Genomic DNA, 72,089 nt, shown 5'->3' on the forward strand with positions numbered 1-72,089 from the left:
ACAGACATATCGAAACAGTCAGATGATTTAATGCATCACATGAACATGTAGTTGTGACATTTCATCTCCATGGTAACTGTCAATAATAATAATAAATCACTGTTTGTCAAGGTAGTTCTAGACAGTACAACAATAATAATAATAATAATAAGTCACTGTTTGTTAAGGTAGTTCTAGACAGTACAGCAACACAAGGCCATGTCTCACCATTATTTGTATTCACTAACAGCAGGCTATTTATTGTTCATTGTCTTTCAATCTGTTCTTTTCTAAACGTATCTGAGAATATAGACAGAAGGGCTGAAATGGACATGATTGATCTGAGGGGGAAATCATTGATCCATTCAGAAAGGTTTTTTGCATCAAGTAAGAGATTTTATATTATGTAAAGTAGACTAGGTTATAATGTATAATAGCAGTTTGTTAGTGATATGCAGATCAAGGTCTATACCTCAGCTATAGCCTACATATCATAGATGACCAGCCTAAACCTGTTCAGATCAGTTCACATAATGTTATAGTGCTACCAGTAGCAGGACAGAGAATGTACTGTATATAACCTACATATCATAGATGACCAGTCTAAACCTGTTCAGATCAGTTCACATAATGTTATAGACCTACCAGTAGCAGGACAGAGAATGTACTGTATATAACCTACATATCATAGATGACCAGCCTAAACCTGTTCAGGTCAGTTCACATAATGTTATAGTCCTACCAGTAGCAGGACAGAGCATGTACACTATATATACAAAAGTATGTGGACACCCCTTCAAATGAGAGAATTCAGCTATTTCAGCCACACCCGCTGCTGACAGATGTATAGAATCGAGCAGACCGCCATGCAATCTCCATAGACAAATGTCATAGGATGCCACCTTACCAACAAGTCAGTTCGTCAAATTCCTGCCCTGCTAGAGCTGCCCCGGTCAACTGTAAGTGCTGTTATTGTGAAGTGGAAACGTCTAGGAGCAACAACGGCTCAACTGTGAAGTGGAAGGCCACACAAGCTCACAGAATGGGCCCGCCGAGTGCAGAAGAGCATAAAAATGGTCTGTCCTCGGTTGCAACACTCACTACCAAGTTCCAAACTGCAACGTCAACAAAATAACTGTTCGTCGGGAGCTTCATTAGTTAGAAATTAGTTATTAGTTTCCACGGTCGAGCAGCCGCACACAAGATCATCATGTGCAATGCCAAGCTTCGGCTTGAGTGGTGTAAAGCTCGCCACCATTGGACTCTGGAACAGTGGAAACGTGTTCGTTGGAGTTATGAATCACGCTTCACCATCTGGCAGTCCGACGGACAATTCTGGGTTGGGCGGATGCCAGGAAAACGCTACCTGCCCGAATGCATAGTGCCAACTGTAAAGTTTGGTGGAGGAGGATTAATGATCTGGGGCTGTTTTTCATGGTTCGGGCCCCTTAGTTCCAGTAAAGGAAATCTTAACGCTACAGAATACAATGACATTCTAGATGATTCTGTGCTTCCAACTTTGTGGCAACAGTTTGGGGAAGGCCATTTTCTGTTTCAGCATGACAATGTCCCCGTGCACAAAGCAAGGTCCATACAGAAATGGCTTGTCGAGATCGGTGTGGATGAACTTGACTGGCCTGCACAGAGCCCTGACCTCAACCAATCGAACACATTTGGGATGAATTGGAACGCCGACTGCGAGCCAGGCCTAATCACCCAACATCAGTGCCTGACCTCCCTAATGCTCTTGTGGCTGAATGGAAGCAAGTCCCCGCAGCAATGTTCCAACATCTAGTGGAAAGCCTTCCCAGAAGAGTGGAGGCTGTTATAGTAGCAAAGGGGGGACCAACTCCATATTAATGCCTATGATTTTGTAATGAGATGTTTGACTAGCAGGTGTCCACATACTTTTGGTAATGTAGTGTATATCGCCTAATCTAAATCAAATCAAATTGTATTGGTCACAATGTCTGAGCGGTATAGACTAAGATACAGTAGAATAGTATAGAATACAGTATATACATATGAGATGAGTAATACATAGACTAAGATACAGTAGAATAGGATAGAATACAGTATATACATATGAGATGAGTAATACATAGACTAAGATACAGTAGAATAGTATAGAATGCAGTATATACATATGAGATGAGTAATACATAGACTAAGATACAGTAGAATAGTATAGAATACAGTATATACATATGAGATGAGTAATGCCAGATATTTATAGCCGAGGCCAGATTCTTTTCACAACATTTCCAACAGAGACCATCAGGTTGGTCGGCATGATTAGTGATCATACTGTAGCTCAAACCTACTGTGAATGTTGAATGTCTGACGACGACCTAACTTTATAATAGTTTGTAGCCTACCTACCAGAATCTGCCCGTCTTTCCTTCAAATCAACACATTTATCTGTCTTCTAATGCAGTGGTGTAAAGTACTTCAGTAAAAATACTTTAAAGTACAACTTCAGTAGTTTTTTGGGGGAATCTGTCCTTTACTTTACTATTTATATTTTAACAACTTTTACTTTTACTTCACTACATTCATAAAGAAAATGATGTACTTTTTACTACATACATTTTCCCTGACAACCGAAAGTACTCGTCACATTTTGAATGCTTAGCAGGACAGGAAATGGTCTAATTCACACACTTATCAGTTGAACATCCCTGGTCATCCCTACTGCCTCTTATCTGGCAGACTCACTAAACAGAGAACGTCCCTGGTCATCCCTACTGCCTCTTAAAAAAATTGTGCCGTCTGTTTTGCTTAATATAAGGAATTTTTATTATTACTACTTTACATTTACTTTTGAAACTTAATTATATTTAACACCAAATACTTTAAGACTTTTACTTAAGTAGTATTTTACTGTGTGACTTTCACTTTTACTTGAGTCATGTTCTATGGAGGAATCTTTCCTTTTACTCCAGTTTGAGAACTGAGTTCTGTTTCCACCACTGTTCTAACGTTCCATATGAGACACAGTTTCAACAGACAATCTGGAACTGCGTCGGCTACAAAGTTACTTTACATTTCATATCAGGAAATAAAGTAACGGTCACTGGGTGGTTTCGTTGTGCATTGCCCGGCTCCCCGGGTGAGAAGATTTTGCGCATTTTAGACCATTCCATTGGTCCTTAAAATAAATGTCCACTCCCCTGTAGCACCGGGCCATGCAAAACGAACTTCCCACTGTCGCAGCGCACTGAGACACAGAGTTCTAAACCCAGACGCGTTTCTTCAAGACATCTCTCTTACATTGTTTTTGATAAACATATAATTTACTCGAAACCAAGTTTAGCTGTGTTTTTTTCCTCCAAAATGTGAGTTACTGTCGGACTTTAATAATTATAAACAGGCCTACAAACCCAAAAGGTTTTAATTTGAGAATGTTCATTTGTATGCCTCAAATATTAAACTGTCTTAAAATATTTGATGATTAGTTGAATCAGGTGTGTAAGTGCTGGTAAGAACAAAAGGATTGAGAAACCCTGAGATAAACATAAAACCATATAATTGAAAAGCTCCTCCACCATCTTTACCAGACGTTTTACTGATAACATGTCGGCCTACTGATTAGTTTACACTTTGAAAACTGCTGTCTGTCAGCAACTCAGCTCAAGTAGCAGTTCTACTAACTAGTAATATCTCATTACAGGTATTCATTCTCTTACTCTGTCCATTAGAATAGATTATTGTTCAGAAATACTTACTTTATTTTTTAGTTCTCTCCATTTCGCGTTTTTTTTAGCTCTGTCCTCAAAATGGATCCTTTCCAAAAGAACAACTTTACTTTCTGTTTCAGCTCAGCTGCCTCCCCATCCTGATAATAAAGTGTTTTATTGGTATCTTCCACTAGATGACAGTAAACACCTGCTGTAACTAGATTTTACAACTATGTGTTTGGTTTCATACAAGCAGTGTCCCAGAGGAGGAGTGCTGATCTAGGATCAGGTCCCCCTCTCCATGTAATCTGATTCATTATGATCTAGGATCAGGTCCCCCCTCTCCATGTAATCTGATTCATTATGATCTAGGATCAGGTCCCCCCTCTCCATGTAATCTGATTCATTATGATCTAGGATCAGGTCCCTCCTCTCCATGTAATCTGATTCATTATGATCTAGGATCAGGTCCCCCCCTCTCCATGTAATCTGATTCATTATGATTTAGGATCAGGTCCCCCCTCATGGTCATGGTCACCAGTTAGCATTCATGTTGTCATGGTCACCAGTTAGCATTCATGTTGTCATGGTCACCAGTTAGCATCCCTGTTTATGGATTATAAAAAAAATAAAAAATGTATTAAAATTTTTGTAAAATATTTTATTTATTTATTCATAATACAAAAATCTACTTACATTGCTGCATCAAACATGCCTAGCAAACCAAACACAGGTATTAACAATGCTCAAACATACAAAAATATCAATACAAATAAAATAATACAAAAAATAAACAAATTAAGTGCAATTATATTCACTCTGAAAATATCTTATTATAATGATTCATGAAGATGTTATTCTTGTTGTTGTTCACTAGGGTTAGTGTTTTAATAAGATAATTAAATTCAATCAGGAAAAATTTGTAATTTTGGTATAGAATTTTGGAATCTTTGTTTGTGTATAAAGTATTTGGCAACAAGAATAAAAAAATTAACAATCATTTCAGTGGTTTTGTTATCATTGCAATAGTAACATATTATATATTTTGTGTTAAAAATATAGGCAGTATTCATAATGGTAAATAAGTACTTTGCAAGGTTTTCCCAAAATTCTGACAAAAATTTACATTCAAAGAACAAGTGAGACAGATTCTCACCTTCTTTTTCACAGAAAACGCAGATATCATCAATAACCACACATTTGGAAATCATAGAATTACATGGATATATCTTATGTAAAATGTTGAAGTGCACTTCCTTAACTTTGTTTGGTATACAGTATTTGTAAGGCCTTAACCATGCATTTTTCCAGACAATGTCAGGAAATAAGCATGTTCCAGAAAAACTTTCCTCTCGGTGTAAGTTGGTTTTGTGAATGAAGAATTTGTGTTATATATTTATTACAACAAGATTTCTCAAGTAAGCCCACGCCTTCCAATCTGAGTTCTGGATAAACTTTGTGATCATTCCCAAAATTAAGATGACTTTTCATAAGTGTAGTTAGACCACTGGGAACGGCTTTGGTCACAGAAATAAACTCTCTGAAAGGTATTGGAAACTCTTTCAATGTTATAAATTGTTCATATGTTAGAATATTACCCTTGTTGTCGAAAATATCAAGAACAAAGTCAATATTCCTCTCATGCCAGCTGGGGTAGAACAATGACTTATTCCTTACAGTTATGTCTGAATTATTCCACAAAAGAGCAGAGGGGAAAATTGTGCAGGAAACATATTTTCCAGGCCATTAAGCTTGTTGGTGAAACCTAGCCAATTTAGCAGGTAATCTTTCAGGAATATAATTACATTTCAGTAAAAATTGAAGACCTCCCAATTTATTAAACACATTATTTGGAATGAAATACCATATTGAATCAGTATCGATCAAACATTTTTTCAACCAGTTTATCTTGAAAGTGTTATTTATGTCAACAAAATCCAACACTTCTAGACCGCCTTCAGCTCTTTTGTTAGAAAGGACAGATTTATTTTGTTTGTGAGACTTATTTTTCCAGATGAAGACAAGAAAGGTCTTATTGATCTCTTTACAAGTAGCCGGATTTACACATAACGATAATGAGGGGTACACAAAACGAGTCCCTCTGCCTGGACAGAAATACTCTCCCAAGTATAGAAAGATCTCTTTGTAGCCAATTATTAAATATATTTTTAGTTCTCTTAATTTTAGGAGAGAAATTCAAATGTTGTCTGACTAACTGTTTCCCCATTTTTTTATGCAATCTTGAAACATATTGAAAATCGGGTCTTCTAGCAACTCCCAAAACTGTCTATAGAATTCAACTGACAGGCCATCGGGGCCAGGTGATTTCCCTTTTTTCATTGAATTCAGAGCCTCTCTAATTTCACCAATTGACACAGGTGAATCGCAAACTGCGTGGAAATCATCCTCAATTACCGGGACACAATTCTGAATGTGGCAAATGTAACTTTCACAACCATCTTCCTGAAATTGAGAGCTGTAAAGGTTTTCATAAAAGGAATTGACAAATGATGATATTGTAATGGGATCTTTGCATAAAACATTGTTAATTCTTCAGATAGATTATCTTTCTTTAGAAAACTGTCAAGCTTGCTCATCATCTCCTTTTCTCTATGCTTCTTTAATTGCATCAGCTCTTTGGCGCGTTTAATGGCTACCACTCTGACTTTATATTTGAAAAATTCCCATCTACTTCTTCCATGACCCAAGTCCTTTCTTGCAAAAATATCTTTATCTAATGATTTGATGTTTTCAATGAGTATCTTTAAGAAGTTTATTGTTTAATTTCCAATATCCTCGAGTACCTTTTGATTTTTTAGTAGCTTGTAAATTCAGGGAAATCAAGTGATGATCAGAAAAGGGAGCCAACTGATGATCTACATCAGGGGTGTCAAACATACGGCCCGCGGGCCGGAACCGGCCCCCAAGGAGGTTCGATCAGGCCCGCAGGATAATTTGAAAGTGGAAAAAATGCATAAAAGACATGGAATTAATATTTTTAATTCGCTGCAATTCATGGATTATCCGCTAAGGGGCGCACTCTTTCCATCAGAGTAGAAGACAAGCTGCATCACTGAGACAGACTGAAAACAGCAGACGGTATCAATGCGCCATCTGCTGCTTGTTACGACGTTGTTAATACCTTGGTCTCTACCTCTCCGCTACACCCTCATTAGCCAAAATGTCGTTATCCAAACGGAGAAAAGTAGATAAGGAGTGTAGAATTTTCAAAGAAAAATGGACCACGTCCTATTTATTTACAGAGATCCACGGAAAACCTTCGTGCTTGGTGTGTTTGCAACAAGTTTCGGTATTGAAGGAATATAATATTCGACGCCACTACGAGACTCATCACAGCGAAAAATATGACGGCTTGCAAGGACAACTGAGAAGAGATAAGATTAACGAATTGCTGGCGGGTCTGAGGAAACAGCAGTCAACTTTCATCCAGAGCCGAGAAGTCAGTGAAGCAGCGGTAAAAGCCAGCTACCTAATTGCTAGCGAAATAGCATTAGCATCGAAGCCGTATTCCGACGGTGACTTTGTTAAACGATGCATGATGAAGGCGGCTGAACTTGTATGTGCCGAGAAGCGACAAGCTTTTGCCAATATTAGCCTGACGAGGAATACTATAGCAGAGAGGATTTCGGAACTATCGGCAGATTTAGACAGTCAATTGAAACAGAGAGTCAAGTCATTTATTGCATTTTCCGTGGCAATTGACGAGAGCACTGACATCACAGACGTGGCCCAACTGGCCATATTTATTCGAGGAGTTGATGAGACATTGACTGTTACTGAAGAGTTTCTTGAGTTGGTGCCAATGATGGACACCACAACAGCCGTGGACATTTTCGGCTCTGTCGTTGCTGCATTGGACAGAGTTGGAGTGGACTGGTCCCGCGCTGTCAGCCTGGCTACAGACGGCGCGCCATCCATGGTCGGAAAGAAAGCAGGTGTCGCGACAAAGTTCAAAGACAAAGTACAAGCCCTTAATGGAGGAGATCGTTTCTGGACATTTCACTGTATTTTGCACCAGGAGGCATTGTGTTGCAAGTCGCTGAAAATGGACCACGTCATGGAGGTGGTTGTTCGCACTGTAAATTTCATCCGGTCCAGAGGTCTGAACCATCGTCAGTTTGACAAACTTCTCAGCGACAGCAACATTACCCACAGCCTGCCATACCACACTGAAGTGAGATGGTTAAGCCGAGGCGCTGTGCTGAGGCATTTCTTTGATCTACGAGAGGAAATCGGACAGTTCATGGAGAAAAAAGGAAAACCGGTGTTGGAATTACAATCTCAGGAATGGCTACGGGACCTTGCATTCTTGGTTGATATTACTGAACACTTGAACAATCTGAACAAAATGTTGCAAGGCCGCAAAAAAGTTGTCACACAGTTTTCTGACAACATACATGCATTTAAGTTGAAGCTGACTTTGTGGGAGATGCAACTGGCAAATGGCAACCCTGCTCATTTCCCCTGTCTGAGAGATGTGTGTGTGACCAGACCTGATGCGGACATGAAACGGTACAAAGACAAAATTGCAGGACTACTGCGGGAGTTTGAGAAACGTTTTCAGGTATTTGGTGAACTTGAGACAGAATTTTCAGTTTTTCGCTCACCTTTCACAGTTAAAGCTTCTGATCTGCCGGTCGAAATTTAGCTAGAGATAATTGATTTGCAGTGTGATGCAGATTTGAAGGGCAAATTTGCCTCTGTAGGTCTGGACAGATTTTATCAGTATCTACTACCAGGGTACCCCAAATTAACAGCCCTGGCTGCTAAAATTTTGTGCATGTTTGGGACAACCTACCTTTGTGAACAAATTTTCTCAGTGATGAATATCAATAAAACAAAAATGCGTTCAAGGCTCACAAACAAGCACTTAAATGACATTCTGAAAGTGACAGCTAGTCAGGACATGACACCTGGTGTTGATGCACTTGTACAGGCCAAAAGATGCCAAGTTTCAGGAACAAATACAAGTCCAGACTAGACTAACACCTTTAAAATGCTGCCTTAGATACTGTTTGCATTGAAAGAATACAGCTCTGTGAAGATGAATCCTTACTGTGGTGATTTAAAAAATTGTGCACTTTAATGTTAGTCAGCAGCTGTCACACCCTGGCCTTAGTTATCTTTGTTTTCATTAGATTTTAGTTAGGTCAGGGTGTGACATGGGGTTAGGTTTGTGTTTTTGTATTGTCTTGGGTGGTTTGTAGTGTCTAGGGGGATTTGTTTAGAGTAGTTGGGTTTATGTTTAGTATAGTAGTCTAGCTGTGTCTATGTTGAGTGTAGGTATTCTAGGAAAGTCTATGGTTGCCTGAATTGGGTCTCAATTAGAGACAGCTGGTTATGGTTGTCTCTGATTGGGAGCCATATTTAAGGTAACCATAGGCTTTAGCTTTTTGTGGGTAATTGTCTATGTAGAACGTTTGTAGCCTGTGTGTGTAAGTGCACAACGTTATTTAGCTTCACGGTCGTTTGTTGTTTTGTATAGTTTGTTAAAGTGTTTCGTGTCGTGTTCATCTTCGTCTTTTAAATAAAAAGAGAAGATGTATTCATATCCAGCTGCGCCTTGGTCCTCATTCTCTCCAGTACACGATCGTGACAGCAGCTTCAAAACAAAAGTTGTGTGATGGAATTCTACTGTTCATACAACTCCATAAATTTTCAGTATGTATTGTATGTGTATGTATGTTTCATGTATGAAGTTTACAGATTTACAGGACAGGCGAACACTTTCTTCATTACACATTTAAAATCACTCTCCTTAGTTTGTAAGGTGTACGCAGGGATTACATTTAGATTTTATATGCGTATGTGTAAGTGGTTTAAAAATTCCTTTCTTTAAAAGTCTCATTTAATCTTAAAGTGCATTACTATATTTTTCAGTACCAATTAAAGTTTTGTGCCTTTGTACAATCAGTGGGATCAGTTGCAATGCATATTTGTGAATGATAAAAGTAAATTGCACATTTGTCTAAGGAAATATGAGGTGTTTCATGAAATGTTTTGTAAAAGGATAGTTCATTAAATTTCAATATTTTCCTAATGTTCTTGTGCTTCTTTACACCAAAACAAAGGAAAGACATGATATTTTGTTTATTTATAGCAGAGTATGGTATAATTTTAATGGTCCGGCCCACTTGACATCTCCCTAGGCCGTATGTGGCCCACGATGCGAAATGAGTTTGACACCCCTGATCTACATCTATAACAAATTGTAACAAAAGAGGGGAAATTAGGAATAAATCTATTCTAGATTTACGTGACATAGTTTTGTTGGTCCAGGTATAACCCTTTGCATCCGGATTGAAATAACGCCAGGCATCCTCAACACAGAGATCCTTGCATAATGTAATAATAATGTTACTATTTTGAGGGTTTTGACTCGTTCTAGGAGGAAAACGATCAGCAGATGCATCAGGTGTTACATTAAAATCTCCTGAAATAATTATAAAAGCCTCTGAGTATTTGTTGCTTAAATCCTGTACTTTCCTGGTAAATTGGGTAAAAAGGGTCTTATTAGGAGCATGTGAGTTATGTCCGTATACATCACAGATGATGAAAATAGCATTGTCAAGTTTCACAGTTACTATGACCCATCTGCCGTCTTGTGAAGATGTGGATTCTAGAATGTCACCTTTAAACTTGTGAATAAGTGTCAAAACACCAGCAGAGTGATTTGATCCATGACTGAAATAGGCCATATCTCCCCATTGTGCTTTCCAAAATTTCAAATCACTTTCACCCGAATGAGTTTCCTGAAGAAGGACAAAATCTGCGTTACTGCGTTCACAGTATAAAAATAAAGCTTTCCTTTTTGTAGGATTTCTCAAACCCCTAGCATTCAGACTAACGATAATGAGTGAATTGAAAACGAACTCCTGCATTAAAAAATAAAGAACACAAATTAGATAACAAGTATTAACGTGAACAATAAAACAAACGGTGAACCTTGAGAGGATTACTCCGACGGAAAACTACGCTCAGCTGAGGTAGCGGTGGTTAACAGAATAACAAATCTATTTACTTCCTTTTCTTTGGCAAGTGTTCATCAGTTGTAGTTGGAACGGTACATGTATTATTGGCAGTACATTAACTGTACTCATGGTAGTACTCACAGTTCCAATTTGGTTCATGTCAACAGAGTTACCCAGTAATCATTCTTCCTTCGATAAACGCGTGTGGGCCCTTGAACCCCGCCTTCTTTCCCTCTTGTCGCGCCTTCTGTATAAGCGGCCAGTTTCTCTCTGGCAGCCTGATCCTGCGGTATCCGAGCTTCTTTGATGCGGAGTTTCTTCTGGTCCAGAAACTTGTTCCCCTTGGCCATTTTCCATATGATGTCCCTGTAATTGCGCATTGTGAAGCGCAAGATGATATTGCGAGGGGGTCCATCAGATCTTCGTTTCCCAAGTCGATGTACCACATCAATCACGTCTCTTAGCCTGTCTTTGATGCATGGTGCCACTTTTCCCAGGATATTAATGACTACTTCTCTAATATCCTCTCCCTCTACCTCTTTTACACCTTGGATTTTCAGATTCCACCTGCGAGAGTACCTTTGAAGTTCAGCTACATTCTCACACAGCTCATTATTTTTGGATTGCATTTTCTTCAGCTCATTCTCTAGGATCGTTATCTTATCCTTGTTCTCGCTCACAATTTTGTGTAGTTGATTGACAGTTTCTGACAAATGATCGATCGTCTTTGATGTTTCTTCTGTAGCCCGCTCTACGAGGGACACTTTGGAGAGCGTGGCGTCTTGTTTAGTAGACAGGGACTGGATTGCAGGGAAAAGTTCCGACATGGAAATGTTTTCTTTTACTTTTTTCACCGGTGGATTTTTACTTGGGGTCTGAGGTAAAGAGTTTGCAAGGATTTCATCCTGGTCAGTTTTGTTCTTTCTCTTGCTTGAGTTCGCGGCTTCTTGTGTATCCATGCTGCTCTGGTTCTCGTTGTGGCTAGCTAGCATGTCAGCCGTCTTCTGCGAGACTTGGATATTTCGTCTACTTTTGTCTTTCTGTCGTGTTCTTCCCATTCAACTTGACAAAAACTAACTCTAAACTTATCCCATGTCCATAAAAAAAGTTATAGTTAGTTTCTTCCAATATTAATAGCCAATATTTGACTGTTAACCACCTAACCCTCAATATTGCTTTGAAGAGCGAGAAAACACTCCCTCTCACAGCGACGCCATCTTGGCCTCCATCCTGTATTCTGATTAAGTCAACAATACCTCTAGGCATATCTGACGTCATGTATTTGATATATTTATGTGAAGGTTAATTTCCATATTGACATCAGTTCATTGTGTTTGAGGACGGTTCACTGACGGGTTTTCAACGGATAGATTAGATTAGACTAGTTTAACAGTTACAGAACAGCTGCATTAGCCTATCAGAACAGCAGAGGTAGCCTATTAGAACAGCTGCAGTAGCCTATCAGAACAGCTGCAGTAGCCTATCAGAACAGCTGCAGTAGCCTATCAGAACAGCTGCAGTAGCCTATCAGAACAGCTACAGTAGCCTATCAGAACAGCTACAGTAGCCTATCAGAACAGCTGCAGTAGCCTATCAGAACAGCTACAGTAGCCTATCAGAACAGCTGCAGTAGCCTATCAGAACAGCTGCAGTAGCCTATCAGAACAGCTGCAGTAGCCTATCAGAACAGCTACAGTAGCCTATCAGAACAGCTACAGTAGCCTATCAGAACAGCAGCCTATCAGAACAGCTACAGTATAACAGGCGCAGACCCTTAGTCAACGGACTACACATAATGGCTGACGACAGCAAGGTATGGTTCATTTAGCCTATTTTGAGTTGAGAGGAGAAATTACTAACAATATAGTAGGTCACTACCACAGCAATAGGTGTCACTGGTTTGATCCATGGACTGAAATCTGACCACTATTGCCGTTTTGTTTGAAATAGGAGAGAATCATTTGTTTCGTAAAGTCACAACCTTGGACTGATATTGACCTCTCATTTATCCACCAGAACGTGAAATGGGAGGATCATCCGGATGACCAAAATAAAGTTGTGGAGAATATGAAGGAGGAAACAGAGACACATGAGACCAACAAGAACAGGACAGGAGGCAAGGTAAGAAATATGCTGTCCTTTACACATCCTCTGCCTACTTAGGCACAGATCTAGGATTAGTTTACTATCACTAAATCCTAACCTTAAAGCATTAGGAGACACTACACTGACCTTAGATCTGCTATGAGACCTATAATCTGTTGTCATGTAGGCTAAACGTAAGTCCAGTGGCCGTGCCAAGAAGACTTCCGTGGAGGAGGACAGCAGCATTGGTGCAGGTCCGAGATTACTTAATGTCGGGTGCAGGTTGTGTTCAAATTCATCAGCACTGATCGGAGAAGATAGTATCTATATAGGTGAAAGCAATATAGTGGAGGCCCGCAGAGAGATGTGCTTTTACCTGTCCAGTGCAATCAAATCACTAAAGGTGAAGGAAATGAGGAATAAAGTTCAGATTCAACTTTAGATTTCTCTTTGCGGTTTCCCAGAGTCTTCTCAGACACCCGGGTGTGGTTTCCGGGAAAGGGGATCTATCATTGAGCAGCTGGAGAAGGAGGCTCAGAGGACTCTAATGCCTTCTCTCAAGATTGGGACATGCTGTGCCCCAATCCTCCTCTCTTTCCTGAGGAGTCTAACTGATGAGCAAGTTCCATGTCTTTTTCCAACCTCACATACAACTTATCTGAATTTATAGTCATAGTGCACCTTCTAACCACAAATGGGATTTTAAACACTACACCTAACCCTAACATCACTGTAACCACACCCCTAACTCTTGCTGTAAATCAAGAACAAAATGACTCATGTACTTGCTAATAGCTTAATTAAATACACTTTTATTATCCCTAACATGGCTATCTAGTGACTCCACTAACTCAACACCAGTGTGCAGCTAAAATATGTTTCCTTTCTTTTCTTTGCTCTAGCCAATGGAGAGGGATTCAGCATGGCATGAAAAATAACGTAAGTCTCTCCACATAAGGTTCTGGTCAAAAGTTGTGCACTATATATATATATATATATATATATATATATATATATATAGGGAATGGTGTCATGGAATTGGTTGATTGGCAAAAACATTACTCTGTTTGTTGATCATAGCTGACATTCGAGCAGCTCTCCATGCTGTGTCTGAAGATTGTTAAGGTCGTGACCCAGACAGCCCTCCGCATTCTCCTACCAGCGCTAGCTCGTATCATGGGGGTGAACCTGAGGAGTGGGGCAACCTCCCCAGAATCCCAGTGCTCTCTGACAGGGTCTGAGGATTCCTTAGGCAGTCTGGATGAGAGAGAGAAAAGGCTGCTGATCAGTGAGATGAACTACTGGACTAAGGAGAGGAGGGGGAATGGCAGTGCAGGGTGCCGCCAAAAATCCACTTGCAGAACCTCATCATCATGCTGGTCGCTTAAGAGGTATGTTCACAGCAATATTTGAACTTAATCATTTCAAGACCTGACCCATACTTATCATAAATTATTAACGTGGAATTCATACCTTGTAGTTTTAAGTTCTGGTCAGAAATGTTGCACCTGAGGGGGTGGGTCCAGGTGAAAGTAATTTTTAACTGGGTAAGCCATAAAGTAATCTATGAATAAATAGATCAGGTACATGCCTTTCAGAATTAGTCAAATTCTGATGTCGTATAAACATAAAAATCAGACAAAAAATTGTGTCAGTTGGCTTTAGGCTTCTAGAACTACGATGGTATGAGAAGTAAACCATCATTGCTCTAATTTGGTTTTCAGGCTCACTAATGACCCAGATAAGATACCAGTTGGTCACATTTGCATGGCATAAGTGGTGATTGTGTGTTTATCTTCAAGGTCCCAGACCTCATTGCAGAGCTTGCCTGCAACTAGAGAGGCTCCCCTCATGGAGGAGCCTCTGAAGGCTCTTTTTTGGAAACAGAAGAGAGCCTCCTGATATCCCTGGTTGAGGGTCACTCCAACCCCACCTCGTCCAGCTTCCTCCGAGTTGAGCTGTGCTATCGTGGGGGAGGTAGTACACCAACTTAACTCTGGCCTCTCAGTGGCCCTTCAGGCCAGCTCGGGGAGTTGCCCCCCTATGGACAGTCAGGACATAGCAGCAGGCAAGGAGGTGATTCGGGTAGCCTCGGTGCAGATCCTGGCCGAGCTACAGAGCAAAACGTCTGAGCCAGAGTGGGTAGGGTTTATCGAGCCCCTCATGGACCCTGTGACCGATGATGTGCTGGATGCCATTGTCGGCACAATGGACAAAATGGCACAGGACTTCAACATCCTCTTGGATCTGGCCAAGAAGATGACAATCTTGGGGTCTACATTTCTGACCAATCTTCAATGTGACCTTGATGTTGAGTGTCCATCTGGGAAAGAAGGAACCACTCACTTTCTCAAAGAGACTGGATCCTCTACCAGTGTGGTGGCCAGAAAGCTTCAGACCCTCTCTAGCCCCGACTTTCAGTCTAAAGCCCTCAAGGCGGTGAGCACCATCCTTACAAGGAAAGTCAGCAGCTCTTCTGGCATGGCTCCTTCCTCTAGGCCTTCTAGTGCTGCTCCTAGCCTTACTGAAGCACCCCTGAATACCAGCTCTACAGCCCTGACATCTGTAACCTCCACTGCCACAGTGATTGTTAAGGCATTTGTGGGAGGCATGGAGACGATAGCATCATTTGAAGGCACATGTGAAGCAGTTGATTGGCCAGTTCCTGTAAATGACCACAAAACAGGGTCTTCACAGAAGATAACCTTCTCTCCAGCCCGCACACTCTACGGCCTTATACGAGCAAAGCTGAGGGACCTTTTAACTCTATCCGCTCGAGAAGAAGGTGTGGCTAAGGACGCTTCTCTTCAGGAGTATTCAGACACCCTGGAAAAGGCAACTGTTTCAACTGTTGAGGTCCAGTTACCCAGCACCAAACTTAGTAGAGTTCCCAGTGAGAGCCAACCAATACCAGCTCTCTGTCTCTCCAATCTGGATACCAGTACTCAAGAAGTTCTTAGCAGTGTTTTTTCCATCTACAAGTCAGAGTTATCAAAAGTGGAGAGTAAATCCTTGGACGTTGTCAGTTCATCTGATGACTCCCTAGAGGCTTGTTGGTTTGTTGATGGTGTCCTATCAGAGCTTGATGACTATACTATTTCCCAGTCACCCTCACCCAATGAAGACTTGAGTGTGAGTACTCAATGTTCTCAACTGAGCTCAGAAGAGAGTGTCAGAATCACACAGTCCTCTACTAGTCTGATTCAGAGCATTAAGAAGCTCTCTAGCAATGACTTTCAGACTCAGGCAGAAGAGGCAGTGAGTAAAGTGCTGATGAGATCCAGTCATTCCTTTATCACACAGATCAGCCATACTGGTCTTCAGAAAGGTCCGCAGGCTGGCTTATCATCTAGCTCGCCGTCAGAGATTGCCTCCATGTCCTCTCAAAATACAGCCTCTGGATTAGTGGAAACCTTTGTCAAAGGAATGGTGACTATTTTCCAGAAAAATTTGTCCACTGGCATTGTGCTACTGGAAAGAAGTGGGAAAGTTTCGCAGTGCTCCCACGGGGGCTCCCAACTGGATGATACTGAATTGAGTGTTAAAATATCAGAGGAGAAGTTTTGGTCAACAGCTAAGACCATCTGCATCAGTATGAAGAACACACTTAAGGATTTCTTCACAGGGCTGAAGCCATCCGGATCCGAAAGGACAGAAAATGCTTCTTCCAAAGAGACCCTTGGGGAAATCCTGGTTGCTATCCAGAGTGAAATCTCAAACTTAGGGCGAATGAAGGATTCCAGGGAGCTCCTTCAGATCAACGATATGGTAGGAACTATGCTGAAGGAGGTTGAGAAAAGTGAGGATGACAGTGAAGAAGTCTGCCAAGACATCCCTAGAACCTGTTCATCTTTGTCCACTTCTTTAAAGGGTCGTAGTTCCTTGTCCAGCTCTTCAAAGGGTCCTAGGTCAGAGTGTGAGTTAGAGATCAACCTCCCTGGCACTCCCATCTCTGACAAAGTGCCTTTTGATCTGACCTGCCCCATAGTCAGGAGCTCCTGCATCGACATCAGGGACTCTAAAATGCCAGAGATTTCTACAGGTGACCTAAAGACAAAGATGATGGCGCACACAGATGAACCCCTGCATCGTAACAGTCCAATGAATGACAGCAGCCGACCACCGAGTGCTAAAGCCGCTTTTCGTTCATCCACTCCGTCTTTCACCAGCAAGGGAACCTCTTTGGTACCAAAGGGAGATGGGATTGACATTGAAGAGAAGGAGGTGTGCATCCCCAGCAGCTCTGGCCATCTGAGGGAGCTCTTAATCACCCCGGACATCAGCAGTGCCACTGCATTCCTACTGCAGTACTTGATGGACTCCAGCAAAGATGATGTCATGTGTTTGGTCACCATACTGGTGATACGGTTGCTGTCGAGGATGGACGGTTGCTGCCCTAGATGGACCTTCCCAACAGGCAGCAGACATGACAGAAACATCTCAGCAACTCATCAGACAAGTCTTGTCTGAGTTCTGTGCTGCATCCAGATTCTCCAGGACACAGGCATATTCCCAGAAGCTGCACATCCACAGGGTGTTCAGAGGTGTACATAAAAACCTCATGGAGGAGTTTGGCTCTTATAACACCCTGCAAGCAGCTATTTCCTCCCAGGACCCTGCATTTGACAGAGTCCTGGTAAAGTCCTTGACCCAGCAGCTGGTACAGGGATGCAAGGAGGCGTCAAGACCAGCTTCTGCTGCAACAAACCCATCAAACCAGGCTGAGACAGAGAGGGGGGCTGAGCAGAAAGCAAGAAGGAGCTTCCTTTGCTTTTCAATGACCAAACTCAGGATCAACTTCAAGGTATAGCAGGGAGTTAGCATGTTGTTGTTGTTCCAGTTAGGTGCTGATGTTATTGATGTGGCTCTGATCAGACAAATACATGCCAGAAATATGTTTTATTCATCACTAAATTGTTGCCTTGGACTCAGAAGTGTTCCATTTATTTATTTATTCTCTGGATCATTTTCTTTACCTTTCTCTGTTAGCGTTCCAAGAGAGGAAACAAAAAGGACTGCCATTCAGTCCAGGAACAGACTGAGATTCCCTCTACTGATGGACATTGCATAGGTAAGGATGTTTTACAGCTCTGCTATAGCTTGTAGTTTTGTTTAGGTGTGTGTTAGAAACATAGAGTATGCCTACCAAACTCATAGCACTGTTATTTTTCACATTATTATACTGTATTTCTCTCTCTCTCTCTCTCTCTCTCTCTCTCTCTCTCTCTCTCTCTCTCTCTCAATTTTCAATTCAATTTCAATTCAAGGGGCTTTATTGGCATGGGAAACATGTGTTAACATTGCCAAAGCAAGTGAGGTAGATAATATACAAAAGTGAAATAAACAATAAAAATGAACAGTAAACATTACACATACAGAAGTTTCAAAACAATAAAGACATGACAAATGTCATACTATATATATGCAGTGTTGTAACAATGTACAAATGGTTAAAGCACACAAGTTAAAATAAATAAACATAAATATGGGTTGTATTTACAATGGTGTTTGTTCTTCACTGGTTGCCCTTTTCTTGTGGCAACAGGTCACAAATCTTGCTGCTGTGATGGCACACTGTGGAATTTCACCCAGTAGATATGGGAGTTTATCAACATTGGATTTGTTTTTGAATTCTTTGTGGATCTGTGTAATCTGAGGGAAATATGTCTCTCTAATATGGTCATACATTGGGCAGGAGGTTAGGAAGTGCAGCTCAGTTTCCACCTCATTTTGTGGGCAGTGAGCACATAGCCTGTCTTCTCTTGAGAGCCATGTCTGCCTACGGCGGCCTTTCTCAATAGCAAGGCTATGCTCACTGAGTCTGTACATAGTCAAAGCTTTCCTTAAGTTTGGGTCAGTCACAGTGGTCAGGTATTCTGCCACTGTATACTCTCTGTTTAGGGCCAAATAGCATTCTAGTTTGCTCTGTTTTTTTGTTAATTCTTTCCAATGTGTCAAGTAATTATCTTTTTGTTTTCTCATGATTTGGTTGGGTCTAATTGTGCTGTTGTCCTGGGGCTCTGTGGGGTGTGTTTGTGTTTGTGAACAGAGCCCTAGGACCAGCTTGCTTAGGGGACTCTTCTCCAGGTTCATCTCTCTGTAGGTGATGGCTTTGTTATGGAAGGTTTGGGAATCGCTTCCTTTTAGGTGGTTGTAGAATTTAACGGCTCTTTTCTGGATTTTGATAATTAGTGGGTATCGGCCTAATTCTGCTCTGCATGCATTATTTGGTGTTCTACGTTGTACACAGAGGATATTTTTGCAGAATTCTGCATGCAGAGTCTCAATTTGGTGTTTGTCCCATTTTGTGAAATCTTGGTTGGTGAGCGGACCCCAGACCTCACAACCATAAAGGGCAATGGGCTCTATGACTGATTCAAGTATTTTTAGCCAGATCCTAATTGGTATGTTGAAATTTATGTTCCTTTTGATGGCATAGAATGCCCTTCTTGCCTTGTCTCTCAGATCGTTCACAGCTCTGTGGAAGCTACCTGTGGTGCTGATGTTTAGGCCGAGGTATGTATAGTTTTTTGTGTGCTCTAGGGCAACGGTGTCTAGATGGAATTTGTGGTCCTGGCGACTGGACCTTTTTTGGAACACCATTATTTTGGTCTTACTGAGATTTACTGTCAGGGCCCAGGTCTGACAGAATTTGTGCAGAAGATCTAGGTGCTGCTGTAGGCCCTCCTTGGTTGGTGACAGAAGCACCAGATCATCAGCAAACAGTAGACATTTGACTTCGGATTCTAGTAGGGTGAGACCGGGTGCTGCAGACTGTTCTAGTGCCCGCGCCAATTCGTTGATATATATGTTGAAGAGGGTGGGGCTTAAGCTGCATCCCTGTCTCACCCCACGACCCTGTGTGAAGAAATGTGTGTGTTTTTTGCCAATTTTAACCGCACACTTGTTGTTTGTGTACATGGATTTTATGATGTCGTATGTTTTACCCCCAACACCACTTTCCATCAATTTGTATAGCAGACCCTCATGCCAAATTGAGTCGAAGGCTTTTTTGAAATCAACAAAGCATGAGAAGACTTTGCCTTTGTTTTGGTTTGTTTGGTTGTCAATTAGGGTGTATAGGGTGAATACATGGTCTGTTGTACGGTAATTTGGTAAAAAGCCAATTTGACATTTGCTCAGTACATTGTTTTCATTGAGGAAATGTACGAGTCTGCTGTTAATGATAATGCAGAGTATTTTCCCAAGGTTACTGTTGACGCATATTCCACGGTAGTTATTGGGGTCAAATTTGTCTCCACTTTTGTGGATTGGGGTGATCAGTCCTTGGTTCCAAATATTGGGGACAAATATTGGGGACAAATATCTCTCTCTCTCTCTCTCTTTCTCTCTCTCTCTCTCTCGCTCTCGCTCAATTTCTCTTTCTCTCTTACCCCATCCATTTCTCTTGTGTTTCTAGCTCCAGTTGGAGAGGTTTCTCCCTCCATATCTCAGCCTATCAAAAAACGATCCTTGATTGTCAGGGTCTTTTCAGCAATGATGAAGCCATTCAGGTGCTTCACCAAGAAGAACCTGTAACCTGTTACGCTGCATGAACAACTACTTTTGGAACAGCAAGACTTTTGACAAGAGGAATTTCTGCATGTTTACCCTTTCAAAGTCTATTTGATCAAATAAATGCAAATTATTTTACAAGAGTTTCAAGTGTTTTGGATGATTGGTAGCACTGAAGCAGCTTTTCTCAGAGAAATGTGCTAGTTCCCCCTTGGTTACACATTTATTGAGTATCTGCAGTGGAGTAGCTTCAACAGCCATAGGCCCAGGGATTTCACATCACATTCCATGATGCAATGCAGAATACGGCTTCACACAGAACAATCACCAAACCCATAAGATAACACTTCACACAGCACAGCCAAACATCATGTATCACATGAAGGGGCATGTGTGTTCTCCGGACGTGATACCTTGTCACGGACCTGCTGTTTCGATCTTCGCTCTCTCTCCCTCTCCCCCACCTCTTTCTCTCTCTCCCTCTCTCTCTCTAGAACACCTGCTGTCTCGACCTCTGAATGTTCGGCTATGAAAAGCCAACTGACATTTACTCCCGAGGTGCTGACCTGTTGCACCCTCTATAACCACATTATTTTTGACCCTGCTGGTCATCTATGAAGAACTTTGAACTACAGTACTTGAAGAACAATCTGGCCTTAATGGCCATGTACGCTTATAATCTCCACCGGCACAGCCAGAAGAGGACTAGCCACCCCTCAGAGCCTGGTTCCTCTCTAGGTTTCTTCCTAGGTTCTGGCTTTTCATGGGAGTTTTTCATAGCCACCGTGCTTCTAAATCTGCATGATGATGATGAGCAAGCTTGACAGTTTTCTAAAGAAAGATAATCTATCTGAAGAAGAGGAGTCTGTGTTCAGGTCTTTACAACTAGAATTAGAACAGACTTACACGGATCTGGCAAAGGGCGCCTTTGTAAGGTCAAGAGCAAAATGGATTGAAGAGGGGGATAGAAACACTAGTTACTTTTTTGCACTTGAAAAGAGAAACTAGAAAAATAAAATCTATTACTGCACTCAAAATTAACAATGTTTTATGCAAAGATCCCATTACAATATCATCATTTGTCAATTCCTTTTATGAAAACCTTTACAGCTCTCAATTTCAGGAAGATGGTTGTGAAAGTTACATTTGCCACATTCAGAATTGTGTCCCAGTAATTGAGGATGATTTCCACTCAGTTTGCGATTCACCTGTGTCAATTGGTGAAATTAGAGAGGCTCTGAATTCAATGAAAAAAGGGAAATCACCTGGCCCTGATGGCCTGTCAGTTGAATTCTATAGACAGTTTTGGGAGTTGCTAGAAGACCCGATTTTCAATATGTTTCAAGGTTGCATTAAAAATGGGGAAACGGTCTCCACTTTGAAACAGGGCCTTATTTCATTGATTCCGAAGCCTGATAAAGACCCTTCTCTCATTGACAATTGGAGACCAATTACTTTATTAAATGTTGATTACAAATTGATTGCTCTGGTTTATGCCAAATGATTAAAGAAAGGAATAGATACCATTATAAATGAGACTCAAACAGGATTTATGAAGGGCCGTCACATAAGCTCTAACATTAGTTTAGTCTTGGACCTTATAGATTACTCAGATGCAATTGACTCAGATGCGGTTGTCCTATTTCTGGACTTCTGTAAAGCCTTTGACACAATTGAACATGAATTTCTCTTTTACTTTTTGGATTTGGGGAACATTTTATTAAAGTAATTCGCATGTTTTACAAAGATATAAATAGTTCTGTGCTACTAAACCTTAATACTTCCAAAAGATTTAGTATCAACAGAAGTGTACGACAGGGTTGCCCAATTTCGCCATTTTTATTCATTTTGGTTGTGGAACTTCTATCTCTAGATATTCTGAATGATGCACATTTGTATGGCTTAACCATTTTTAACAAAGAAATCAACATTTCCCAACTGGCTGATGATACTACTCTTTTCTTAAGGGACAAAGACCAGGTCGCACAAGCCCTTAATGCTATAACTGCATTTTCTATTGCATCAGGATTAATGCTGAATGTTTCTAAATGTGAAATCTTATGTTTATTTGACTCTGATGATAAAGAAATTGAAAATATTCCTGTAAAGGACTGTGTTAAATATTTAGGAATACATCTGTCAAAAAACCAGTTAGTCAGACAACATTTGAATTTCTCTCCTAAAATTTGAACTAAAAATATATTTAATAATTGGCTACAAAGAGATCTTTCTATACTTGGGAGAGTACTTCTGTCCAAGGCAGAGGGACTGTCTCGTTTTGTGTACCACTCATTATCGTTATGTGTAAATCCGGCTACTTGTAAAGAGATCAATAAGACCTTTCTTGTCTTCATCTGGAAAAATAAGTCTCACATACTAAAAAAATATGTCCTTTCTAACAAAAGAGCTGAAGGCGGTCAAGAAGTGTTGGATTTTGTTGACATAAATAACACTTTCAAGATAAACTGGTTGAAAAAATGTTTGATCGATACTGATTCAATATGGTATTTCATTCCAAATAATGTGTTTAATAAATTGGGAGGTCTTCAATTTTTACTGAAATGTAATTTTATTCCTGAAAGATTACCTGCTAAATTGGCTAGGTTTCACCAACAAGCGTAATGGCCTGGAAAATATGTTTCCTGCAATTCTTCCCCTCATAAAGCTCTTTTGTGGAATAATTCAGACATAACTGTAAGGAATAAGTCATTGTTCTACCCCAGCTGGCATGAGAGGAATATTGACTTTGTTCTTGATATTTTCGACAACAAGGGTAATATTCTCACAAATGAACAATTTATAACATTGAAAGAGTTTCCAATACCTTTCAGAGAGTTTATTTCTGTGATCAAAGCCGTTCCCAGTGGTCTAACTACACTTATGAAAAGTCATCTTAATTTTGGGAATGATCACAAAGTTTATCCAGAACTCAGATTGGAAGGCATGGGCTTACTTGAGAAATCTTGTTGTAATAAACATATAACACAAATTCTTCATTCACAAAACCAACTTACACCGAGAGGAAAGTTTTTCTGGAACATGCTTATTTCCTGACATTGTCTGGAAAAATGCATGGTTAAGGCCTTACAAATACTGTATACCAAACAAAGTTAAGGAAGTGCACTTCAACATTTTACATAAGATATATCCATGTAATTCTATGATTTCCAAATGTGTGGCTATTGATGATATCTGCGTTTTCTGTGGAAAAGAAGGTGAGAATCTGTCTCACCTGTTCTTTGAATGTAAATTTGTGTCAGAATTTTGGGAAAACCTTGCAAAGTACTTATTTACCATTATGAACACTTGCTATATTTTTAACATAAAATATATAATATGTTACTATTGCAATGATAACAAAACCACTGAAATGATTGTTAATTTTTTTATTCTTGTTGCCAAATACTTTATACACAAACAAAGATTCCAAAATTCTATACCAAAATTACAAATTTTTCCTGATTGAATTTAATTATCTTATTAAAACACTAACCCTAGTGAACAACAACAAGAATAACATCTTCATGAATCATTATAATAAGATATTTTCAGAGTGAATATAATTGCACTTAATTTGTTTATTTTTTGTATTATTTTATTTGTATTGATATTTTTGTATGTTTGAGTATTGTTAATACCTGTGTTTGGTTTGCTAGACATGTTTGATGCAGCAATGTAAGTAGATTTTTGTAATATGAATAAATAAATAAAATATTTTACAAACATTTTAATACATTTTTTTTTTTTTTTTTTTGATCCATAAACAGGGATGCTAACTGGTGACCATGACAACATGAATGCTAACTGGTGACCATGACAACAGTGATGCTAACTGGTGACCATGACAACAGGGTTGCTAACTGGTGACCATGACAACATGAATGCTAACTGGTGACCATGACAACATGAATGCTAACTGGTGACCATGACAACAGTGATGCTAACTGGTGACCATGACAACAGGGTTGCCTACTGGTGACAGGGTTGCCTACTTTTTTCACACTGAAACATGCAAAAACTCCCTGCTGGGGGGATAGAAATGAATAATATCAGCTATAAAATGCTCATTTCTAGTGATTTAGACTGGATCCCTTCCTGAAATGCAGGTTTTAACTAATGAAACAACAAAGAATATGATCTGTAGACAAAATGATTAATTTGGACTATTAAAAGGGCCAGGATGAACCAAGCTAGAATACATGCAAAGACTTAGAAGGGAGGATTAAAGTTCCCTAACATGTAATTATATCAAGAAGACTTTATAACTGCCCTGATAGGCTCTTTATTGACAACTCTAATAGGACAATTATATCAAGAAGACTTTATAACTGCCCTGATAGGCTCTTTATTGACAACTCTAATAGGACAATTTGGGTCGACATGGAAGAAGAAATTAATGCCCCATTTGGAGCATCATATTATCTGAGTCAACACTTAAATGTGGGACTGCAGAATCCCATAATGTCCCAAACTAAGAAATATGGAGTCAGATAAATAAGAGACAGATATCTTCACCTTTACTGACAATCTCTGCTTCGTTATGGAACAACCATAAATACTAATTAGGAGAAAAGGTGGTTGTCTGGAAAGACTGGGATCAATCAATCATTCAAATGTATTTATAAAGCCCTTCTTACATCAGCGGATATCAGAAAGTGCTGTACAGAAACACAGCCTATAACCCCAAACAGCAAGCAATGCAGGTGTAGACGCACGGTGGCTAGGAACAACTCCCTAGAAAGGCCAGAACCTAGGAAGAAACCTAGAGAGGAACCAGGCTATGAGGGGTGGCCAGTCCTCTTCTGGCTGTTGTCGGGATGAGATTATAACAGAACATGGCCAAGATGTTCTAATGTTCATAGATGACCAGCAGGGTCAAATAATTATTATTGTTTTGTTTCAGCCTCAACACATACATTTCACTTTTGCTTTTAGTGTCAACTAGAATTAGAGTGTGGCTGTGGAAGACTGGTCCCTTGATGATGTCAGCAAGTGGCTGAGTACCAATGATCTCCATGATTCCATCCCATCATTCCAAGGTTCACAGTCTTTCTGAAGAAAGCCAACTCTATTCAATAGTCCACTTTGCAACGAGCAAACGTTCTCTGTGTCCAGACGACTCACACATATTGTCCTCTATCACCAGCATGAACCACATGTTCTAATTACCTGTGGAGTTAATGGGGGAAAACAAATAGATGTTTCAGCGTCTATCGGTCACACATCTACCAAAACCACAGAGAGCTTTTCAGAGACAACTTAGATGAGAATTGTCCTCATGATGAATTTGATACTAGGACTGATCCCATTGAAGATGACATGAGCGATGTAGAGAGTCTGCCAGAGGCTGAATATGTTCAAGCCACAGAGATCAACACTGAGCAGCTAATTGAAGGTCTCTAAAACAATATCTGTCTTTTTATTTATAAAATCAGGAAAGAACACTGCATCCCAGCTACGGTACAGAATAACATTGTTGAGGACCTCAGAACCATTGTTGATGCATTATGACACTACAGTGATCCCCTCAGGTTTCATCTGACAAATAAACTAATACATGTGGTTGAACAGGACGATCTCAGGGACTTGCTGAACAACTCTGCAGTATTTGAGGAATGCATTAGATGTATAATCTCTGAGTGGATGCTGGAGCATTACCGTGTGAAAGAATTGGACGTGGTCAGGACAATTGAAGTTCCATTGAGCAACAAAGAAGGTTATAAAACAAGGTCATTTCAATACAGCTACATTTCCCCCAGGCTACACGAATATAAAGAGACATGAGACAAAACAATCATAATGAATCAGATTACATGGCCCCCAGGCTACATGAATATAAAGAGACATGAGACAAAACAATCATAATGAATCAGATTACATGGCCCCCAGGCTACATGAATATAAAGAGACATGAGACAAAACAATCATAATGGATCAGATTACATGGCCCCCAGACTACATGAATATAAAGAGACATGAGACAAAACAATCATAATGAATCAGATTACATGGCCCCCAGGCTACATGAATATAAAGAGACATGAGACAAAACAATCATAATGAATCAGATTACATGGCCCCCAGGCTACATGAATATAAAGAGACATGAGACAAAACAATCATAATGAATCAGATTACATGGCCCCCAGGCTACATGAATATAAAGAGACATGAGACAAAACAATCATAATGAATCAGATTACATGGCCCCCAGGCTACATGAATATAAAGAGACATGAGACAAAAGAATCATAATGAATCAGATTACATGGCCCCCAGGCTACATGAATATAAAGAGACATGAGACAAAACAATCATAATGAATCAGATTACATGGCCCCCAGGCTACATGAATATAAAGAGACATGAGACAAAACAATCATAATGAATCAGATTACATGGCCCCCAGGCTACATGAATATAAAGAGACATGAGACAAAACAATCATAATGAATCAGATTACATGGCCCCCAGGCTACATGAATATAAAGAGACAGGAGACAAAACAATCATAATGAATCAGATTACACGGAGAGGAGGGAAACTGATCTCAATTTTTTTTAAAGAATATAACTTTTATAAATTATGAGCCTCATCTTGAGGAGTCACCTGTGACAGTATTCATAAAGAGTAGGAGAGCTGATCTAGGATCAGCCTTTTAGATCATAATGAATCAGATTACATGGACAGGAGGACCTGATCCTAGATCATAATGAATCAGATTACATGGAGAGGGGGCCTGATCCTAGATCATAATGAATCAGATTACTTGGAGAAGGGGGACCTGATCCTAGATCATAATGAATCAGATTACATGGAGAGGGGGCCTGATCCTAGATCAGCACTCCTCCTCTGGGACACTGCTTGTATGAAACCAAACACATAGTTGTAAAGTCTAGTTTCAGCAGGTGTTTACTGCCATCTAGTGGAAGATACCAATAAAACACTTTATTATCAGGGTGGGGAGACGGCTGATCTGAAACAGAAAGTAAAGTTGTTCTTTTGTTCAGGATCCATTTTGAGACGACAGAGCAGAAAACACTATATGGAGAGAACTGAAAAATAAAGTAAGTATTTCTGAACAATAATCTATTCTAAAGGACAGAATAAGAGAATGAATACCTGGAATGAGATATTACTAGTTAGTAGAACTGCTACTGGAGCTGAGTTGCTGACAGACAGCAGTTTTCAAAGTGTAAACTAATCAGTAGGCCTACATGTTATCAGTAAAACGGCTGGTAAAGATGGTGGAGGAGCTTTTCAATTATATGGTTTTATGTTTGTCTCAGGGTTTCTCAATCCTTTTGTTCTTACCAGCACTTACACACCTGATTCAACTAATCATCAAATATTTTAAGACAGTTTAATATTTGAGGCATACAAATTAACATTCTCAAATTAAAACCTTTTGGTTTGTAGGCCTGTTTATAATTATTAAAGGCCTACAGTAACTCACATTTTGGAGGAAAAAAACACAGCTAAACTTGGTTTCGAGTAAATTATATGTTTATCAAAAATAATGTAAGAGAGATGTCTTGAAGAAACGCGTCTGGGTTTAGAACTCTGTGTCTCTGTGCGCTGCGACAGTGGGAAGTTCGTTTTGCATGGCCCGGTGCTACAGGGGAGTGGACATTTATTTTAAGGACCAATGGAATGGTATTAAATGCGTAAACTCTGCTCACCCGGGGAGCCGGGCAATGCACAACGAATTCCCCCAGTGACCGTTACTTTATTTCCTGATATGAAATGTAAAGTAACTTTGTAGCCGACGCAGTTCCAGAATGTCTGTTGAAACTGTGTCTCATATGGAACGTTAGAACAGTGGTGGAAACAGAACTCAGTTCTCAAACTGGAGTAAAAGGAAAGATTCCTTCATAGAACATGACTCAAGTAAAAGGGAAAGTCACACAGTAAAATACTACTTCAGTAAAAGTCTAAAAGTATTTGGTTTCAAATATAGTTAAGTATCAAAAGTAAAAGTAAAGTAGTAATAATTTAAAAATCAATTTATTAAGCAAACCAGACGGCACAATTTTCTTGTTATTTTAATTTACGGATAGCCAGGGTCACACTCCAACACTCAGACATCATTTAAAAACAAAGCATTTGTGTTTAGTGAGTCTGCCAGATCAGAGGCAGTAGGGATGACCAGGGATGTTCTCTGTTTAGTGAGTCCTCCAGATCAGAGGCAGTAGGGATGACCAGGAATGTTCTCTGTTTAGTGAGTCCTCCAGATCAGAGGCAGTAGGGATGACCAGGAATGTTCTCTGTTTAGTGAGTCCGCCAGATCAGAGGCAGTAGGGATGACCAGGGATGTTCTCTTGATAAGTGTGTGAATTGGACCATTTATCTGTCCTGCTAAGCATTCAAAACGTAACGAGTACTTTTGGGCGTCAGGGAAAATGTACGGAGTAAAAAGTACATAATTTTCTTTATGAAAGTTGTTAAAAATATAAATAGTATAGTAAAGGACAGATACCCCCAAAAACAGTACTTTAAAGTGTTTTTAATGAAATACTTTACACCACTGCATTAGAAGACAGATACATGTGTTGATTTGAAGGAAAGACAGGCAGATTCTGGTAGGTAGGCTACAAACTATTATAAAGTTAGGTCGTCGTCAGACATTCAACAGTCACAGTAGGTTTGAGCTACAGTATGATCACTAATCATGCCGACCAACCTGATGGTCTGTTGGAAATGTTGTGAAAAGTATCTGGCCTCGGCTATAAATATCTGACATTACTCATCTCATATGTATATACTGTATTCTATACTATTCTACTGTATCTTAGTCTATGTATTACTCATCTAATGTGTATAAACTGTATTCTATTCTATTCTACTGTATCTTAGTCTATACCGCTCAGACATTGTGACCAATAAAATTTGATTTGATTTAGATTAGGCTATATACACTACATGACCAAAAGTATGTGGACACCTGCTAGTCGAACATCTCATTCCAAAATCATAGGCATTCATATGGAGTTGGTCCCCCTCTTTGCTGCTATAACAGCCTCCACTCTTCTGGGAAGGCTTTCAACTAGATGTTGGAACATTGCTGCGGGGACTTGCTTCCATTCAGCCACAAGAGCACTAGGGAGGTCGGGCACTGGTGTTGGGAGATTGGGCCTGGCTCGCAGTCGGCGTTCCAATTCATCCCAAAGGTGTTCGATGGGGTTGAGGTCAGGGCACTGTGCAGGCCAGTCAAGTTCTTCCACACCGATCTCAACAAGCCATTTCTGTATGGACCTCGCTTTGTGCACTGGGACAGTGTCATGCTGAAACAGGAAAGGGCCTTCCCCAAACTGTTGCCACAAAGTTGGAAGAATCGTCTAGAATGTCATTTTATGCTGTAGCTGTCACGTTCCTGACCTTGTTTTCCTTTTGTATTGTTGTGTTTAGTGGGTCAGGACGTGAGCTGGGTGGGCAGTCTGTGTTTGTTCTATGTTAAGTGTCAGGTTTAATTGACCTTGTATGGCTCTCAATCAGAGGCAGGTGTTTTCGTTTTCCTCTGATTGAGAGACATACATAGGGAGGTTGTTTCACATTGTTTGTCGTGGGTGGTTGTCTCCTGAGTCAGTGTCTGTATGTTACGCCACACGGGACTGTTCCGGTTTTTGTTAGTTCGTTCGTTTTATGTAGTCTGTTTTCCTGGTTCATGCGTTCTTCACGTTGTATGTAAGTTCGTGTCCAGGTCTGTCTACATTCGTTTATTTGTTTTGTAATTATTCAAGTGTTTGTCGTGTTTTTCCGTTTTGTCTATTAAATCAATATGTATTCACAACCCGCTGCATTTTGGTCAAATCCCTGCTACTCCTCTTCGGATGAGGAGAAGGAGGAAGCCCGTTACAGTAGCGTTAAGATTTCCCTTCACTTCAACTAAGGGGCCTAGCTGGAATTATGAAAAATAGCCCCAGACCTTTAATCCTTCTCCACCAAACTTTACAGTTGGCACTATGCATTGGGGCAGGTAGCATTCTCCTGGCATCCGCCAAACCCAGATTCGTCCGCCGGACTGCCAGATGGTGAAGCGTGATTCATAACTCCGAAGAACACGTTTCCACTGCGCCGATTTTTATGCGCTTCTGCACTCGGTGGGCCCGTTCTGTGAGCTTGTGTGGCGTACCACTTCGCGGTTGAGACTTTGTTGCTCCTAGACGTTTCCACTTCACAATAACAGCACTTACTGTTGACCGGGGCAGCTCTAGCAGGGCAGGAATTTGACGAACTGACTTGTTGGAAAGGTGGCATCCTATGACGGTGCCCTGTTGAAAGTCACTGAGCTCTTCAGTACGGGTCATTCTACTGCCAATGTTTGTCTATGGAGATTGCATGGCGGTCTGCTCGATTTTATACACCTGTCAGCAACGGGTGTGGCTGAAATAGCCGAATCCACTAATTTGAAGGGGTGTCCACATACTTTTGTATATATAGTGTAGATTCTCTGTCCTGCTACTGGTAGGACTATAACATTATGTGAACTGACCTGAACAGGTTTAGTCTGGTCATCTATGATATGTAGGTTATATACAGTACATTCTCTGTCCTGCTACTGGTAGGTCTATAACATTATGTGAACTGATCTGAACAGGTTAAGACTGGTTGTCTATGATATGTAGGTTATATACAGTACATTCTCTGTCCTGCTACTGGTAGGCCTATAACATTATGTGAACTGACCTGAACAGGTTTAGACTGGTCATCTATGATATGTAGGCTGTAGCCGAGGTATAGACCTTGATCTGCATATCACTAACAACCCACTACTATACATTATAACCTAGTCTACTTTACATAATTTAACATCTACATATCACTAACAACCCACTACTATACATTATAACCTAGTCTACTTTACATAATATAACATCTACATATCACTAACAACCCACTATTATACATTATAACCTAGTCTACTTTACATAATATAACATCTACATATCACTAACAACCCACTATTATACATTATAACCTAGTCTACTTTACATAATATAACATCTACATATCACTAACAACCCACTACTATACATTATAACCTAGTCTACTTTAAATAATATAACATCTACATATCACTAACAACCCACTACTATACATTATAACATATACTACTTTACATAATATAACATCTATATATCACTAACAAACTGCTATTATACATTATAACCTAGCCTACTTTACATAATATAACATATCACTAACAACCCACTACTATACATTATAACCTAGTCTACTTTACATAATATAACATCTACATATCACTAACAACCCGCTATTATACATTATAACCTAGTCTACTTTACATAATATAACATCTACATATCACTAACAACCCACTACTATACATTATAACCTAGTCTACTTTACATAATATAACATTTCTTACCTGTTGCAAATATACTTTCTGAATGGATCAATCTTTTCCCCCTCAGATCATTCATGTCCGTTTTAGCCCTTCTGTCTACATTCTCAGATACGTTTAGAAAATAACAGATTGAAAGACAATAAATATCAACTTTTAATTCACAAATAATTGTGAGACATGGCCTTGTGTTGCTATACTGTTTATAACTACCTTAACAAACAGTAACTTATTTTTATTATTATTGTTATTATCATTATTATTGTTGTTGCTGTACTGTCTATAACTACCTTAACAAACAGTGACTTATTTGTAGTATTATTGTTATTATCATTATTATTGTTGTTGCTGTACTGTCTAAAACTACCTTAACAAACAGTGACTTATTATTATTATTATTATTATTGTTGCTGTACTGTCTAGAACTACCTTAACAAACAGTGACTTATTTGTAGTATTATTGTTATTATTATTATTATTATTGTTGCTGTACTGTCTATAACTACCTTAACAAACAGTGACTTATTTGTATTATTATTGTTATTATTATTATTATTATTGTTGCTGTACTGTCTAAAACTACCTTAACAAACAGTGACTTATTATTATTATTATTATTATTGTTGCTGTACTGTCTAGAACTACCTTAACAAACAGTGACTTATTTGTAGTATTATTGTTATTATTATTATTATTATTGTTGCTGTACTGTCTATAACTACCTTAACAAACAGTGACTTATTATTATTATTATTATTGTTGCTATACTGTTTATAACTACCTTAACAAACAGTAACTTATTTTTATTATTATTGTTATTATCATTATTATTGTTGTTGCTGTACTGTCTATAACTACCTTAACAAACAGTGACTTATTATTATTATTGTTATTATTATTATTATTGTTGTTGCTGTACTGTCTAAAACTACCTTAACAAACAGTGACTCATTATTATTATTGACAGTTACCATGGAGATGAAATGTCACAACTACATGTTCATGTGATTGCATTAAATCATCTGACTGTTTCTATGTCTGTTAGTAAATGTTTTATTTCTCAAAGAGATAATAAATAAATGAGAACAATTGACATTAAAGAATTACTGTGTTAACCACAACCAACATGTTGGATCTCTGATTAGGTTTCAGTTCTCTAAAATGAGTCTCTCTGGGGAGAGAGAGGAGGGGGGCCCTGCCTCTAAAATGAGTCTCTCTGGGGAGAGAGAGGAGGGGGGCCCTGCCTCTAAAATGAGTCTCTCTGGGGAGAGAGAGGAGGGGGGCCCTGCCTCTAAAATAAGACTCTCCGGGGAACATGACACCAAAGCTAAGAGGTGAGATGACAATTGTGCTGAAGAATTATTAAGAGTATATTTCCCAAAAAATGCATCTTTGTTTTTTAATCAGAAATGGTTGCTTATGGGTACCTTCAATATTACTGTTCTCAGATTATCAGTTAATATATTTTAGATGGGTATATCTTTATTAAATTATTATTACTATTATTACTGTCCTCTTTTTCAAGATGTGGCCGATTTAAACAGCCAGAATACATTTTTAAAAGAAGATAAAACATTTCTTCTTGTTTCTAAATGGCTGCTGGGTAATTTGATATGCATCTAAATCTTCATTCGTAGACATTGAATTGAGCGAATGCTGCGCAGGTTCACTGAGTTGCAAACCAGACGGACAGGTCTAGCTCATTGATTTGTAGATCTGACTCAGTTGCTACCTCAGATTATGAGCCTAGCAGGTGTTGTGAATGAGTTATGTAGTACCCACAGAAGGCCACAGGGAGGAGCAAGAGAGCTATAAACCCATACTGTTTTTTGCCTTAAAAACCCTAAACCAAACAATCAATCAAATGTATTTATAAAGCCCTTTTTACATCAGCAGATGTCACAAAGTGCTATACAGAAACTCTAACCCTTCCTATTTCAGCCCCAACTCCTAACCCCGAACACTAAATATTAACTATTTTTACCCTTAACCCTACTTCTAGGGTAGGGTAGCGTAGAACACTTCTAGAAACTATTTTGTTTCTAAATAGCATGTTGATTATTTTGTTAATTAAAACCTGTCTAAGCATTTTGCTTTTATTGTTTTGTTATTTTATTATATTTATTATTGCAAGGCAGAACACTTGATAAACAAGACATGTTTTTCAAATGTGGTTTGAACTGGGTGACCTGGTAACATCTATATGAAAGTCCAGCAATTGGCGTAGGATAGATGGGGCAGGTTTGAGATCTCAGGAATTAACCAGAAAAATACACTTTATTTCTCAGCTGCCTCACCAATGTCTGTACGTGAATTAATACCTTTTAATTGCTAAATATTTCCAATAGATGGAAGCATAAGACCACAAAGCATCAGTTATAGGTTACAATCAGAAATATGATTGACATAAAATAGCATGCAACCACAGACTGTATGTCCCATGATTTTCCTAAATGGTCACTCATTACTTTAGTTAGCTGTATATCTCGTATTAGGGCTGTGTTGCTTTTGGGAGAGCAAAGAAATAGTGACTATAGCAGGTCTTGAACCCCGGGTAAATAATCACTAGTCAGAGCCTCAACCTCAGTATACATTCATTATAAAAAGTCATCTTAAAATCTGATATTGTGAGTAAACAACCTCGGAATAGAAAAGACAAGAGTGCGTCTTCCAGCCCACCAATAAATGACAGTAGTTCTGAATAATGTGTAATTCCTTACTCAAGTAGTAATTATTCAGAATTGAAAAATATACTAGATCATTTTACCACTTACAACCAAAAATAACCACTTAGCATAACAAACAATTAAACTGACATAAACCAAAAACACCATACATTTAGTTTATTTAGTTAATTACCAAATTGAGCCGATCGGTCACATTTCAGAGTGAGGCAGATATATAGCATTTTTGCAAAAAAAAACATGATTGATGCCTCTCTGAAATGAAACCATCAAGTGATAGATTTTAAACAAATCCCTGTCTGTGAGAGATGTAATGTTTGTCTCTGTTGTGTTGAAGTCCAATCAAGCAGGAGAGACCAGCCTCCCCTGTACCCAGCTGTGTGTCCATGAAGAGTGACCGGTCTATGGAACATCCTATAGTGTTTAGAGAGGGAGACTTTTCTACTGAACAAAGGTAAGAAGAACTCATGGGTCATGGTCAGTGAGTTAAACAACACTGTCTCTAGTCATTTCTCCTCTCCCATTGTCCCATTTAATTTTGTTGTTTTCATAATCCATGGGCTAATCCTTTTGTCCATTTTCATAGTCCTAAAACAATATCAAACAACACAACATTCCCTGTGTGTGTGTGTGTGTGTGTGTGTGTGTGTGTGTGTGTGTGTGTGTGTGTGTGTGCGCACCCTGGATGAGGAGTAATCTCATGTTTTGTCCACAGAAACCAACAGGAGAGATCAGAGTCAGAGATTCTCAGTGGTCAGTCTTCCCAGAGTCATCAAACAGACCTGGCCTCCATATTCAGTGTATGTGGTCCTGTTATGTACATTTGTTTTTGTTTACCTCAAGAAAAGTTGATCTGTCAATCATTCATTAATGTGTTAATGAGAAAGAATTTAGTCTCTTGCTTAACTCATTTACTTAATTTATTCCAGTTGCTTGAAGAGACTATTATGACATTTGTGAAGAACGAGCTGAAGATGTTCAAGAGGATTCTTAGTCCAGAACTCCCAGAAGGCTTTGAGAGTCAGAAGCAGGATAAGGAAGTGGTGGATGCTGAAGATGAGAAGCAGGAGAGCAGTGCCAGAGAGGGGGCTCTGAAGATCACACTGCACGTCCTGAGGAAAATGAACCAGAAGGAGCTTGCTGACACACTGGAGAAATGTAAGATCTGTCTGCCTCATGTTGAATGCTGTTTTATAACATTTAAAAGCTGTAGCTAAAGTACAGCTAAAGTAGCTGTGTAACTCAATGATTTTGTAGCAGCCTTAACTAGAGGTCGACCGATTATGATTTTTCAACGCAGAAACCGATACCGATTATTGGACGACCAAAAAAGCCGATACGTTTTTTTTTTACATTTACTTGTAATAATGACAATTACAACAATACTGAATGAACACTTATTTTAACTTAATATAATACATCAATAAAATCAATTTAGCCTCAAGTAAATAATGAAACATGTTCAATTTGGTTGAAATAATGCAAAAACAGAGTGTTGGAGAAGAAAGTAAAAGTGCAATATGTGCCATGTAAAAAAGCTAACGTTTAAGTTCCTTGCTCAGAACATGAGAACATATGAAAGCTGGTGGTTCCTTTTAACATGAGTCTTCAATATTCCCAGGTAAGAAGTTTTAGGTTGTAGTTATTATAGGAATTATAGGACTATTTACCTCTATACCATTTGTATTTCATTAACCTTTGACTATTGGATGTTCTTATAGGCACTTTAGTATTGCCAGTGTAACAGTATAGCTTCCGTGCCTCTCCTCGCTCCTCCCTGGGCTCGAACCAGCAACACAACGACAACAGCCACCCTCGAAGCAGCGTTACCCATGCAGAGCAAGGGGAACAACCACTCCAAGTCTCAGAGCGAGTGACGTTTGAAACGCTATTAGCGCGCGTTAACTAGCTGGCCATTTCACATCGGTTACACCAGCCTCATCTCGGGAGTTGATAGGCTTGAAGTCATAAACAGCGCAATGCTTGACGCACAACGAAGAGCTGCTGGCAAACGCATGAAAGTGCTGTTTGAATGAATGTTTACGCGCCTGCTTCTGCCTACCACCGCTCAGTCAGATACTTGTATGCTTGTATGCTCAGTCAGATTATATATATTATCTAGCAGGACACGCTAGATAATATCTAGTAATATCATCAACCATGTGTAGTTAACTAGTGATTATGATGAAGATAAGTTTAATGCTAGCTAGCAACTTACCTTGGCTTACTGCATGCGCGTAACAGGCAGTCTCCTTGTGGAGTGCAACAAGAGGCAGGCAGGTCGTTATTGCGTTGGACTAGTTAACCTGAAGGTTGCAAGATTGGATCCCCCGAGCTGACAAGGTGAAAATCTGTCATTCTGCCCCTGAACGAGGCATTTAACCCACCGTTTCTAGGCCGTCATTGAAAATAAGAATGTGTTCTTAACTAACTTGCCTCGTTAAATAAAGGTGTATTTAAAAAAAAAACGTCAAAATCGGTGTCCAAAAATACCGATTTCCGATTGTTATGAAAACTTGAAATCGGCCCTAATTAATCGGTCGACCTCTAGCCTTAACACAACACCTAGTGACCTCATCAAGTAGCAGCAGAGATGTGTTGTGGTGATTAATTTAGAGAGAGAGACAACATTAATAATACCATCAATAATACCAATAATAATATAATCAGTCACACCAGTCTGTAATGCATTATGAAAACATTTACACATTTATACAGTCAGTTAATAGAATAAATGATTATAATGTAAAACGTTATAACAGTCTTACAATACTGTAGTCATTAAAACAGACGTAATATTAATATCCTCTGTGGTATTTCTAGATTCAGATGAGCTTGCTGTGATTTGCCAACGTGAACTCAAATCTAATCTAAAGAAGAAGTTTCAATGTGTATTTGAGGGGATCGCTAAACAAGGAAACCCAACACTTCTCAATAAGATCTACACAGAGCTCTACATCACAGAGGGTGGAACAGGAGAGATCAATAATGAACATGAGCTGAGACAGATTGAGACAACAACCAGGAAACAAGCAAGACCAGAGACTGCAATCAAATGTAACGACATCTTCAAACCCTTAACTGGACAAGACAAACGTATCAGAACTGTGCTGACAAAGGGAGTCGCTGGCATTGGAAAAACAGTCTCTGTGCAGAAGTTCATTTTGGACTGGGCTGAAGGAAAAGCAAATCAGGATGTCCAATTTGTATTTTCATTCCCTTTTCGGGAGCTGAATTTGATGAAAGGGGAAAAACACACTTTCATTGAACTTCTCAATCACTTCTCAATGGAAACCAAACAATCAGGAATCTCCAACTACGACAAGTACAAAGTTCTGTTCATCTTTGATGGTCTGGATGAGTGCCGACTGCCCCTAGACTTCCAGAAGAACAAGATCTGTTGGGACGTCACAGAGTCAACCTCAGTGGATGTTCTGCTGACAAATCTCATCAAGGGAAATCTGCTTCCCTCTGCTCTCCTCTGGATAACTACCCGACCTGCAGCAGCCAATAAGATCCCTTCAGAGTGTGTTGACCAGGTGACAGAGGTACGAGGATTCAATGACCCACAGAAGGAGGAGTACTTTAGGAAGAGATTCAGTGATGAGGACCTGGCCAGCAGAATCATCTCACACATAAAGACATCAAGGAGCCTCCACATCATGTGCCACATTCCAGTCTTCTGTTGGATTTCTGCAACAGTCCTTGAACACATGCTGAAACATGAGAGAGAAGAGATGCCCAAGACTCTGACTGAGATGTACACACACCTTGTGGTGTTTCATACCAAACAGAAGAATGAAAAGTATCTTGGGAAAGAAGAGACAGGTCCACACTGGAATAAAGAGAGCATTCTGTCACTGGGAAAACTGGCTTTTCAACAGCTTGTGAATGGCAATCTGATTTTCTATGAAGAAGACCTGAAAGAGGCTGGCGTTGATGTCAATGAAGCCTCAGTGTACTCAGGATTGTGCACACAGATCTTTAAAGAGGAATGTGGGCTGTACCAGGACAAGGTGTACTGCTTTGTTCATCTGAGCATTCAGGAGTTTCTGGCTGCTGTATATGTGTTCCTCTCATTCATCAACAACAATGAGAATCTAATGGCCGAACCGCAATCAACGTCCAGGAACCTTTCTGCGCTGTTCAGAGACAAGCCTAAAGTTACTGTCTACAAGAATGCTGTGGATAAAGCCTTACAAAGTGAGATGGGAAACCTGGACCTTTTCCTCCGCTTCCTTCTGGGCCTCTCACTGGAGTCCAATCAGAAGCACTTACAAGGTCTACTGACAGAGACAAGAAGCAGCTCACAGACCCATGAAGAAACAGTCAAGTACATCAAGGAGAAGATCAGGGAGAATCCCTCTCCAGAGAGGAGCATCAATCTGTTCCACTGTCTGAATGAACTGAATGACCATTCTCTAGTGGAGGAGATCCAAAGCTTCCTGAACTCAGGAAGTCTCTCAAAACCCAACCTGTCACCTGCACAGTGGTCAGCTCTGGTCTTTGTGTTGCTGACTTCAGAAAAGGAGCTGGATGTGTTTGACCTGAAGAAATACTCCAGATCAGAGGAAGGTCTTCTGAGGCTGCTGCCAGTGTTCAAAGCCTCCAGAGCTTTTCTGTGAGTAAATAAAATGACATATAAGAACTAATCATCAGGAAGAAATGTTCTGTTTAGAGAAAAATATGTATTATAATATGAATATAATATTATATTGAATAACATATTGAATAAATGCATAGATTTTCACATTAGTATAACAATATGACCATACAATTCTAGGAGACGGAAGTTGAATCTATATGTTGTTTGAGAGAATAAACTAAATGCATCTGCCATTGTCCTTCTACACTACTCGTTAAATGAACAGTGTGTTTGTGAAGTCATGATGATCTCTTTGTCAGGCTGTCAGGCTGTCTAGTCACAGAGGAAGGCTGTGCTTCTCTGGTCTCAGCTCTGGAGTCAAACCCCTCACACCTGAGAGAGCTGGATCTGAGTAACAATGACCTGAAGGATTCAGGAGTGGAGCTGCTCTCTGCTGGACTGGGGAATCCCCACTGTAAACTGGAGACTCTGAGGTCAGTATTCCTGTAGTTGGTCAACAAGTGATAACTGTTCACCAGATCCACATGTGTTTACCAGACACACATAGTCCACACCATATGTGTTTGGACAGTGAAGCTTACAGTTTTACATTTGGTGCTATGCTCCAGCATTTTGGATTTGAGATATAATGTTTCATATTAGGTGACAGTACAGAATGTTACCTTCTATTTGAGGTTAATGTTGAGAGGTTAGTATGTTTTGTTGTATCCTCTGTAACTTTCTCACTCATTATTATTCATGATTCGTTCATGATTTTTCTTAATCATGGCATCATCAGGATTAATTTAGTAGTAGTGTTTAGAAACCTGTTATCTATTCACTTATAAAGAAAATTACTCCAGTCACCATCCACCATTTTAATATTGGGAAAAACACAACCAAAACAAACTGCAAGTACAATCAACTAGTTTGAGTCACAGTCATTGGGTTAAAGGAATATCAGACCAAATGCTACATTTTTGACTACTTTAATACACTATGAGTTAATTGGTCAGAATACTTATGACTTCTTCAAATGGGGGGACGAGATACATAAAGTGCTTTCATTTCTAAATGGTGAAACAGATATATATTAAAATATCCTAAAATAAAATGTGACATTATATCCTGTCACCTCAAATGAAACATTTGATATCAAATCCAAAATGTTGGAATATCGAGCCACATTTAAAATGTTAGCTTCACTGTCATTATAGATATGGTGTGGACTGTTTACTCAATACAATCTAAATCTGATACCTCACTGTCTGTCTTTTGACTGATACTGCTTTTTAAACTGGTCTGGTCAGTCTTCTCAAATATTTGTACTATACATTTTTCTCTCGACAAGCAATACTTTGATCATTTGTCATTTCTAATAATGATACATTCATTAATTTATGAATAGATTTGTCCGGTTTCAGGACGCTGATGTATCTGAAAATGTTGAAAAAATATACTGCCTCTCTATTTTCAACACCAAAGCATAGCAGTGTATTTTAATATGATTTGACTCTTTGCAGGCTGTCAGGCTGTCTAGTCACAGAGGAAGGCTGTGATTCTCTGGTCTCAGCTCTGAGGTCAAACCCCTCACACCTGAGAGAGCTGGACCTGAGTAACAATGACCTGAAGGATTCAGGAGTGAAGCTGCTCTCTGCTGGACTGGGGAATCCCCACTGTAAACTGGAGACTCTGAGGTCAGTATTCATGTTGGTCAACAAGTATTTGTATTGTATTGTATTTATTATAGATCCCCATTAGTTCCTGCCAAAGCAGCAGCTACTCTTCCTGGGGTCCAGCAAAATTAAGCCAGTTTATATAATTTTACAACATTACAATACATTCACAGATTTCACAACACACTGTGTGCCCTCAGGCCCCTACCACATATCTACAGTACTAAATCCATGTTTATCGTGTGTGTGTGTGTGTGTGTGTGTGTGTGTGTGTGTGTGTGTGTGTGTGTGTGTGTGTGTGTGTGTGTGTGTGTGTGTGTGTGTGTGTGTGTGTGTGTGTGTGTGTGCCAATGTGTGTATCTCTTTACAGGCCCCGCTGTTCCATAAGGTGGTTTTTTAATCCGTTTTTTAAATCTAATTTTACTGCTTGCATCAGTTACTTGATGTAGAATAGAGTTCCATGTAGTACTGTGTGCCTCCCATAGTCTGTTCTGGACTTGGGGACTGTGAAGAGACCTCTTGTGGCATGTCTTGTGGGGTATACATGGGTGTCTGAGCTGTGAGCTAGTTGTTTAAAAAGACAGTTCGGTACATTCAGAATGTCAGCACATTTTACAAATACTGGCAGTGATGAAGTCAATCTCTCCTCCACTTTCAGCCAGGAGAGATTGACATGCATATTATTAATGTTAGCTCTCTGTATACATCCAAGGGCCATCCGTGCTGCCCTGTTCTGAGCCAATTGCAACTTTCCTAAATCCTTTTTTGTGGCACCTGACCACACGACTGAACAGTAGTCAAGATGCGGTAAACTAGGGAGGACCTAGTAGGACCTGCCTTGTTGATAGTGCTGTTAAGAAGGTAGAAACTAGGGCCTGTAGGACCTGCCTTGTTGATAGTGTTGTTAAGAAGGTAGAAACAAGGGCCTGTAGGACCTGCCTTGTTGATAGTGTTGTTAAGAAGGTAGAAACTAGGGCCTGTAGGACCTGCCTTGTTGATAGTGGTGTTAAGAAGGTAGAAACTAGGGCCTGTAGGACCTGCCTTGTTGATGGTGTTGTTAAGAAGGTAGAGACTAGGGCCTGTAGGACCTGCCTTGTTGATAGTGTTGTTAAGAAGGTAGAAACTAGGGCCTGTAGGACCTGCCTTGTTGATGGTGTTGTTAAGAAGGTAGAAACTAGGGCCTGTAGGACCTGCCTTGTTGATAGTGTTGTTAAGAAGGTAGAAACTAGGGCCTGTAGGACCTGCCTTGTTGATAGTGTTGTTAAGAAGGTAGAAACTAGGGCCTGTAGGACCTGCCTTGTTGATAGTGGTGTTTAGAAGGTAGAAACTAGGGCCTGTAGGACCTGCCTTGTTGATAGTGTTGTTAAGGAGGTAGAAACTAGGGCCTGTAGGACTTGCCTTGTTGATAGTGTTGTTAAGAAGGTAGAAACTAGGGCCTGTAGGACCTGCCTTGTTGATAGTGTTGTTAAGAAGGTAGAAACTAGGGCCTGTAGGACCTGCCTTGTTGATAGTGGTGTTTAGAAGGTAGAAACTAGGGCCTGTAGGACCTGCCTTGTTGATAGTGGTGTTTAGAAGGTAGAAACTAGGGCCTGTAGGACCTGCCTTGTTGATAGTGGTGTTAAGAAGGTAGAAACTAGGGCCTGTAGGACTTGCCTTGTTGATGGTGTTGTTTAGAAGGTAGAAACTAGGGCCTGTAGGACCTGCCTTGTTGATAGTGGTGTTTAGAAGGTAGAAACTAGGGCCTGTAGGACCTGCCTGGTTGATAGTGTTGTTAAGAAGGTAGAAACTAGGGCCTGTAGGACCTGCCTTGTTGATAGTGGTGTTAAGAAGGTAGAAACTAGGGCCTGTAGGACCTGCCTTGTTGATAGTGGTGTTAAGAAGGTAGAAACTAGAGCCTGTAGGACCTGCCTTGTTGATAGTGTTGTTAAGAAGGTAGAAACTAGGGACTGTAGGACCTGCCTTGTTGATAGTGTTGTTAAGAAGGTAGAAACTAGGGCCTGTAGGACCTGCCTTGTTGATAGTGTTGTTAAGAAGGTAGAAACTAGGACCTGTAGGACCTGCCTTGTTGATGGTGTTGTTTAGAAGGTAGAAACTAGGGCCTGTAGGACCTGCCTTGTTGATGGTGTTGTTTAGAAGGTAGAAACTAGGGCCTGTAGGACCTGCCTTGTTGATAGTGGTGTTTAGAAGGTAGAAACTAGGGCCTGTAGGACCTGCCTTGTTGATAGTGTTGTTAAGGAGGTAGAAACTAGGGCCTCTAGGACCTGCCTTGTTGATAGTGTTGTTAAGAAGGTAGAAACTAGGGCCTGTAGGACCTGCCTTGTTGATAGTGTTGTTAAGAAGGTAGAAACTAGGGCCTGTAGGACCTGCCTTGTTGATAGTGTTGTTAAGTTGGCAGAGCAGTGCTTTATTATGGACAGACTTCTCCCCATTTTAGCTACTGTTGCATCAATATGTTATAACCATGACAGTTTTACAATCTAGTGTTACTCCAATCAGTTTAGTCACCTCAACTTGCTCAATTTCCACATTATTTATTACAAGTTTTAGTTGAGGTTTAAGTTGTAGTGAGTGATTTGTCCCAAATACAATGTTTTTAGTTTTATAAATATTTAGGACTAACTTATTCCTTGCCACCCACTCTGAAACTAACTGCAGCTCTTTGTTGAGTGTTGCAGTCATTTCAGTCGCTGTAGTAGCTGACGTGTATAGTGATGAGTCATCCACATACATAGACACACTGGCTTTACTCAAAGTGGCATGTCGTTAGTAAAAATGTAATAAAATATTATAAAAAATAAAAACCTGTTCACTCAATGACTAACTTTTCACCAGATCCACATGTGTTTACCAGACACACATAGTCCACACCACATGTGTTTACCAGACACACATAGTCCACACCATATGTGTTTACCAGACACACATAGTCCACACCACATGTGTTTACCAGACACACATAGTCCACACCACATGTGTTTACCAGACACACATAGTCCACACCACATGTGTTTACCAGACACACATAGTCCACACCACATGTGTTTACCAGACACACATAGTCCACATCACATGTGTTTACCAGACACACATAGTCCACACCACATGTGTTTACCAGACACACATAGTCCACACCACATGTGTTTACCAGACACACATAGTCCACACCACATGTGTTTACCAGACACACATAGTCCACACCACATGTGTTTACCAGACACACATAGTCCACACCAGACACACATAGTCCACACCACATGTGTTTACCAGACACACATAGTCCACACCACATGTGTTTACATGTGTTTACCAGACACACATAGTCCACACCACATGTGTTTACATGTGTTTACCAGACACACATAGTCCACAACACATGTGTTTGGAAAGTGAAGCTTACAGTTTTACATTTGGTGCTCCAGTATTTTGGATATGAGATTGAATGTTTCATATTAGGTGACAGTACAGAATGTCACCTTTTATTTGAGGTTAAAGGTGAGAGGTTAGCATGTTATGTTGTAGTCTCTGTTATTGGTAATGGTGAGAGGTTAGCATGTTTTGTTGTAGCCTCTGTTATTGGTAATGGTGAGAGATTAGCATGTTTGGTTGTAGTCTCTGTTATTGGTAATGGTGAGAGGTTAGCATGTTTTGTTGTAGCCTCTGTTATTGGTAATGGTGAGAGGTTAGCATGTTTTGTTGTAGCCTCTGTTATTGGTAATGGTGAGAGGTTAGCATGTTTTGTTGTAGCCTCTGTTATTGGTAATGGTGAGAGGTTAGCATGTTTTGTTGTAGCCTCTGTTATTGGTAATGGTGAGAGGTTAGCATGTTTTGTTGTAGCCTCTGTTATTGGTGAGAGGTTAGCATGATTTGTTGTAGTCTCTGTTATTGGTAATGGTGAGAGGTTAGCATGTTTTGTTGTAGCCTCTGTTATTGGTAATGGTGAGAGGTTAGCATGTTTTGTTGTAGCCTCTGTTATTGGTAATGGTGAGAGGTTAGCATGTTTTGTTGTAGCCTCTGTTATTGGTAATGGTGAGAGGTTAGCATGTTTTGTTGTAGCCTCTGATATTGGTAATGGTGAGAGGTTAGCATGTTTTGTTGTAGTCTCTGTTATTGGTAATGGTGAGAGGTTAGCATGTTTTGTTGTAGTCTCTGTTATTGGTAATGGTGAGAGGTTAGCATGTTTTATTGTAGTCTCTGTTATTGGTCATGGTGAGAGGTTAGTATGTTTTGTTGTAGTCTCTGTTATTGGTAATGGTGAGAGGTTAGTATGTTTTGTTGTAGCCTCTGTTATTGGTAAAGGTGAGAGGTTAGCATGTTTTGTTGTAGCTCTGTTATTGGTAAAGGTGAGAGGTTAGCATGTTTTGTTGTAGTCTCTGTTATTGGTAATGGTGAGAGGTTAGCATGTTTTGTTGTAGCCTCTGTTATTGGTAAAGGTGAGAGGTTAGCATGTTTTGTTGTAGTCTCTGTTATTGGTAATGGTGAGAGGTTAGCATGTTTTGTTGTAGCCTCTGTTATTGGTAATGGTGAGAGGTTAGCATGTTTTGTTGTAGCCTCTGTTATTGGTAATGGTGAGATGTTAGCATGTTTTGTTGTAGTCTCTGTTATTGGTAATGGTGAGAGGTTAGTATGTTTTGTTGTAGCCTCTGTTATTGGTAATGGTGAGAGGTTAGCATGTTTTGTTGTAGCCTCTGTAACTCTCTCACTCATTATTATTCATGATTCATTCATGATCTTTCTCAATCATGGCAGTCACAGGCTTTATGTAGTCATTGTTTGCAAAGAATATGAGACCAAATACTAAACTTTTGACGACTTTAATACACTATAAGTGAATTGGTCAGAATACTTATGACTTCTTCAAATAGGGGGACGAGATACATAGTGATTTTATTTTTCTAAATGGTGAAACAGACATGTATTAAACTACCCTCAAATAAAAGGTGATACCCTCAAAGAATAGCAGTGTGGTTTAAGGCACAAGGCGAGACCCAGATGGCACGGGAGGCAGATGGTTAGAGTCTTTGATATTTATTAATATACTAAAAGGGGTAGGCAAGAGAAAGGTCGTGGACAGGCCAAAGGTCATAACCAGATCAGAGTCCAGGAGGTACAGTGTGGCAGGCAGGCTAGAGGTCAGGACAGGCAGAATGGTCAGGCAGGCTAGAGGTCAGGACAGGCAGAATGGTCAGGCAGACTCGAGGTCAGGACAAGCAGAATGGTCAGGACAGGCAGAATGGTCAGGCAGACTCGAGGTCAGGACAGGCAGAATGGTCAGGACAGGCAGAATGGTCAGGCAGACTAGAGGTCAGGACAGGCAGAATGGTCAGGACAGGCAGAATGGTCAGGCAGGCTAGAGGTCAGGACAGGCAGAATGGTCAGGCAGGCTAGAGGTCAGGGCAGGCAGAATGGTCAGGACAGGCAGAATGGTCAGGCAGACTAGAGGTCAGGACAGGCAGAATGGTCAGGACAGGCAGAATGGTCAGGCAGACTCGAGGTCAGGACAGGCAGAATGGTCAGGACAGGCAGAATGGTCAGGCAGACTAGAGGTCAGGACAGGCAGAATGGTCAGGCAGGCTAGAGGTCAGGACAGAAAGAATGGTCAGGACAGGCAGAATGGTCAGGCAGACTAGAGGTCAGGACAGGCAGAATGGTCAGGCAGGCTAGAGGTCAGGACAGGCAGAATGGTCAGGCAGGCTAGAGGTCAGGATAGGCAGAATGGTCAGGCAGGCTAGAGGTCAGGACAGGCAGAATGGTCAGGCAGGCTAGAGGTCAGGACAGGCAGAATGGTCAGGACAGGCAGAATGGTCAGGACAGGCAGAATGGTCAGGCAGGCTAGAGGTCAGGACAGGCAGAATGGTCAGGACAGGCAGAATGGTCAGGCAGGCAATAGGTCAGGACAGGCAGGATGGTCAGGACAGGCAGAATGGTCAGGACAGGCAGAATGGTCAGGCAGGATAGAGGTCAGGCAGGCTAGAGGTCAGGACAGGCAGAATGGTCAGGCAGGCTAGAGGTCAGGACAGGCAGAATGGTCAGGCAAGCTAGAGGTCAGGACAGGCAGAATGGTCAGGCAAGCTAGAGGTCAGGACAGGCAGAATGGTCAGGCAGGCTAGAGGTCAGGACAGGCAGAATGGTCAGGCAGGGGGTACAGAGTCCAGAAAACAGGCAAGGGACAAAAACCGGGAGGACTATCAAAAAAGAGTAGAAGCAGGAGAAGGGAAAAACGCTGGTTGACTTGATAAACATACAAGACGAACTAGTACAGAGAAACAGGAATCACAGGGATATATACACCAGGGAAACACAGGGATATATACACCAGGGAAACACAGGGATATATACACCAGGGAAACACAGGGATATATACACCAGGGAAACACAGGGATATATACACCAGGGAAACACAGGGATATATACACCAGGGAAACACAGGGATATATACACCAGGGAAACACAGGGATATATACACCAGGGAAACACAGGGATATATACACCAGGGAAACACAGGGATATATACACCAGGGAAACACAGGGATATTATATATATATATATATAATATTTGTACTATACATGCTTCTATCTGCAGGCAATACTTTGATAATTTGTCATTTCTAATAATGAAACATCAATTTATGAATAGATATGGCAGGTTTCAGGACACTGATATATTTGAATATGTTGAAAAAATATACTGCCACTATTTTCACCACCAAAGAATAACAGTGTGATTTTACGTAATAATATTTGACTCTTTGCAGTCTGTCAGGCTGTCTAGTCACAGAGGAAGGCTGTGCTTCTCTGGTCTCAGCTCTGAGGTCAAACCCCTCACACCTGAGAGAGCTGGACCTGAGCTACAATCACCCAGGAGACTCAGGAGTCAGACTGCTCTCTGCTGGACTGGAGGATCCACACTGCAGACTGGAGAAACTCAAGTATGTAGAGGGTTTATGTCCATGTTCATATCAGACATGTTTGACTTATCAGGCTAGTTAAGACTAACATTCTGACCACCACTTGGACAAAGTTATATGCTGTGTGTGTGTGTCCAGTAAGTGTGTGTGTCCAGTGTGTGTGTGTGTGTGTGTCCAGTAAGTGTGTGTGTCCAGTGTGTGTGTGTGTGTCCAGTAAGTGTGTGTGTGTGTCTGTGTGTGTGTGTGTGAATCCTGTGTGTGTGTGTCCAATGTGTAAGTGTGTGTGTGTGTGTGTGTCCTCTGTTTGTGTGTGTGTTCTGTGTGTTTGTGTGTCCAGTGTGTCTAATATACACACACACACACACACACGTCACACACACACATACTCAAAACACACACTGGGGACACACATACTGGACACACACACACACAGACTGGACACACAAACACACACTGGACATACACACACACACATACTGGACACACACACATACTGGACACACACACACACACACACACACACACACTGGACACACACACTGGATACACACACTGGACACAAACAGACAATTATTTTCACCATGTGTGTCCAGTGTGTCTGTGTGTCTGTGTGTGTGTGTGTGTGTGTCCAGTCTGTGTGTGTCCAGTCTGTGTGTGTCCAGTGTGTGTGTGTGTGTGTGTGTGTGTGTGTGTGTGTGTGTGTGTGTGTGTGTGTGTGTGTGTGTGTGTGTGTGTGTGTGTGTGTGTGAGAGAGAGTTCATGTGTATCCCTCAATGACTGTCTGTTCTTCTGCTTACCGCTACAGTGTGGAACATGGTGGAGAGAACACAATGAAACCTGGGCTTAGAAAATGTGAGTGTTGACTGCTGTGAAGAATATGACTAAGAATAAGTCTTAATTCAAGTTAAGTCAAAGTCAAAGACCACCATCATTACTTACTTGGTCATATTAAATATCAGCTGTAGTTCTACAGAAGCAGAAATCAGGGACACCAACGTTTACAAAGAGTTGCTTTGACAATGTGTGTGTGTGTGTGTGTGTGTGTGTGTGTGTGTGTGTGTGTGTGTGTGTGTGTGTGTGTGTGTGTGTGTGTGTGTGTGTGTGTGTGTGTGTGTGTGTGTGTGTGTGTGTGTGTGTGTGTGTGTGTGTGTGTGTGTGATTAATGGGAATAAGTGTGTTTTATATTACCATACAGTTTAACATATGATCATTCAACAAGTCTCAAGTTACCTTAACTTCTCCTTTTGATACCTAGAAACATCTACATTAAATGAATTAGTGAAAAGTGAGTTAACATTCTAATGTGAATGATGATGATTTCTAATATTGTGTCTGGTTTCATCCATCAGATGTCTGTGATCTCACACTGGACCTAAACACAGTAGACAGACTCCTCTCTCTGTCTGAGGAGAACAGAAAGGTGACATGGAAGAGAGAGAAGCAGCCGTATCCTGATCACCCAGAGAGATTTGAGTACTGTGGACAGGTGCTGTGTAGAGAGGGTCTGACTGGGCGCTGTTACTGGGAGGTAGAGTGGAGTGGGAGGGTTGATATAGGAGTGACATATAAAGGAATCAGCAGGAGAGGAGAGGTTGATGACTGTTGTCTTGGATACAATGACAAGTCCTGGAGTCTGGACTGCTCTGACTACAGTTACGCTTCCTGGCACAATAATAATTCCACTACCATAGACGTCCCCTCCTCCAGCTCCCACAGAGTAGGAGTGTATCTGGACTGGCCAGCCGGCACTCTGTCCTTCTATAGAGCCTCCTCTGACACACTGACCCACCTGACCACATTCACCTCCACATTCACTGAGCCCCTCTATCCAGGGTTTGGGGTTTGGGATGATGACTCCTCAGTGTCCCTGAAATAATAACCTGACACACACACACACACACACACACACACACACACACACACACACACACACACACACTGGACACCCACTCACCCTGGACACACTGGACACACACACACTGGACACACTGGACACACACACACACACTGGACACACACACACACACACACACACAATGGAAACACACACACACACACACACACTGTGGACACACGGGACACACACACACAGGACACACACACATGCGTGTCTTCCTATAATTGTGACAATAACACTGTTAAAATACCAATGTGATCATTTGTTGTATGTCTTTATGTTGAATAACAAATTGTATAATTATATATGGACATACGCTCCATAGTTGTACAAGTATACAAGGATATATTGTACTTTTCATAATAAAACATAGTTGAAACAAGAAAAGCATGTTAATTGTGAAAACAGTTTGGTTATTGATGTTACGTTTCCTCTGTCAGGTTGACGTTAACCTGCGACTGGTTGAAACATGAAACAAATATGAATTGAAATACAAAACAATTAAATATGTGAAATAGAATTAAACACATTGTACAACAGAGTGTTGTAATGAATGGTCACTATAGCAACAGAGTGTTGTAATGCAGTGTCACTATAGCAACAGAGTGTTGTGATGCGGGAGATTCTAGACACACACTCTCTCTGCTCTCTGACTCTGCTCTCTATTCAATTCAAGGGGCTTTATTGGCATGGGAAACATGTGTTAACATTGCCAAAGCAAGTGAGGTAGATATTATACAAAAGTGAAACAAACAATACAAATTAACAGTAAACATTACACATACAGAAGTTTCAAAACAATAAAGACATTACAAATGTTATATTATATATATACAGTGTTGTAACAATGTACAAATGGTTAAAGCACACAAGTTAAAATAAATAAGCATAAATATGGGTTGTATTCACAATGGTGTTTGTTCTTCACTGGTTGCCCTGTGTCTATCTGTCTCTATCTCATTATCTGCTCTCTCTGCTCTCTCTCTCTCTCTGCGCTCTGCTCTCTCTCTGCTCTCTCTCTCCCTGTTTCTCTCTGTGTCTCTGTGTGTCTCTCTCTCTCTCTGTGTGTCTCTCTCTCTCTGCTCATCTCTCTCTGCTCTATCTCTCTGCTCTCTCTGCTTTCTGCTCTCTCTGCTGACTCTGCTCTCTCTCTGCTCTCTATCTCATTATCTGCTCTCTCTCTCTGCTCTCTCTGCGCTCTCTCTCTCTCTGCTCTCTCTCTGCTCTCTCTCTCTCTCTCTCTCTCCCTGTTTCTCTCTGTGTCTCTCTGTGTCTCTCTCTATGCTCTCTCTGCTCTCTCTCTGCTCGCTGCTCTCTCTCTCTCTGATCTCTGCTCTCTGTTCTGCTCTCTCTGCTCTCTCTGCTTTCCCTGCTCTCATCATCAGAGAGGGAGATTCTAGACACTCGCTCAGCCTGCTCTCTCTCTCTCTTTCTGCTCTCTGCTCTCTCTCTGATCTCGCTCTTTGCTCTCTCTCTCTGCCCTCTATCTGCTCTCTCTGCTCTCTCTCCCTCTCTCTCCCCCTCTCTCTCTGCCCTCTCTCTCTCTGCACTCTCTACTCTCTCTGCTTTCTGCTCTCTCTGCTGACTTTGTTCTCTCTCTGCTCTCTCTGTCTCTGCTCTCTATCTCACTATCTGCTCTCTCTATCTCTCTGCTCTCTCTGCTTTCTGCTCTCTCTGCTGACTCTGCTCTCTCTCTGCTCTCTGTCTCTGCTCTCTATCTCATTATCTGCTCTCTCTCTCTCTCTGCTCTCTCTCTGCTCTCTCTACTCTCTCTACTCTCTCTCTCCCTGTTTCTCTCTGTGTCTCTCTGTCTCTCTCTCTCTCTCTCTCTGTGTCTCTCTCTCTCTGCTCTCTCTATCTCTCTCTGCTCTCTCTCTGCTATCTCTGCTCTCTCTCTCTGTGCTCTCTCTGCTCTCTCTCTGCGCCCTCTCTCTGCTCTCTCTGGTATCTCTCTCTCTGATCTCTGCTCTCTGTTCTGCTCTCTCTGCTCTCTCTGCTTTCCCTGCTCTCATCATCAGAGAGGGAGATTCTAGACACTCGCTCAGCCTGCTCTCTCTCTCTCTTTCTGCTCTCTCTCTGCTCTCTCTCTGATCTCGCTCTTTGCTCTCTCTCTCTGCCCTCTATCTGCTCTCTCTCCCTCTCTCTCCCCCTCTCTCTCTGCTCTCTCTCTCTCTGCACTCTCTGCTCTCTCTGCTTTCTGCTCTCTCTGCTGACTCTGTTCTCTCTCTGCTCTCTCTGTCTCTGCTCTCTATCTCACTCTCTGCTCTCTCTCTCTGCTCTCTCTATCTCTCTGCTCTCTCTGCTTTCTGCTCTCTCTGCTGACTCTGCTATCTCTCTGCTCTCTCTGTCTCTGCTCTCTATCTCACTCTCTGCTCTCTCTGCTCTCTCTGCGATCTGCTCTCTCTCTGTTCTCTCTCTCTCCCTGTTTCTCTCTGTGTCTCTCTGTGTCTCTCTCTCTCTCTGTGTGTCTCTCTCTCTGCTCTCTCTCTCTGCTCTCTCTCTGCTCTCTCCGCTCTCAGCTCTCTCTATCTCTCTGCTCTCTCTGCTGACTCTGCTCTCTCTCTCTGCTATCTCTGCTCTCTCTGCTCTCTCGCTCTGTGCTCTCTCTCTCGTGCGCTCTCTGCTCTCTCTCGGCTCTCTGCTATCTCTGATCTCTGCTCTGCTTTCCCTGCTCTCTATGCTCTCTCTGGTATATCTCTCTCTACTCTCTTTGCTCTTCTCGCGCTCTCTGTTTCCCCTGCTCTCTCTGGTATCTCTCTTTCTGCTCTCTCTGCTCTCTGCTTTTCCTGCTTTCTGCTCTCTGCTCTCTCTGGTATCTCTCTCTTGCTCTCTGCTCTCTCTCTCTACTCCCTCTCTCTGCTCTCTCTCTGCTCTCTCTCTATTCTCTGCTCTCTGCTCTCTTCTCTCTGCTCTCTTTGTTCTCTCTCTGATCTCTCTCTTTGCTCTCTCTCTCTCTCTGCCCTCTCTGCTCTCTCTCTCTCTGCTCTCTCTCTGCGCCCTCTCTCTGCTCTCTCTGGTATCTCTCTCTCTGATCTCTGCTCTCTGCTCTGCTCTCTCTGCTCTCTCTGCTTTCCCTGCTCTCATCATCAGAGAGGGAGATTCCAGACACTCTCTCAGCCTGCTCTCTGCTCTCTCTCTTCTCTCTCTCTGCTCTCTCTGTTCTCTCTCTGCTCTCTCAGCTCTTCTCGCTCTCTCTGCTTTCCCTGTTCTCTCTGCTCTCTCTGGTATTTCTCTCTCTGCTCTCTGCTTTCCCTGCTCTCTGCTCTGTCTGCTCTCACTCTCTCTGCTCTCTCTCTCTGCTCTCTCTCTGCTCTCTCTGCTCTGCTCCCTCTCTGCGGTGTCTCTCTCTCTGGTCTCTCTCTCTGCTCTCTCTCTGCTCTCTGCGCTCTCTCTGCTCTCTGTCTCTGGTCTCTGCTCTCTGCTCTCTCTCTGCTCTCTGCTTTCCCTGCTCTCTGTGCTGTCTCTCTCTGCCCTCTCTGCTCTCTCTCTGCTCTCTCTCTGCTCTCTGCTTTCCCTACTCTCTCTGCTCTCTCTCTGCTCTCTCTGTCTCTGCTCTCTATCTCACTCTCTGCTCTCTCTGCTCTCTCTCTGCTCTCTCTGTCTCTGCTCTCTATCTCACTCTCTGCTCTCTCTGTCTCTGCTCTCTATCTCACTCTCTGCTCTCTCTGCTCTCTCTCTGCTCTCTCTGTCTCTGCTCTCTGCTCTCACTCTCTGCTCTCTCTGCTCTCTGTCTCTGCTCTCTATCTCTCTCTCTGCTCTCTCTGTCTCTGCTCTCTATCTCTCTCTCTGCTCTCTCTGTCTCTGCTCTCTATCTCTCTCTCTGCTCTCTCTGCTCTCTCTCTGCTCTCTCTGTCTCTGCTCTCTATCTCTCTCTCTGCTCTCTGCTCTCTCGCTCTCCCCCAATCTGTCTCTCTTTTTATATCTTAACAGGGGTGCAGTTTGGACAATCACCACTTGATGTCAGTGTTAAACCAGAAGTGATGGAAACAATCACTGCATCGAGAGAGAGAGAGAGAGAGAGAGAGTATAATATACTGATATACATTCAGACCCCTTGACTTTTTCCACATTTTGTCACGTTACAGCCTTATTCTAAAATGGATTAAATCGTTTTTTTCCCCTCCACAATCAACACACAATATCCCAGAATTACAAAGCAAAAGCAGTTTATTTTATGTGTGGACATTTTTATTTAAAAAAAACTTATCACATTTACATAAGTATTCAGACCCTTTACTCAGTACTTTGTTGAAGCACATTTGGCAGCGATTACAACCTTGATTCTTCTTGGGTATGACGCTACAAGCTTGGCACACCTGTATTTGGGGAGTTTCTCCCATTCTTCTCTGCAGATCCTCTCAAGCTCTGTCAGGTTGGATGGGGAGCGTTGCTGCACAGCTATTTTCAGGTCTCTCCAGAGATGTTCGATCGGGTTCAAGTCCGGGCTTAGGATCATTGTCCTGTTGTCCAGTCTGTGTATACTATACTGGGAGGGTAGAGAGTCAGAACAGATAGAGGATCTGGAGCCCTGAGGGGGAGAGAGAGAGGGAGGGTAGAGAGTCAGAACAGAGGGAAAGAGAGAGAGGGAGGGTAGAGAGTCAGAACAGAGGGAACGAGAGGGAGGGAGGGTAGAGAGTCAGAACAGAGGGAAAGAGAGAGAGAGGGAGGGAGACAGAGGATGTGTGGAGGTTGCTTTATATTTGGTAATTGGGGGCCTTTTAGCCCTGATGGGCTGGGTGACCCTCTGAGAGATATGGGCTGCTGTGGAGGGAGGGAGAGAGAGAGAGGGAGGGAGAGAGAGAGAGAGAGGTGGAGAGGAAGAGAAAGGGAGTGATTCTGAACTGCTTCAATGTCCGAAGTTGGTCATGATGTTTCTCTAAAACAGTAAAGACTAAAGTTGGTCATGATGTTTCTCTAAAACACAGAAGACTAAAGTTGGTCATGATGTTTCTCTAAAACAGTAAAGACTAAAGTTGGTCATGATGTTTCTCTAAAACACAGAAGACTAAAGTTGGTCATGATGTTTCTCTGAAACACAGAAGACTAAAGTTGGTCATGATGTTTCTCTAAAACACAGAACACTAAAGTTGGTCATGATGTTTCTCTAAAACACAGAAGACTAAAGTTGGTCATGATGTTTCTCTAAAACACAGAACACTAAAGTTGGTCATGATGTGTCTCTAAAACACAGAACACTAAAGTTGGTCATGATGTTTCTCTGAAACACAGAACACTAAAGTTGGTCATGATGTTTCTCTAAAACACAGAAGACTAAAGTTGGTCATGATGTTTCTCTAAAACACAGAAGACTAAAGTTGGTCATGATGTTTCTCTAAAACACAGAACACTAAAGTTGGTCATGATGTTTCTCTAAAACACAGAAGACTAAAGTTGGTCATGATGTTTCTCTAAAACACAGAACACTAAAGTTGGTCATGATGTTTCTCTAAAACACAGAAGACTAAAGTTGGTCATGATGTTTCTCTGAAACACAGAACACTAAAGTTGGTCATGATGTTTCTCTAAAACACAGAAGACTAAAGTTGGTCATGATGTTTCTCTAAAACACAGAACACTAAAGTTGGTCATGATGTTTCTCTGAAACACAGAACACTAAAGTTGGTCATGATGTTTCTCTAAAACACAGAAGACTAAAGTTGGTCATGATGTTTCTCTAAAACACAGAAGACTAAAGTTGGTCATGATGTTTCTCTAAAACACAGAACACTAAAGTTGGTCATGATGTTTCTCTAAAACAGTAAAGACTAAAGTTGGTCATGATGTTTCTCTAAAACACAGAACACTAAAGTTGGTCATGATGTTTCTCTAAAACACAGAACACTAAAGTTGGTCATGATGTTTCTCTAAAACACAGAACACTAAAGTTGGTCATGATGTTTCTCTAAAACACAGAACACTAAAGTTGGTCATGATGTTTCTCTGAAACACAGAAGACTAAAGTTGGTCATGATGTTTCTCTGAAACACAGAAGACTAAAGTTGGTCATGATGTTTCTCTAAAACAGTAAAGACTAAAGTTGGTCATGATGTTTCTCTGAAACACAGAACACTAAAGTTGGTCATGATGTTTCTCTAAAACACAGAACACTAAAGTTAAGCAGAGGTCTAGCAGAGCCAACGTGCAGTTGTAAATTTCAACAAGCTGTTCCTGTGTCACCGAATAGCTGATACCATGAATGTCCTTTTCCCAAAAAGACTCAGCTACATAGATGCTGGCAAGATGAAGATGTTGGACCATATTGCAGATGTTCTCTTTGCACAAAGGATGCTAAACAATGGAGAGTTGGACAGTATCCAGTCTATAGGAGGTACTCATGACAAGGCCCGGGCCCTGATTGACACTGCCAGAGGTAAGGGAGGTATTACTAGTAATATGGCAACATGGGAAAATTACCCTGGATCATCCTCAGTAGGTAATGGTAATGTTATGTCACCGAAGGATTTTTTTGGGGGGGGGGACAATATAACCCGTGATGATATTGAGAAGATGAAGTTTGTTATGAGCGAGATAGAGATCACGCATCGACACCGCATCAGTGCTCTGGACCTGCAATATGTGACAGATAGAACCGGGTTAGCAGATGTTATGGCATTACGGAGCTGCAGCACGGGCAGGGTTGAACACCTGCTCAAGAAAATCGGTCGCAATGACCTGGTGAAGCCAGTCAAAGACAGTGACTGTACTCACACCTCAAGTCAGCTACAACCTGTGGCCTTCGCTACACGCGGCAAGGTTATCAATAAACATCAAGGTGACAGAGAAGGTGTTGAATATACTTTGCGACCTTGACAGAGGACAGTTGAAAAGATTCATATGGATATTGAAACTACCAAGCAGCACGGCGGAGCTTATCAGAAACACCAACTGACCTGCAAAAAGTGCTGAAGGAACATGTTCAACATGACCGGTTACCTGGATACCATTTACAAAACACTGAGGGAAATGAACCAAAACAGCCTGGCAGACCAGTTGAAAACGTACATAGCCGGCCTCAGTCCCCAGGATATGTAGTCAATGATAAACTGTGTTTACTACACTGAACAGTATTAGGTCTATAAATGTCCCTAGGATATGTAGTCAATGATAAACTGTGTTTACTACACTGAACAGTATTAGGTCTATAAATGTCCCTAGGATATGTAGTCAATGATGAACTGTGTTTACTACACTGAACAGTATTAGGTCTATAAATGTCCCTAGGATATGTAGTCAATGATAAACTGTTTTTACTACACTGAACAGTATTAGGTCTATAAATGTCCCTAGGATATGTAGTCAATGATAAACTGTGTTTACTACACTGAACAGTATTAGGTCTATAAATGTCCCTAGGATATGTAGTCAATGATGAACTGTGTTTACTACACTGAACAGTATTAGGTCTATAAATGTCCCTAGGATATGTAGTCAATGATGAACTGTGTTTACTACACTGAACAGTATTAGGTCTATAAATGTCCCTAGGATATGTAGTCAATGATAAACTGTTTTTACTACACTGAACAGTATTAGGTCTATAAATGTGCCATTGCAAAATGTCTCTATTGAGCTATAGCTTGGTGATATGTACCACTGCTTTGTTTTGTGATAAACTGGTCAATAAACCCGAGTGACAACAATATATACTGTGCATGTCTCTACACACACACACACACACACACACACACACACACACACACACACACACACACACACACACACACACACACACACACACACACACACACACACACACACACACACACACACACACACACACACACACACACACACACACACACACACACACAAACGGGCTAAGTAGAGTACAACTTTCATTATAGTGAAGTACAGCCTTTTTGTAATTACACTTTGTACCAGTAACAACATCCAAATCTTTTACCTGCCAACAAATAAATGATGTTATTCCTGGTTGTTTCAGTTACTCAGTGGCAGTAGTAGGATTATGGTGTTATTCCTGGTTGTTTCAGTTACTCAGTGGCAGTAGTAGGATTATGGTGTTATTCCTGGTTGTTTCAGTTACTCAGTGGCAGTAGTAGGATTATGGTGTTATTCCTGGTTGTTTCAGTTACTCAGTGGCAGTAGTAGGATTATGGTGTTATTCCTGGTTGTTTCAGTGACTCAGTGGCAGTAGTAGGATTATGGCGTAATTGCTGCACTTACCTGATATCTTGATACTGTTTTAATAGACCTGTGACCATTTATTTGTAGAGTCATCATTATCACTTACCATCATTTAAATGTGTAACCGGTAGACACTTTCTAATGTTCCCATGCAGGTCGCCTTTATTGTATCTGTTCACAGCGAAAATGTGCTGGATGAACAAACATGCCTTATAGATAAGGTTACCTTGTTTACACCAGATCGTGTTTGGGTGGCACGGCAACAGGTCCAAAGTCAATCAGCTACTAACAGCTCCCACCTTAGACTCCCAAACAGAAAAGCTTGTACTTCTGTAGTTGACATAGCTAATAGAATGACCTATCTGGTGTGGATGTTTGCTCACCATGGAGATAGCAGTAGCTGGGTGAATCATTCACACTTGGACAGTCTGAGCTTCATTGACATAACAGCTGAAACCCCCCCGGCGTTGGATGTTCCGAGCCCCATTATACATAACAGTGGTTGGACGATCTACCTGGGTGTTGGAGCCCCATATACATAACAGTGGTTGGACGATCTACCTGGGTGTTGGAGCCCCATTATACATAACAGTGGTTGGACGATCTACCTTGGTGTTGGAGCCCCATATACATAACAGTGGTTGGACGATCTACCTTGGTGTTGGAGCCCCATATACATAACAGTGGTTGGACGATCTACCTTGGTGTTGGAGCCCCATATACATAACAGTGGTTGGACGATCTACCTTGGTGTTGGAGCCCCATATACATAACAGTGGTTGGACGATCTACCTTGGTGTTGGAGCCCCATATACATAACAGTGGTTGGACGATCTACCTTGGTGTTGGAGCCCCATATACATAACAGTGGTTGGACGATCTACCTTGCTCTGGGTGTTGGAGCCCCATGGAGATAACATTAGTTGGGTGAGTCATCTGTACTTGGAAAGTGTGAGTTTCATCTGCATAACAGCGGTTGGGAGACCCAGCTGCGGCCGGAGGTGTCAGCTCTGATTGGATTGTATGAGCAATGTTAGATGAACAGGGGGTGGAAGACCCAGCTGCTGCCGGAGGTGTCAGCTCTGATTGGATTGTATGAGCAATGTTAGATGAACAGGGGGTGGAAGACCCAGCTGCTGCCGGAGGTGTCAGCTCTGATTGGATTGTATGAGCAATGTTAGATGAACAGGGGGTGGAAGACCCAGCTGCGGTCGGAGGTGTCAGCTCTGATTGGATTGTATGAGCAATGTTAGATGAACAGGGGGTGGAAGACCCAGCTGCGGTCGGAGGTGTCAGCTCTGATTGGATTGTATGAGCAATGTCAGATGAACAGCGGTGGGCGACTCAGGAGTTATTGGACGATTCAGAGGTTATGTGCATAACATCGGAATGGACAATTCAGCAGTGGTTGGACGTATCGGAAGCCCGTAGAAACAGCAGTGGTTGGACGTATCGGAAGCCCGTAGAAACAGCAGTGGTTGGACATATCGGAAGCCCGTAGAAACAGCAGTGGTTGGATACACAACCCACAGTGAGACATTGAAACTAGGTCACCTCAGGTTGACACCTAAGCAGTGAAACAGGAAAGATACATATAGTCTACCTGATGACACATTGTGGTGATTACTTCAAACGGCCTTGAAGCTTTTAGGAGGAGCCTCAGCTACATATATAAGATTAGTTACACAGACAGTGGAAAATTCAGTGTATATTTGCAGCTGAACCATGAACATGGTGTGAAGTACTTTACAAAACAACAAGAATTAGAAAGAAAAGATAGAATGTCACATGACGTTTATTCAACATACAATAACAGAGGCGAATGGTACTACCAGCATCCCAATATGGGCCTAAGAGTTGAGGAATATACACAGTTGAGGGAATCTACACCCTCTCCCTTGCGCAACATACAGCAGAGAAGGTGGCATGAAAGAGCCTCTAATGACAGGCTGTATGACACAGAGGACCACAACACATATCAACACGACCTTCTGGTTCCACACAATGTACCTGTGTCCCCTAGACACCCCCAACCCTTTGACTTAAGACGTAGGTCTGACAAAAACAGGTTACAACAAGGTAGTCATGACATAGGACTGTCACCGAAGACCAAGGGTTACGATGGACCGCCAACTCGGTACAACAAACGGCCACAAAACGTTTGTCATGCTCCTACCACAGCAAAGGTGAAACGCCGTATACCTCTGGAATGGATCCCTGTGAAGGACAACCTGCCAAAACACAACGCAAGACTGGTGAGAGACACGGACATCATGACAATGTCAGCAGCCGGCCCCAGCCCACCAGGGGCAGCCGTCGGTCCCACCCCCCAAGGGACAGCGTCGGGGCCCAGTCTCCCAGGGACCACAGCCGAGCTCACACCACCAGCGGCAGCAGAGACATGACCCATAGTTCTGTCAACCGTAGGCGAAGCAAAGAACCCAATACAGGCCTTAATGCTCAAAGGTTGTGTCCCGAAGTCTCCTGTAGCAGCGGCCGCAATGGTGGTCTTGGTAGCAGCGTCACATCAGCAAAGATTGGCAGATATGAAAACAGGTTTGCTTCACAAAGCCGCAGCATGCCTAGATCACATAGACCGTCCACTGGCCCACATCAGAAACCTGTGACTGTGGACAATATTAAGAAGAGATCGGTCGACATGTCCTACAATCAGCCTGGTTCTCAGTCGAGCGTTAAAAGTGGTTGCAGAAAGAGGGCCTGGATGTTCAACAGGAGACCAAACAACAGTGAAGAAGTAGACAATAGCACATCAGCGGTTCTACACCATGTCACGGCTACCAATGAGGAGGCTAACCTACCTAGAGAACCTGGTGCAGATGATAGCGGAGATGATAGCGGAGATGAAAGCGATGACTCCAGCAGTGGAATCAGGGCTAAAGTACCTACAGAACCTGGTGCAGATGATAGCGGAGATGAAAGCGGAGATGAAAGCGATGACTCCAGCAGTGGAATCAGGGCTAAAGTACCTACAGAACCTGGTACAGATGATAGCAGAGATGAAAGCAACACAAGTTCCTCCAGTGACTCTGTTCACACTAGCGATGATGACAAGGAGGACTGTCACAATTCTGTACCCAAACATGTCACGGAAAGGGTATCCTCTCCAGTCAAACATAGTGTACCTATCAAACAAAAAAGTACCAGAGTGGCTGGAGTCCAACAAGACCCTGATACTGAACCATGTGTATCTGCTGAGCCAGAGTACCAGTATACAGAGGATGCTGCCTGTTCTGGGACGGTATGCACTGTGCCTAATTCCCCCACCACAGATGACACAGAGCCTGTGTCGGCCCCAGCCGGGGCGACCTCTGCTGAGACGCAGACCCAGGAGCCAGACTCTGATGAGACTCAGGCCAATGATGTAGTGTCTGCTGAGACTGTGTCTGCAGAGACTCAGACCCCAGACTCTGATGAGACTCAGACCAAGGAGCCAGACTCTGATGAGACTCAGACCAAGGAGCCAGACTGATGAGACTCAGACCGAGGAGCCAGACTGATGAGACTCAGACCAAGGAGCCAGACTGATGAGACTCAGACTAAGGAGCCAGACTGATGAGACTCAGACCAAGGAGCCAGACTGATGAGACTCAGACCGAGGAGCCAGACTCTGATGAGACTCAGACCAAGGAGCCAGACTCTGATGAGACTCAGACCAAGGAGCCAGACTCTGATGAGACTCAGACCAAGGAGCCAGACTCTGATGAGACTCAGACCAAGGAGCCAGACTGATGAGACTCAGACCAAGGAGCCAGACTGATGAGACTCAGACCAAGGAGCCAGACTCTGATGAGACTCAGACCAAGGAGCCAGACTCTGATGAGACTCAGACCAAGGAGCCAGACTCTGATGAGACTCAGACCAAGGAGCCAGACTGATGTGTCTCAGACCAAGGAGCCAGACTCTGATGAGACTCAGACCAAGGAGCCAGACTCTGATGAGACTCAGACCAAGGAGCCAGACTCTGATGAGACTCAGACCAAGGAGCCAGACTCTGATGAGACTCAGACCAAGGAGCCAGACTGATGAGACTCAGACCAAGGAGCCAGACTCTGATGAGACTCAGACCAAGGAGCCAGACTGATGAGACTCAGACCAAGGAGCCAGACTCTGATGAGACTCAGACCAAGGAGCCAGACTCTGATGAGACTCAGACCAAGGAGCCAGACTCTGATGAGACTCAGACCAAGGAGCCAGACTGATGAGACTCAGACCAAGGAGCCAGACTCTGGTGAGACTCAGACCAAGGAGCCAGACTCTGATGAGACGCAGACCAAGGAGCCAGACTCTGATGAGACTCAGACCAAGGAGCCAGACTCTGATGAGACTCAGGCCAATGATGTAGTGTCTGCTGAGACTGTGTCTGCAGAGACTCAGACCCCAGACTCTGATGAGACTCAGGCCAATGATGTAGTGTCTGCTGAGACTGTGTCTGCAGAGACTCAGACCCCAGACTCTGATGAGACTCAGACCAAGGAGCCAGACTCTGATGAGACTCAGACCAAGGAGCCAGACTGATGAGACTCAGACCGAGGAGCCAGACTGATGAGACTCAGACCAAGGAGCCAGACTGATGAGACTCAGACCAAGGAGCCAGACTGATGAGACTCAGACCAAGGAGCCAGACTGATGAGACTCAGACCGAGGAGCCAGACTCTGATGAGACTCAGACCAAGGAGCCAGACTCTGATGAGACTCAGACCAAGGAGCCAGACTCTGATGAGACTCAGACCAAGGAGCCAGACTCTGATGAGACTCAGACCAAGGAGCCAGACTGATGAGACTCAGACCAAGGAGCCAGACTGATGAGACTCAGACCAAGGAGCCAGACTCTGATGAGACTCAGACCAAGGAGCCAGACTCTGATGAGACTCAGACCAAGGAGCCAGACTCTGATGAGACTCAGACCAAGGAGCCAGACTGATGTGTCTCAGACCAAGGAGCCAGACTGATGAGACTCAGACCAAGGAGCCAGACTCTGATGAGACTCAGACCAAGGAGCCAGACTCTGATGAGACTCAGACCAAGGAGCCAGACTCTGATGAGACTCAGACCAAGGAGCCAGACTGATGAGACTCAGACCAAGGAGCCAGACTCTGATGAGACTCAGACCAAGGAGCCAGACTGATGAGACTCAGACCAAGGAGCCAGACTGATGAGACTCAGACCAAGGAGCCAGACTCTGATGAGACTCAGACCAAGGAGCCAGACTCTGATGAGACTCAGACCAAGGAGCCAGACTGATGAGACTCAGACCAAGGAGCCAGACTGGTGAGACTCAGACCAAGGAGCCAGACTCTGATGAGACTCAGACCAAGGAGCCAGACTCTGATGAGACTCAGACCAAGGAGCCAGACTGATGAGACTCAGACCAAGGAGCCAGACTCTGCTGAGACTCAGACCAAGGAGCCAGACTGATGAGACTCAGACCAAGGAGCCAGAATGATGAGACTCAGACCAAGGAGCCAGACTCTGATGAGACTCAGACCATGGAGCCAGACTCTGATGAGACTCAGACCAAGGAGGTAGTGTCTGCTGTACCCAAGCCCCAGTCTACAACTGAACCATCGTTCCAACAACCTATTGGTGAAACATGTGAAATGTCTCACAATGTGCCTGAATGTAGAGTTGACCATGCAATTGTATTAGCTGCGCCTGAGTATCAAGATAGGGCTGATGAAGTTGTCTCTGCGACAGAGCACGTAAACAGGGCCGGATGTTCTACCTCAAAGGAGCTTCAGACTGCCGTGGATAGCATCACAGCAATGTCTGGGTGTGATACATCAGAGGAGATAACTGCTGCCCTGGATAGCATGACATGTGTCACGTAAGTGTAACTATCACACACATTGTGTTATTACTGAATAGTAATGTATTGCCTTTGGGTAGAGGGGTGACTTGTTTCCGCCTTGTGTTATTACTGAATAGTAATGTATTGCCTTTGGGTAGAGGGGTGACTTGTTTCTGCCTTGTGTTATTACTGAATAGTAATGTATTGCCTTTGGGTAGAGGGGTGACTTGTTTCCGCCTTGTGTTATTACTGAATAGTAATCTATTGCCTTTGGGTAGAGGGGTGACTTGTTTCTGCCTTGTGTTATTACTGAATAATAATGTATTGCCTTTGGGTAGAGGGGTGACTTGTTTCCGCCTTGTGTTATTACTGAATAGTAATGTATTGCCTTTGGGTAGAGGGGTGACTTGTTTCCGCCTTGTGTTATTACTGAATAGTAATGTATTGCCTTTGGGTAGAGGGGTGACTTGTTTCCGCCTTGTGTTATTACTGAATAGTAATCTATTGCCTTTGGGTAGAGGGGTGACTTGTTTCCGCCTTGTGTTATTACTGAATAGTAATGTATTGCCTTTGGGTAGAGGGGTGACTTGTTTCCGCCTTGTGTTATTACTGAATAGTAATGTATTGCCTTTGGGTAGAGGGGTGACTTGTTTCCGCCTTGTGTTATTACTGAATAGTAATGTATTGCCTTTGGGTAGAGGGGTGACTTGTTTCCGCCTTGTGTTATTACTGAATAGTAATGTATTGCCTTTGGGTAGAGGGGTGACTTGTTTCCGCAGGGGTACCGAGAGAGCTCCGGATGATATGCTAACCGATGTGGAATATGCAAACGCCTTTCAAGAGAGTGAAGTGTCCCAAGCATCCGAGCCGCATTTCAGTAGGCCATGTAGAATCCATGCCTGGTCCCAGCCGATATAACCTGTACAGCGGCGGGGCTACCGTGTCGTCCATTGCGATGATAATCCCTGTGATGAAACAGTTGATTATTTGCGCCACGTGTAAAAAGAAGTTCAACAGAGCGTTCATCTGTAACAACTACTTGATTCAGCTGAACAGGCCCGTGCAATGTGCTTGGGGCTGTGTATTGTGCAGACTGTGTTACAGTGAACAAAGTGGTTGTCGCCTACACAATATATCGTCCACAAGGAGAGAGAGAGAGAGAGAGAGAGAGAGAGAGAGAGAGAGAGAGGGGGGAGATAGAGGAGAGAGAGAGAGAGTGAGAGAGGGGGGGGAGATAGAGGAGAGAGAGAGAGAGAGAGAGAGAGAGAGAGAGAGAGAGGGGGGGGAGATAGAGGAGAGAGAGAGAGAGAGAGAGAGAGAGAGAGAGAGAGAGATTTTGGCTCTATAACAAAGAATAAAGAACAAAAACATATACATGATCAAATACAAATCCTAGAATCAACTATTAAAGACTACCAGAACCCATTGGATTCTCCAATTACCTTGAATGAGTTACAGGACAAAATAAAAACCCTCAAACCCAAAAAGGCCTGTGGTGTTGATGGTATCCTTAATGAAATGATCAAATATACAGACAACAAATTCCAATTGGCTATACTAAAACTCTTTAACATCGTCCTTAGCTCTGGCATCTTCCCCAATATTTGGAACCAAGGACTGATCACCCCAATCCACAAAAGTGGAGACAAATTTGACCCCAATAACTACCGTGGAATATGCGTCAACAGTAACCTTGGGAAAATACTCTGCATTATCATTAACAGCAGACTCGTACATTTCCTCAATGAAAACAATGTACTGAGCAAATGTCAAATTGGCTTTTTACCAAATTACCGTACAACAGACCATGTATTCACCCTACACACCCTAATTGACAACCAAACAAACCAAAACAAAGGCAAAGTCTTCTCATGCTTTGTTGATTTCAAAAAAGCCTTCGACTCAATTTGGCATGAGGGTCTGCTATACAAATTGATGGAAAGTGGTGTTGGGGGTAAAACATACGACATTATAAAATCCATGTACACAAACAACAAGTGTGCGGTTAAAATTGGCAAACAACACACACATTTCTTCACACAGGGTCGTGGGGTGAGACAGGGATGCAGCTTAAGCCCCACCCTCTTCAACATATATATCAACGAATTGGCGCGGGCACTAGAACAGTCTGCAGCACCCGGTCTCACCCTACTAGAATCCGAAGTCAAATGTCTACTGTTTGCTGATGATCTGGTGCTTCTGTCACCAACCAAGGAGGGCCTACAGCAGCACCTAGATCTTCTGCACAGATTCTGTCAGACCTGGGCCCTGACAGTAAATCTCAGTAAGACCAAAATAATGGTGTTCCAAAAAAGGTCCAGTCACCAGGACCACAAATTCCATCTAGACACCGTTGCCCTAGAGCACACAAAAAACTATACATACCTCGGCCTAAACATCAGCACCACAGGTAACTTCCACAAAGCTGTGAACGATCTGAGAGACAAGGCAAGAAGGGCCTTCTATGCCATCAAAAGGAACATAAATTTCAACATACCAATTAGGATCTGGCTAAAAATACTTGAATCAGTCATAGAGCCCATTGCCCTTTATGGTTGTGAGGTCTGGGGTCCGCTCACCAACCAAGATTTCACAAAATGGGACAAACACCAAATTGAGACTCTGCATGCAGAATTCTGCAAAAATATCCTCCGTGTACAACGTAGAACACCAAATAATGCATGCAGAGCAGAATTAGGCCGATACCCACTAATTATCAAAATCCAGAAAAGAGCCGTTAAATTCTACAACCACCTAAAAGGAAGCGATTCCCAAACCTTCCATAACAAAGCCATCACCTACAGAGAGATGAACCTGGAGAAGAGTCCCCTAAGCAAGCTGGTCCTAGGGCTCTGTTCACAAACACAAACACACCCCACAGAGCCCCAGGACAACAGCACAATTAGACCCAACCAAATCATGAGAAAACAAAAAGATAATTACTTGACACATTGGAAAGAATTAACAAAAAAACAGAGCAAACTAGAATGCTATTTGGCCCTAAACAGAGAGTACACAGTGGCAGAATACCTGACCACTGTGACTGACCCAAACTTAAGGAAAGCTTTGACTATGTACAGACTCAGTGAGCATAGCCTTGCTATTGAGAAAGGCCGCCGTAGGCAGACATGGCTCTCAAGAGAAGACAGGCTATGTGCACACTGCCCACAAAATGAGGTGGAAACTGAGCTGCACTTCCTAACCTCCTGCCCAATGTATGACCATATTAGAGAGACATATTTCCCTCAGATTACACAGATCCACAAAGAATTCGAAAACAAATCCAATTTTGATAAACTCCCATATCTACTGGGTGAAATTCCACAGTGTGCCATGACAGCAGCAAGATTTGTGACCTGTTGCCACAAGAAAAGGGCAACCAGTGAAGAACAAACACCACTGTAAATACAACCCATATTTATGTTTATTTATTTTAACTTGTGTGCTTTAACCATTTGTACATTGTTACAACACTGCATATATATAATATGACATTTGTAATGTCTTTATTGTTTTGAAACTTCTGTATGTGTAATGTTTACTGTTCATTTTTATTGTTTATTTGACTTTTGTATATTACCTACCTCACTTGCTTTGGCAATGTTAACACATGTTTCCCATGCCAATAAAGCCCCTTGAATTGAATTGAATTGAATTGAGAGAGAGACAGAGAGAGAGAGAGAGAGAGAGAGAGAGAGAGAGAGAGAGAGAGAGAGAGAGAGTGGGGGGGAGATAGAGGAGAGAGAGAGAGAGACAGAGAGAGAGTGAGAGAGAGAGAGAGAGAGGGGGGGGGGATAGAGGAGAGAGAGAGAGAGAGAGATAGAGAGAGAGAGACAGAGAGAGAGAGATAAATAGAGAGAGAGATACCACTCTAAGCACCACACCCTTGCCAATTTCCCTGCTCTGGAGAATGTAGGAGACTGGGATCTGGAACTCAACATAGATGATAAGTTCAAGTCTGACAAGGAGGTCAACGTCCATGTGCAGCTGATTATGAATGAGGAGCAATCCTCTGGAGTTGACACCCTGCCAAGAGGTATGTATATTACCATGTGCAGCTGATTATGAATGAGGACCAATCCTCTGGAGTTGACACCCTGCCAAGAGGTATGTATATCACCATGTGCAGCTGATTATGAATGAGGAGCAATCCTCTGGAGTTGACATCCTGCCAAGAGGTATGTATATTACCATGTGCAGCTGATTATGAATGAGGAGCAATCCTCTGGAGTTGACACCCTGCCAAGAGGTATGTATATTACCATGTGCAGCTGATTATGAATGAGGAGCAATCCTCTGGAGTTGACACCCTGCCAAGAGGTATGTATATTACCATGTGCAGCTGATTATGAATGAGGACCAATCCTCTGGAGTTGACACCCTGCCAAGAGGTATGTATATTACCATGTGCAGCTGATTATGAATGAGGACCAATCCTCTGGAGTTGACACCCTGCGAAGAGGTATGTATATTACCATGTGCAGCTGATTATGAATGAGGACCAATCCTCTGGAGTTGACACCCTGCGAAGAGGTATGTATATTTCCATGTATAGATATATCTGTCTATGTCTATGTTATACTACAATGACGAGCCCTGATCATGTAGCTAGACTGACAGTGTTCTCTTCCCGCGCAGCGTTCAACCATCTCATCACAGTGAATGACACCATGTCCTTCAGGTACTGGGTAAGCAAAGCAATGCCAGAAGAGGTGGCCTACAGATATGTCTGTATCCCTCATGTACCTGGGTTCTGGGATCACGTGGTGGGAACCCGTCCCCTTCCCAGAACGGAGAAGCTGATCGGACCTGATGACTCCTTACCGAGATTGTTCAATGTGTCACTTGGGTCCTACAGGTTTCATTGGTGCTGTTTTGTCTTGAAGAAACAGATCATTTTGACTATGTGGTGCACTTCGTTGCCCAGGAGAGGGCAGTCTAAGGTCGTCACAGTTGTTGACAACACACTGAGAAACCCCACCTCGACCATAGAGTTTAGAAGAATGGTATTCTATCTTTGTAGGTGGTTTACAGCTCAGTACGTGTCACCACAAGACAGGCGGCTTAACCTTGTGTTAGATTGTAAACCCAGTGAAGGTGCTACTTTGGTCCATGTCATAGCTTTGTTGGCCTCCAGGATTGGGATGGAAACAGTAACACCTCACCTGGCCCAGCAAATGCCCAAAGATGATAGTAATTACTGTTTCAATGGCAGGAATGCCAATAACATGTTCACATGCCCCTCAGATGGTAATTCAGGAGGTAATTACATCGATATTGTTGAGGAGTTTAGCTCCTACCACAACAGTGGCGATGATGGTATTGGTCTCACTCACATGTCCACAACCACAGAGTGTTACAGCTTCCTTTAAAGTAGAGCAATGATGTTTGTATAGTGTTACCTCAGCCTACAAGAGTCTACATGTGGGACCGTGTGGTGACATGATGCCTAAAGGTTATTTTAGGTCTTGTTTGACAATGGGCCCTGACTGATAACAATTCATATGGTGATGTTCTCAATGTCACATGTTTACGATTTTATACCTTACTTTAATTGACCATATTACACCTGGGTAATGTGTATACCCTTTTGTATCAGCCAACCTTATATATCTAATGCCTTGAAATAAAATATGTCTTGCATATACATATATCTTGGTTGTGTTTATTTGAAAGATGACAGCGACACCACATTTTGAAAGACAATTGATGTGACAGTAATTGAGAATGAACTGCCTATGATCGGGTGCACATCTATGTGGATTACTCAGTAGACACTGGTTCTGTGTTGCATTCCCTGCCTTAGTTCTACGCGGCCAGGGTCCGTTATCACCGCCAGAGGAAATCAGAAGCTATTTCATTCAGCACAGGGATCTATCTGTGTACTGTCTATTTAGAACTTACAAAGGAAGGTGCTACTCGCCTCCCTATGTCAGTGAATCTGCTGGTCTTTCCGTGTGATAGGGTAGTGGGGTATATGGTATCACTGTCGTCGCTGTCCTCATCGTCGCTGTCGTCCTGGTAGTAGTGGTAATAACCACCACCTCGGTTTAGGTTGCTCAGGGTTGTTAGCCTGTCTCAGCCTGTTGCTACACAGACAACATAAGGCTCTGAACAGCATCCAGACCATGCTGGAGGCTCGGCTCATAAGCTGCGCACTTTGTAAGTATACGAGAAAGCACGTTGGTATCGTTAACCAGACATCAAACGCTTGATAGTACAGACACCTTGGGCTATCCGATAGGACCGTGCAGGGAGATGACGAGAGCTACTACGAGCGGGTCCAGGGAGCAGCTTTTCCGTTGCGAGAAGGAGCTTGCCCGAAGCCGCTCTGGAAGACAGAGGGAGCTCCTACGTATTAGACATCTTCAGAAAACGTGAGCTGAGTCATCGTGAAAGGGTTCAGTGTGACAATGTCGACTACGAGCGTTACGGGTTGATCCCTATCCATCGGGACGTCAACTCCTAGGCTTACGTAAGTAAGGGTTTGGAAGTAAGCATTTCAAGGTAATGCCTACACCTGTTGTGTTTGATGCAGTTGACAAATACAATTTGACTTAATTTCATTTTAACTATGCGTTTAATACACTTTATGTTGTTGTTTCTTTTATTTTGGCAGATACAGTACATGTACTGTATGTCTTTTTGATAGTTATTTTTGTAGAAACTATTGATCCTCTTTGGCTAAATTATGCTCTGTTGTATTTTAAACATTGAGAGCGGGCTCCTGTGGTTGGATTAAAAAATAATAATAATATAAATATAAAAAATAATTTAATAATTGTAAAAAGTATTTATTTTGTATTTGTTTTGCCCCTTGGGTCCCCTACGGGCTTGGTCCCAGCTCCTGAATCACACATTTTACTAGTCACATTTATTTATTATGCAGTTTATATATTTTTATTAATCAATTAATTAAACAAGTGGCCCCCCTACCTCCTCTCCTCCCCATCTGACAAATAACAAAGTGTCCACAGCAGCAGGCCTCTACACTCATTGAGAGTGGGCTCCTGAATCCCCCTGTGGTTGGCGGTTGCAGTAAAACATAAATATATACTACATACTGTATATTTTTTTATTTCTCCGGGGCCCAGGGGCAATAGCTCAGATAAGCCAGCCCTTCCTATGTCAGAAAATAGCCAAGGCCTATTCACCTTATTCCTATGTGTTTCTGGATCAATCAATACAATTTCTGAATCCTTAAAATGTAAATTTTGGTGTCTTGAAGTTTCCTATGACCTATAGGCCGAGGGAAATGCATTCATTTTGCAATGTATTAGCCTATTTCTTAGGTCTATAGAATATTTAGTACACAAGTGAAATATCAACATCAGTCATGTCGATTGTATAGGATTCCAGCGCCTTGACAGATGCACACACACCACTGTGGTGACACGTCCCCTATATGACTATCTCTGTCCCCACGTTGTGATTGCCCCTCCCCCACTCCACTTTACCGCGCAGAGCCAGAGAGGGAAAATCACTTTCATCTGGAGAAGCTCGTCCGGTAACACCGGGCGGCCCATCTGCAGGTCCCCGCTGTTCCTAAAAGAAAGGTGAGCAATATCATATTTTCAACAATTGAAATGATATGGAAAGTTATTTTCATGCTGTAGTACAATTCCACCACCATAAATCGTTGTATTGGTTTATGAACTATGTTAGCCTAGTTAGCTTGTTTGTTGCTAGTGCTAATGTTCGCTCACTATCTAGCTAATGCACTAGTGAGCCAATTTGGTTGACATTTGGGCGGGTAGCTTGATTAGTTAACATAACTGTTGATAAAGAGACTGATATTTTATGGCTATTTCAGTCAATTCTATCAGTGTGGTTATAAGTAACATGCATAGACAGCTAAAGGGGACACGTGATCCCCATAGATGAACTTGAGACGGTAGCAGTTTGATAACATTAGATGGTGTTAGTTTAGCGAGCTAAAGTTGGCTGGCTGGAAACCAGGTGTTGTGCACCCCACCTTGCATCTCATAGCACAGTGGAAGAGGGAAAGTCACAGATGGAATTTTTTACTGCTTCTAACGTGCTTGTTTTGTAGTCATCTAACAAACATACATTATGTCTCTTATAAATTGTAGGTTAAGCCATGAATGTTGATTGTCTGACAGCCTTGGTATAGTTAAGCAGTAAAGCACAAGGAAAGGTTGAGGACTGTTCTTACGTAAGAGGCAACGCGGAGTGCCTGCCTGGTTACAGCCCTTAACCTTGGTATATTGGCCATATACCACAAACCCCCGAGGTGCCTTATTTCTTAAATATACCACAGTTTCAGTCAATCAACATCCAGGACCCAAACTACCCAGTTTATAATGTCTGCTTTATTCCACAGATTAAGGATTTGAGTTGGCCTGACGGAGAGATCTTCCAGGCGACTCCGGCCCATGGAGGATGCAGAGCATCACATCAGATCAAACATTGATAAACCAGTACTTTACCAGCGTTTTATCAATATCTTTAAAGGTAAGGAGACTTTTGCAGACACGTCTCGCCCCGCATCAGTATAGAAAGGGTCCCTAGCAAACTGCATCACCTTTGTGGGGAGACTAAAATCATCAAATCTTGTTGCAAAGTTACAATGTGTATATCATTGACCGCTAGCCAGAAATAGCTATTTTTTTCTTCCTTCCTCGTTATGCAGACATAAGCACACCTGGCACCATCGAGGTGCAGCTGTTTACTTTCTACACGGGTTGTTATTTTTCAGTTTCGTCCTAAGAACAGATTGTAGTGGTAAAATAAAAAGGGATACATTTTTT

The 72,089-nt window shown here is 41.9% G+C and overlaps 1 long non-coding RNA gene across 1 annotated transcript; it reads left to right on the forward strand.

The window, feature by feature from the left end:
• The first annotated feature begins 32,921 nt into the window (after positions 1 to 32,921).
• Positions 32,922 to 35,060, forward strand: LOC120037324. Its single transcript, XR_005474802.1, has 3 exons — positions 32,922 to 32,950; positions 34,638 to 34,754; positions 35,016 to 35,060. It is a non-coding gene; the product is annotated as an uncharacterized LOC120037324 (long non-coding RNA).
• Positions 35,061 to 72,089: the final 37,029 nt, after the last annotated feature.

The sequence above is a fragment of the Salvelinus namaycush genome, unplaced genomic scaffold (genome assembly GCF_016432855.1).
Source record: "Salvelinus namaycush isolate Seneca unplaced genomic scaffold, SaNama_1.0 Scaffold17, whole genome shotgun sequence".
In the NCBI taxonomy this organism is placed as follows: Eukaryota; Metazoa; Chordata; class Actinopteri; order Salmoniformes; family Salmonidae; genus Salvelinus; species Salvelinus namaycush.